Genomic DNA, 72,089 nt, shown 5'->3' with positions numbered 1-72,089 from the left:
CAAGAGGAGGCAAACTAAATACTTCAATTCAAGTCCTTTCAGCCTCATTCCTTTTTAATTCTTTCTGGCTCGGTGACAGGTTCCCGTTCCTACCCCAGCGCTCTTTCAGATCTAGTCTCTTCCCCCCGTGAGCTGTCAGAGCTCTGCATTCTCTCTCTGGCTGCTATTTAACATCTCTGTGCAAGCCCCAGACCACAAGTTCTACCCCACAAGTCCTTCTTTAAGTTTTTTTGGTTTTTTTGTTTTTTTTCCCCTGGACCATGCTTCCAGACTCTCATCTTACTGAAAGAAAATGGAAAAAGGCCACTCCTTAGTTTGGCTTCCATATTTCTGCTACTGCTACGGAAAGTGCACTGAGAGGCAGCAGAGGTGTGCAGCTGTTTGGTTCTTACCCCACACAGTGCCATGCAGCAGTGTTTCACCACAGAGACACATTTTAAACCACATTTCCAGGCTGTGTGCAGGTGGTTGGAAGGTACCTATGAGCAAAACTCTGCTTTGTGTCACCTATAATTTCAACAGCCCTCTGTGTTCCTCCCAGCACTGCACTGCATGAAAAAGATCTGCTTTGCCCCATTCCCATTTCATTGGCACACCTCCAGCCCTTGTCCATGTCCAAGGATGCCGAAAGCAGGATAAGCTTTGTTAGTGCTGGCAGAGATAAAATTATTACAGAATTTTAAGAAGTAAGTTGACTCCAAAGGCTACAGCACTGGTACAGCTTGGTACCATTTCATGTCCTATCACTGTCCTATCACCTGAGAAAACAGACTAACACTCTGCACTACAACCTCCTGTCAAGCAGCTGTAGAAAGTAATGAGGTCTACACTCAGCCTCTTCTTCTCCAGACTAAACAACTTCAGTTTCCTCAGCTGCTCCTCAGAAGTTTCTTTTTCTAGTCCCTTCACCAGCTCCATTTTCTCTGCACAGGCTCAAGGCTCAATGACCTTCTCGTAGTGAGAGGCGCAAAACTGAACACAGTACCCAAGGTGCAGTCTCATTTGTGGTGAATACAGAAGGAAATTCACTTCCCTGGTTATGCTGGTCAGGCTATTTCAAATGCAGGTCCTGCCTGTGGCAGAGGGGTTGGAGCTTGATGATCCTTGAGGTCTCTTCCAACTCAAGCCATACTATGATTCTATGATTCCATGCCATCAGCCTCCTTGGTCAGCTGGGCACACTGCTGGCTTGTGTCCAGATGGCTGTTGATCAGCACCTTCAAGTCCTTTTCTGCTGCTTCAGGTCAGTTTTCCAGCCAATCTTCCCCAAATCTTCTAACACTGCTGCATAGGATTGTTTTGACCTAAGTGCAGCACCTAGCATTTGGCCTTGCTGAATGACATATGAATGGATAGATCTAGCCTATCCAAATCGCTCTGCAGCTCTGGATCTGGATCTATCCTAACTTCAAGAAATCAACATTCCTGCCCAACTTGCTGTCATCTGCAAACATACCAAGGATGCACTTAATCCTCCCATCCAGGTCGCTGATAAAAATGTTAAATAAAACTGGCCCCAGTATTGAACACTTTGGAACACCACCAGTGACCAGCCACCAACCAGACTGAACTCCATTCACCTTGAAAGCAGTGATCCAGACAGTTACACAGCAAACTTCATGTCTGTCCGAACCATGAGCAGCCAGTTTCTCCACAAGAATGCTGTTGGTGTTACTTTACTGAAATCCAGGCAAACAGTCCATAGCAATTCCCTCCTCTTTTAAGTAGGTCATCTCATCATTGAAGAATAGGTTTTTGAATTATTACAGAAATAATGCTTCCTATCTCAAAATCATGTTAAATTATAAGCTAAGTTCACAGGTATCATTAATTTGATGATAAGTCTAATTTTCAATGTGGAAGGGCAACCTAAAGCAATAAGAAACCATATCAAAATCACAGCCCTCCTGAATCAAATGTCGTAGCTACTTATACGACCTTGACATACCCAAGAAGTGAGTATTTAATGATTACTCAGTTAAGCTGCTTCAGTTTTCAATGAAAAAAAAAACCAAAACACATGACTTTAGGTTAGAACTTTTTAGAAAATACTTTTTTTTTTTTTAATGCTCCCGTTGGATGTGACGTGGACTACGTTTTGTAAGTGATACCTATCACACTCACATATCCTGATGATGCTGTCACATAACTTCAGAATTGCTAGTATTTTGCAGATACACATTTCATTTTTAAAATATCAACTTCAACAGACTCACATGGATACAGTAAGAACTCCTGTGACTAAAGTCTCAACAGTCTTGGACCTTATTATATTCTAAACCCATATTTAGTGTCAGAGGAATGGTTGGTAACCCATGCAGCCAGAGACAGTCCCTCCAGATGTCAGTGTAAATGTCTAAGAAAATTTTGAAGCTCCTTTGCCATTTATTTAAATTCTCAGTGTAGTCTCCATTTCCCAATTCAATTATATCACTCCTATTTGAATCAGGACCATCAGGAGGAATCAGAGCTCTTGGTGCATGATAGTCGATGTCCTCACTGTCTCACTGTACCTTACTGTGTGTGCTATGTATCTAAGACTATGAACAATAGATAGCACTTGATTCTAATACATACTGTATTCAAAATACAGAAAGCTGAAAGTGGAGATCATTTCTGTATACAGTAGTGTATAGCCATTGAAGTGTTTTTAATAGCACTTTGGTTCATTTTTAAAGGAATTTTTTATTTATTTATTTATTTTTTTACTGCACACAATGGATTATAAATTCATGGTTTTCATATGAGAAGAGGATATTCTGTGATCCCTGACTAAAAAGATAGCCCATGGGGGACTAATGTTTGCCAAGTTATCCAAAGAGGAGCACAAATTCTCATCAATTAAAATAGGAAATGAGTAAGGAAGACTGTTTCATTTTCCTGTCCTTCCTTTCAAGATTCATTCTTAAACTCTAAATTTAGAAGGGTTTGGAACTAAGCCTGGCTGAAACAATTGAACTATTTTCTATTGTTTGAAAATAAATACAACCATTCTGGAATATACTGTATAGTACTTCTGTGGTTATTTCACTTCATTTATTTATTTATTTATTTTAGGATGAGAACAATTCTTCCTTTATTCTCCAGTCACCAAAAGGCCAAGAACAATTCAGGTTCTGTTAATTAACGGTGGTCACACATTCCTTGAATCTGTCTGGAATGTTTTTCTTTTTCTTTACATGGCATTTCAGAAGAGGGGAATTAAAAAAAAAATAGATGGTGTTGTTACTGTATGTGCATAAACGGATTGCTAAAGAAACAGAGAGCATATCACAAGAAAGGCATTACTTGGAAAGGCATTAGTCTTCCTCTGTTTCCAATTAAATATATTCCAGGCCAATTCCCATGGTGCAGTTTTCAGTTGCAAAGGAAAGATGCACTCTCTGTATTAGTAAAAGCTGAAGTATCAAAGTGAATTATGTTGTTTACACGAGGAGCCTTGCATGAGCCATAGGCTGCTGGATCAAAGCTGGGTGGGTCTGGAGAAATGCATGTCCTCAGACCTATTGCACAGCTCTGTGACACAACACAAGGTACAACTGCATGGCTACTGCAGCCTTTTTCTTGATTGCTTTTTATGCCAGAGGTAATTTTTCTTTTCCAAGATTTTCCAAGAGGTCCCACTGCTCCATTCCCATGTGTCTGTGATGAAAGAGTTGGCCGGCCAGTTGAGCGCAGTCCTGCTCGCGCTCATGGTTCCTGGAAGGGCTTTTTGGTGGTGACGTGCTCTCTGTCTTCACTCCAGTTAACTGTACAGAAGCTCCTTTGGACTTATGAATCATCCAGACAATCACGGCTGGCAGAAATGCAAGCACCACGTTACACAACTTCACTATCTGCCAGGTTGTTGTGTTACCATTGAAAAAGCAGGGTGGAAATAAGTTTCTGGTGAAACTCCTTTAACTAGCAGATACATACTTTAAGCAGCAGTCGGTATTCTTTGGACTCAGTGCACACCCATTTTCTGCCCCCTGGCTCACAGAGAGCTGAGTCCCTGATGTCAGCCCCCTCCTGGAGCCCAGGGCTGTGCCAACCTTCCAGACCTGAGAGAAAGGAGGTTGAATAACGTGGCTGTTTAAAAAAGGGTTGTGAACTGCTGGAAACTTGATTGCTGGAAACTTGGTTTGATACATGGAACGGGATGAAGTAACACTCTTCCTACTCTAAGTTGTGCGACACACAAAATCTTCTTAGCAGAAGAACTTGCTTGTTGTGAGCTACCAGTGTGCAGCAGTTAGCATTATGGCATAGTCCATTGCATGGCTTCAGATCTCCGTGAGGTCTACAGAGGCTGAACTTCTGAAATTCTAGAGAGGATGAGGAGCTGAGCAAGTTCCTGAGCTCTGTTGTTTAACTCTGCTGAAATTCTGAAGTTAAAGTTGTGAGAATAAGGAATGCATTGGTTTCTTGGCTGTTTGGAAAACTTTATTCAATAAATAATGTATTTTTAGATTTTAATTAGTTTGATTTTAAACTAAAACAAAAGTTTTGCATATTTTATTTGCTTAACTTCCAGAGACGGTTCCAAAAATGTCATTAGAGATGAATGCAAATCATTGTTCTGAAATGTTTAAGCAGAAGTCAAAACTTTTCCCAAGTTCTTCCTTTTTTCCCCAAATTAATTTACTTAATTGGATCTTTGAAACCCTGAGTCCCTCTGGTGTCATATAAGATACCAAATATGAGAATTGTGTAGAAAACTTTCAAAACCAAGGAAATATCCCCTCTCCATTCCTGAGATGCTGCTATTCTTCAGTTTCAAGGACTCTCTCCAGCCATAGAAGACTGCATCTGCCTTACATCAACTACTTCATGGGTGGTGGGGTTTTCAGTTGGGTTTGGTTTTATACTTATTCTGTACAGGGGAGGCAGTGTCAAAAGAAAGGAGCATTGAAGATTTTACATTTTTTAAGTCCCCTTTTCAGTTTGGAAAAAGAAAGCTATGGTGATAGCATGTAACACTTAGTTAGAGAAGTTTGGAGCATATTTTTTTCACTTATTCTTTTATCCAGAGATCCTTTTTTCTTTCTTTTCTCTTTTCTTTCTTTCTTTCTTTTTTTTTTTTCTCCCCAGACAATTACCTACAAATCCTCTTGCTGACTTTCTGCTGTTTCAAACATGAAGAATAAGAAAAATTCGGTAAACAAAACAAAGGACATTAATAGAAGAAATTGTCTTTAAAACTTTACCATTGTATCCTAAGACCTTATTTTAAAGAGTTAAAGTTAAAACATCTTAGTGAAAAGTACTGTAAAGACACGAGCAAGATAGGATTTTCTCTCTCTCTTTTTTTTTTTTAGAATACTTTGCTCTATTTCTGATTCAGTCTTTTGTATGAGTCACAATAATGCATTGTTTCAGACTGTAATTTATTGTTGCTATCCTCCACAACACCTTGATAAGAAACAAGATCAGAGATGTCTCTCATAGAATGAGAACTCCACTGAATGTCACCCTCAGCAAGGAAACAGACTTGAATATGAAGAAAATGCTTCCAAAACAATACAGGAAACTACAGCTACAGATGTCTTTTAAGTGAACTAGCCAGTAAATGTAACAACTTTTGGCAATATATGAAAATATGTTGTAATTCAAACCTGATTTTCAAGGTGTTTTTATATTTTTCCTTCCAATACATCATAAGCAATGGTCCTACGCAGAGAAAAAAAAAACGTGACACTTTTGGATAACACACTTTAAAAGTCAGTGGCTGTTTCTATAATCTTCCTGCAGCTTTCCCCTTTTTTAGCCCTTGAACCTATGCCAATCTAAGATCAACCAAAGAGATTTAGAGAGAAAGAATTTATGGACTGAATTATTTCAAGTGCCATGGAGTGTCCTCCACTCACTGCACAGAAGCTTGAGGATACTGCAAGATAAATTTCTCCTCCTCTGCATTTTTATTGCGCTATTATTATTATTTTTTTCCATCAGGTGAACCCTGTTTTTAAGGGGAATAAAAGAGGTTTTTATGCTTCTTTCAAAGACTTGGATTTTGACATGATATAAAATGTATTTAGAGTACTGATGAATGACAACAACCTACATTTTGATTTCAGGAGATAAGTAACCCTCAACCTGAGGAAAGGGAAAAATGGAACCCCCAGCATGCCACAATGGTGTAGAATCATAGAATCGGTCAGATTGGAAAAGACCTTAAAGATCATCTAATCCAACCACAACCTAACCATACTATACTATCTTAACTCTAAGAACCCTCTGCTAAATCATGTCTCTGAACACCACATCCAGACGGTTTTTAAACACATCCACCTCCCTGGTGTGGAAAGTGAAAGTGCTGTTTCTGCACTGAACATTGAAAAGGGCAATTGATCTAAAGAATTAAGCTGTAACATATCCTTAGAAATTGTTAAATAGCTGATGTGGAAAGTAAGAATACCATATACATATTAGTAACGTATTTTAGAAACATAGTTACTGAATTACCTAACAAATACTTTCTCACAAAGCTGCAATAAATTCTGAATGTTCTAAACAATATGGGTATAGTATTCTGAACTAGGAAACAAATTGTAAGGCTGTTCATTAGACCAGCAGGAGCAAAATACATTTAACAAACTTTCAAGGAGTCAGGGCCTTTACACAAAGCAGAACTGTCCCACTTTGTGGGAATGTTAGGATGCCATAGACAGGCTCCAAGATACTCCCCTCTATCCTTCTGAGCTTATCTCTATGCAAGGACAGATGAATGAACAGAACAATGACCAAGTGTGAAGGGCCACAAGTGTTAGGGGAGTAATTAAACAATTGAGGCTATGTCTATGTTTATGTTGTAAAACTGACATCCGAGAAGTTATGACCAAATGTTTGTTAAGAAAGCAATTGTTAGAAGTCAATTAACCAATTAAGACATTCGTGTTTGGGTGGCAAAGATTTGTGTCTACTTGGTGTTTGCATGATTAGTGAAGCGTTGCAAAAGAGTGTGAACCTGCAGTACACAGCCAATGAAGAACCAGGGAAAAAAGAGATCAGCAGTGGGCTGATAATAAAAGATATAACACTGTTAAAAGATGTATGATAAAAGATGTAACACTGTTTTCTCAGGGCTCTCCTGCTTGCAAGAGGCCCACCACTGACATTGCGAATAAAATCTGCTTTATCAGAGAAACCGCCCTAGAAAATTATTTGGATATTTCCAATACTGGGGAGCCTATTCCTGTGCTTAACCACACTTTCTGTAAAGAAGTGTTTCCTGATAGTTCTCTGATATCCAACCTAAACTTACCCTGGTGCAACTTGAAGCCATTTCCTCTCCTCCTGTCACCTGTCACCAGTGAGAAGAGAGCAGTCCCACTCTCTCTGTAAGCACCTTTCAGATACTGGAAGAGAGCAATAAGGTCTCCCCTCAGCCTCCTTTTCCCCAGACTAAACTGTCCCAGTGCCTTCAGTCTCTCCTTGTAGGGCATATTCTCCAAGCCCTTCACCAGCCTTGTTGCCCTTCTTTGGACCTGCTCCAGCATCTCAATGTCCTCTCTGTTCTGAGGTGCCCAAAATTGAGCACAGTACTCGAGGTGAGGCCTCACCAATGCTGAGTACAGGGGCAGGATTACTTCCTGAGTCCTGCTCACCACACCATTCCTGATACAAGCCAGTATTTTACTGAAAGCACCCCAGTAGGACCTAATACTGAGCAGAGGACAACCTACAACCATTCACCATGATGTGGATTGAGAAATGTCCCGTAGATATAGCAGCTGCGCTGTTAGATTTTAGCTGGTGATGTAGCTGAAGCTTTTATGTTACATAAGTTTTGACGTGGGTGGGAGAGAGGAATAGTTTCCAACTTCCTCTCTTTTTATTCCTCTTATTCATTAGTTGCCAGATTTAATCCCCAAAGTGAAGAATTTTAAACAGCCCACCTTCCTGATACCTGTTTATTCAGACAACATATCTTATATGAAAAGGTTTCGTATTTTTTAATATCTTCTTGAATTCACAGATTTTCTTTATTCACTTGCCAAGTCAATGTATTAAAATATTACAATGTGTTGAACAAATTAATGCATTAATTTCAAGCATGTCATATTTTGCATGTTAATCATCACCAGCTGTATAAATAAAATCTTAAGTAGTTAATTACTGGAACAATCTGCAGAGTCTTGAAACACATTTTGCGCACACACATTCAGAACCCCAAAATTAGTTATTTCAAAATTAGGGATTAACAGGAAAACTGGACTGAAGAGTAACAGTCACTCCATTACTGGTGTCTTGTCTAAAAGGAAAAAAATCCCCGTTCTGCAGCAGTCAGACAGTGAAACAACAGACCCACATTCTAACAACACTCACATAAGAGATCGATGATCAAAATTTCCTTCTTGAATCAAGCAAGGTTTTGCTGGGAATTACACCAGGCACAGTCCACTCATGTCAAGATTTTAAAATGGGTTCAAAGTGCTCACTGATTTTCGTGCCATTTTGCATTGTTTTGTAATAGTCATGCTCTCCAGGAGGAAATACTCACAAGAGGGAATAGAAGGACTTCAGCTACACTCAAGTTGTTGGAACTTCAGCTCAACTAAGTAAAAGTAAAGCTTTTCCTCCATTTAGCTTACAAGAGGGAAACAAAACATTTCCTAGTTCTATTTATTTACTTAATAATAAATACTTATCAGCATTTTTTTTAGCTTCTTCTCCAAAATACACAACTAAAATGGGTAAAACATTGAGCAAAAAATAAGAATAGAATGTTGAGAAGTGCAGATTAATTTCCAAAAAAGCCCTCTTTATATCACAAGAAATTATGCCATTTGTGAAGGTCTTACTCTATTAACGCAGTCAAATAATCCTACATTGGTTACAAACCTACACTAGAAGAGATTCCTAAATTAAGCATGAATTTCTTCTTTATTGAGAAATAAATACCAAATCAGAGAAAGTACTGTATATTACACACAACTTGAAACACTTAAGCACTGAATAGCTGAGAATCTTTTCTCAGTACCCTACATCAAAAACTGAGCTAATGATCAACTTCCTGAGAAAAATAAATAAAATGGACTTAAAGAGGGCTGCCACAGAAAAGTTGAGTTTTTCTACGGTTCAATCTTACTCTTTGCTAAGTTGTTGATCACACACTCAAAGCTGCTGAAAGACAACAGCAGGTCCTGCTCTGCATGGGAAGAAGGCTTACAGTTAGAGTCCAAGCAGAACAGGGATGTCAGACCTGAATACATGGTGTGCTTGAGAAGGCTGCTTTCTTCTTTAAGTGACTTATACCACAAGCAGCATTTCAAGCACAATCCTCTCCTATGCACAGCTTGTAACACGTGCATAAGTGAAGAGGACAATTGGTGCAATTTTTCTCCTTCTCCAACCCAAGGCTTTTAGTCTCAAGTATTTTCTGAACTAGGCTAATTGACACAGCATAGGGCAAGAGAGCAGCTTAGAGCTTAGCAGCCAGCATAATGAAGCAAGAACAGTCACTACTTTCCCTACAACCTTTTAATGACAGAGCGAAGAATATGTACAAATACAGTATGTACAAATACATACTGATCAGACACAGATATTTCTCAGATGAAAGTCTAATTCAAGCTCTCTTGGCTTTCCCAAATAGTTTTCTCTCTTCCATTTGTCTTCCTATTACTGAAAACTATGGTATGGACAATGTGCTGGAAGCAAGAAAGGGGATGGTTAGCCATTTAAGTTGACACGACTATGCTTTCCTAAAGTACCTGCAACATATGCCTGTGATATACTCTGATAAATGAAGTAGTGCAGCAGACACAGTGCCTGTACAGTGCCTTACAGAGCTTCACACACAAGAAATTAAAGAGCTGTGTATTTTTCATGCTCCAAGTTAAACAGTAATTCGGGGAGAATTCCCTCTGCGACTGCAGTGGCCCATGGTCCTAAATCACAGATTCAACAACAGATTCTTGCTCTCAGCTGCCCCACCAACTCACTGGCACTAAATTAAACACAGCAAATCATACAGAAGCAGCCCAAATTATTACAGTAGCTCCCTGATTTTTTTTTTTTTTTTTTTTGATTACCCATTTCCCAAAAACAATGATGATATTCAGATTTTTAAAATTTAAAAGTAATTTTAGCAGTGTATTTTTAAGAAAGCACCTGATAAGAATTGTACTATACTAAAGAGGAGTAAAGAGGGGGAGAGGTATGTTTTTTTTTTTTCCCCTTTTTGACCGTAATAGTAGGAGTGTCATTATGGTAACAACCACAGGCAATGTTAGCACAGCTACATATAAGCAGTGGTGAGGGGACCCAAGATGCTTCTAATCTATTTCTTCCATTCTGTGCTGGGTACCCACAGACAGAGGGTGTTGGGACTGAACCACAACACAGGTGTTGGTAGAGGAGTGGGAGAAGGGGGAAGGATGAGGAAGCTGGGACCCTGAAGGATGTCATGGTGTGCTACAGGGCTAGCAGGGAGCCTGTGGTACAAATATAGGACTGGGAGATTCCCAAAATGCCTGAGGGGTGAGGATGAGGCCCATTTGTGGCTGGTGCAGGCGTGCCTGGGATAGGCTGAAAATCACCACTCAGCTTGATAAAATCTTATAATATTCCTTGTTTCACAGATAATTATGAAACTTGACTTACAGCCGCATCTGGCATATTTATGGAGGGTACATGGAAGGAATCAGAAGAAAGGAAGCCTAGACTTCCCACTGGACATGCATTTACTGCCCCAGTGAAAAGTGGCCGGAAAATTGAAGCCAAGAAAGAGTTCCTAGAGGAAACAGCCTGATATCTGAATATATACAGATTTACAAAGCATGGGGCAATATCCGGAGTTGCAAAAGTGGCAACTGCTTACAACCATTTCTTACTAGTATTATATTGCTATCAGTATGTAGTAGTGAAACCATTATTGGGAAGTCACAGAAGGGCATATTTTTAATGAAGCCACTTCAATTTCTCATTTCTTTTGAATTAACCATGCAAATGAGACAGATCTAGGGACTGTGACCAGTACTTATGTGACTATGATCCACAGAGACGGTTATAGATCAGTAAAGCATACCTGGTCTGCATTAGTCAAGAACCATATTTTACATGACCTTTGTTGGAGAAGATTGAGTTCAATGTGAAGCCAAAAAATATTCAGTACTCAAGCTAGTGAAAATGAACAAAAACTCTACCACAAAACAAAAAGCTTGGATAAGAACAAGATGCCAAACTGAATTCTTTGTAAATACTAAATTCTTGCATATTAGCAAGCATATGTTCTAAGTGAGCAGCTATTTTGAGTCATGTCTAAGACATGACTAAAAGTTTGCCAGGGCTTACTGCAGTGTTCCTTCACTTTCCATTAGCAGTTTTTTTTAAAGCACAACACAGTGCTTTATGAGTGAAAAATGTCAATGCGCACAATTTAGATTTAAGCGAGGTATAAAAAACCCCCACAAAACTGTGTTAAAAAACAAACTCTTAAGTATTTCATATTGTATCCAATCAGTCAGTCCTATGCATATGTAAGTACCTCTCTATATAGGTAAGAAATAAAATGCAATTGACACTTGAGAAGTAATTTACAACCAACATCTAAATGATTTCTGGTAAAAGCAAGATTGAAGTTTTTGATAGAAGATGGAAAAAAGGTTCAGCTATGTGTGCTTGACATTTTAAGAATATTCTTTGGTGCTTAGCAAAATGACAGCAAAGATTGAAATAAATGCTCCGGACAGTGTTCTGATCATTAAATTGTGAAAATGTCAAATAAATTAGGGTCATATAATCAAAGTTTAATGAGAAGTTCGAGTCAATGGTTTTCAGTATCAGTATACCTGAAAAGAATTGGAAAATGTACTTCTTGGTACTTCTTCCATGCCAGATGAAGTATTTTCCACCACATCTGCCACACTCTGGAAAGACTTAACTCCTGAGAAGAAGGAAAAGTTGTTTTCCTATTCCTCTCTCCCTCATCATTTTTTGGATGAAGAACGTGTACCTCCTCCCACCATAAATGGAAGCAAACTAGGTTTAAACATTCAAAAAGTTATAAAGGTTTATTAAATGAATCCAGATTTGACAGATATTACATAAATTAAGCAGCAATAAAATTTTACTGGGGTTTATGTACAGATCACAGTGATTTTCATTGTGCAATGAGGGCTGACTTTGTAACTTTGAACAGTACTTACACGTGAGCTACAACAAGCAACCAGCAACATACAACATTAGTCCAAGCTCACCTCGCAAATCTAGCAGTTCAAACTGGTCATGTACTACACAAATGCCTGCTATTGCTAACACTACCTACGACACAACAGAGTATTTATAAAGCAGTTAGGTTTGCCATAGAAAAGTGCAAAACATGGCAAGTCTGTACACAGTACAGTACGAAAAGGAATCATGCTACAGTCATTGAAAGCTGAAAAATAACTCTATAGCATAGGAAGCACTGCATCACAACTCTTCTGAATGGCAAGCAGATGGGCTGAGGAACAGCCATATCTTCATTGCTTTCAAACCTGCAAAATCCCTGTTGATCTATTTAAACATAGTTCAGTACCTATATTTTGATCAATTAACAATGATTTTTTACAGTGGAAGATCACATTAGTTAAAGCTCAGTAGCACACATATTCATTGATCAAGCTAATTTACAGGAAAATCTACAGCATGTTCTCCATTTAAATCATGAAGCATTTTTATTATTTGGTTACAAGGCAATTAAGTTTACAATGCACGTTTATCACTTAAAACCTCAAATCGGGCAATTAAAAATATATATATATAAAACTCAAAAATAAAGATTGCTTTTTAATGTTTAACATTCTTGTTTGCCAAAGCAGAATATGAAAGGCCTATGGGCTCTTGCAAGAAAACAGTCCTTATGCAACAGTCTATATGCAAAAATATATGTTAACAGAAGCAACCACAACAAAATGAACTTCAGAATAGAGGAGGAAGGAAAAACCAAAGTGTTCTAGCTTGCTTAAGAAACAATAAAATAAATCCAGAGTCCTTAGAGCAGTGTGTATCTGGAAACATCTGCTTCAGCACTCAGAACTGTGTTCGTTAGTGGTCCATGAAGTCCCAGCAAAGACTTAAAATAAAACCAACTCACTTGTGCAAATAAATAAAATGGGCATGTATAGTAACAGTTCAGTAAGTTGAAGACTGTAGAGAAAACAACTGGTCTTTTATAATAATGTTTCAAAAAGGTTTCTTATTAAGGATTTTAATTCAAAAAATTCTGAAGGTAGCTTTGTACTAGAAAGCATGTTGACGAGGTCAGTAGTTAGGTATAAGTACACATGGCTCTGGAAACAATGTGAAGTCGGTGGATTAGTACTATAAAGCAGACTGTATTCACTGCTTTAGTCTCTATCATAGTGAGTGCCAGTGCATCCACTGCCAGCAATGGGTACGTGAATGAGTACGAATGGGTAAGAAAGAAAATCCATTTTTTCTGTTCAGCCTTTCAAAACTTCTGACCACCAATGTAGCAAATTAGTCCAATGCAATTTCAAACTCCATTTACTCAGTTCTGAAGACTTAAACGCAGTGCAGTTTTTAAATTTGAAAGAAAAAAAACCAAAATCATGCTGTTTTTGTAGTACTTAGGATTCAAAAAAATACTGGAACTTGCACGTTAAAAAATAAACTGTGCTTCCTCCTCCCTTAGACAAAGTAAGCTCTTTTATGTACTTCAGTTTCTCCAGCTGATTTGGAATAACTCACTCCACGGATACAAATACAGAAGTCTAGACTCATTTTTCAAGAGAATGAGGTATTTTTACCATGTTAAAAGGATAATTTTCCATGGATTTTCTCCTTATTATGTATTCCTATATAGTTTTCACTGATTTTCAGCTGGGGCAATCAACTTGCAGCACTTTTTAATATTTGTAATAATCCAGAATTACCTCTTTGAAGAAGCGTAACTTTATTACATATTGTATTTCTGCAAAAAGTCATACAGTCTCTAAAAATTAATTTGTTTTATAGAGATCTAATAAACTAGAAATTGCAAGCTTTCAAAGTTCATTTACTATTTTACCACACCTCTGCATTGTTTAGAGTTCAACAAAAGAGAACTGAAGAAATTTTTCCACCAGGACAGACCAGCTGTAGATCTGTCATAAATTTATAAAGACAGTAATTTAATTTGCAATTACTAGAATGCCTGTATAGTAAGCACACAGAATTTAGTTCAGAAAAATGAATCTTTGGCCTCCATTTTTATGGCATTTTAGATTAATAAAAATGTGGAGAACTCTTTGTAGGGAAAGCAGTCTGTAAGATCTACAGAGACAGTTTTATGTAGAGCCATCAGTCATAGTGGTACAACTTCAGTAAGCTGATGTGCTTCCGAAACAAAAACTTTTGATCTAAATATGATTTCCCTAAAAGTTATCTAAAACCAAAGAAGTATTTACTTTTTGAAATCAAAGCACTCAGTTTCCCCTATATTAAAACAAACATCACAATATGAAACATGAGAAAGACCAAAACAAAGACCAAAACAATCCTGAATTTGTGTTTATGCGTACTCCTATAGGAGAGAAATACAAATGCACATACAGATACTTGGTACTACTTAAAATGAAACAGTATTGTGAATACTTCCTAAATTCAATGTATTTAAGATTTCAGAAAGCTGTCACACAGTTTTAAAGATATTCCTCAGATCTAAGGCTTGAACACTGTACATACAGAATTCCTGGCAGTGGAGACTTCAGGTTATTTCCAAAAGCAGGAGCAGAAAAAGCAGGCTCTAACATATATTTAGTGTTCCCTCTGATAGTTAGAAGCTCCAAATATTCAACAACAACTATGCCAATAATGAAGAAAGTCTGTTACAGTCATGCTCTAGATTTAGAGAAAATAGCAAGCTAAGAGAGAGAACAACTCCTGTAAGAGCCAGTTATAGCCCTTATACCAGTATGCACTGAACTGAATGTCTATAGAGAGTTGTCACAAGAGGAATCACATTTCAGACAGCACGTCATCACTCAATATCTTGGTTTGTAGAGACATCAGTGTAACAGAATTTCATAAATTAACCATTAAGATGTATCTTAATCAACAATAAAACATGCCCTTGTCTTTCTGCTTTCAAGTACTATGGTTGCAAGTATGAGGCATTGGAAATTTTAGGTACAAATCTTATTTAAAACTTAATTATTTTTTATTTTTACAAAGAATTATAAAATGTATATAAGATGATGAAAAACTCATTTATCCTTTTAAGACTTTTTTTTCCCTAGAGAACTTCTTGAAAAACATTATTTGAAAAATAAAAATCATAGACTCTGCAAAGTACAAAAATTTACATCTTTGCACAGTTCCTGTGCTTTAGTTGTATTGTATTCATTATATACATATATACTAATTTGTGCTTTTAATTACACAAGTTTAGTATAAACTTATAAAATTAAATCTATGAGTTAATTATGCAAAAAGGATCTGGGAATAGCAGGAAACTTAACTAAACCATAAGTTAAAAAAAAAAATCCTAAAATATTTCACTTTACTCAAGTCTACTTCAGAGTAGACTGCCAACATTACAATTTACTAAACCAATGCCAAATGTTTTCAGCCAAAACTGATTCTTGCCTGCCTCCAACTCCTTAGATATTCATTATATTCTCATTTGCATATCTGAATGCAGTATAATTCTCATCCACAAGGAAAGTTTTCATTTATGTATTCATTTAATTTTTTCTTCAGACTTGCTCTTCACTTCACTTTCTTTCCAGTTTCTAGGGCAAAAAAACAATGAAAAAAAGAATTAAAAAACCAAGGCAGAACACGTGAATTCAATGTCAGTTTTCAGTCTTTCATAGTACTAAAACATAATTCAAGGTATAGAATTAAACTGACAATCCTGTTCCTTGAACTAAAGCATTTACTCTTAATACAAAAATCTTGGAGTTAAGAAGTGAATGTAGTTATTTGTCAAATCAATCTACATATTTGCTTCTCACACTCAATTTAAAAAATTAAGATTGAAAGCTTAAATATCCATATGCTTGGATAAGAATCACTACAGAACAAAGCCTGTAGCATACCTCTATCATTCAGTAAGCCTGCTTTAAAATATATCAATTATCAATTTTATTTTATACCATACATTGCTGTGGCCAATTCATGTTGGTTTCAAGACCTGTATGGAATAATTAATCACTGTTATGAATCAGAAGACATAGTTTCTGCACAAGGCTCTCCCCAACCTGCAACCTTTGAAGAGGATTCCTGGCCCTGTAAATGTACCTTGTCCATTGTAGATGTTGCATTCAGAAGTTCTTGAAAATTTCTAGATCTTTAGGGGGTACTGGAGGCATTTTATTCCAGTCATCTTCAGGATAAGCTTCAAAATTGGAAGTATCTCCATCATTGGATACTTTCGGCACGATAGGAGGCTAGTGAGCATAAGTACAAAAAAAAAGTTAGTATGCATTTACAGAAGTTCACCTTTTTCACCAATATTGACTGATGTTGAGAGAGAAAAAACTATGGCAACACGTATATGTTCCAAAGCTTTGTATGAAGTTAAAAAAAACACTTATAACACAGATATCCATTTGTTTAGCATTCAAGCTCCAGATGCTTTACAAATGGAAGTTAATTACTGCACAAGATTATTTCAGTTAGGCTTCCAGGCATGTTCTGTTACAGAGGACTTTGCCACTCTCCTCATCTTTCACTCTTTGGCCAACTGGCAAGCAGCAGCATAATCATCATCAGATCCCTTTCAACTAAGATAAAGTCATGATAGCAGGGCAGGTAATTGCTTTGTAATTGAAGAAAAAAAAGCCTTCTGCTTTCAAAACAGATTGGCTGCATTTGAAGAGGCTGAAATGACTAACATTATGTGCCTCACATGATCTACTTCGCCTTTTTCTAGGCAGCAAATAATGAAGCTGCTGCACTGTAAAAAACTGATTTTCACAAGAATGTCTGTAAAAGTATCTTCACACAAATGGATCTTTGGATTTCATGAAAGTTGGAAGTCCAATGAGAAATATTTGTTTTCTACCTCTTTCCTCATAAGATCCTTTGGATTTCCAGTTCATAGGTTTTTTTTCCTATTTTCTTTTAGTTTAGTGCTGAGATTACTATGCCCTTCTGGACTCAGGAATGTGAGAAACCTTCTTTCTGAAACATTTAATCAGTTACAGGTAGCAAAAACATTTCTTTACTCATGTGACCTTCATTTCTATCCCCTTCTTAGTGGTATAGTGACCTTAAGTATCAGCATACCAAATATACTGCTCTAGTTTAAGAAAATCTAAAGAACACCAAATAGGCCAAAGAAAGTTACAGCATAAAAAAGAACTACAAAGCACAATGTTGTTCTCCATTTCCTGATAAAGGCTGCCATTGGCTCTGAGATCTAATTTGAAATTTCAGGCTTACAAAAATGGCATTACCAAGTTTCCAGCTGGAAGGAAAAGTCCCTACAGACAGTACCTCCACATTTCAATCAAAAACAAAGCCTTGTTTTGGCAATACGGCAGCCCCAGAATACTGCACAGATTCTTTTGAATATGGGAACAATCTTCTTTGCTCCAGAAGCTCAGCTTCTGTGATTTAGTGTTTAATGCAGAGTTCCAGAGAGCTGTGCGTGGTGGACACAGGTATGTAGCACACCTCCAGGTTATAGTCTTTCATAATCTCTATCCTCCAATATTCCCAAACTGCAAAAAGAACTTGAAAATGTACTTTCAAAACTTCCTATGCAGAGACAAGCTACCCAAACTGGCTGAAGACTGCCAAAATGCTACAGCTAAAGACAAGGGAAGATGTAGCCTGGACCAAAACCTGCTTTATTCTGATCTTGCTTTCAAAATGTCAAAGAGCCTCAAGGCTCATGGAAAATGGGTCTTCAAGAAAAATCAGAGCTATTTGATCCATGAGAGGGAATGTCTGATAGCCCTGCTTCCCTGGAAACAAACTATCAGGGAAACAAGTTTTGTTATCTAATACAGAAGCAGAGAGAGGAATTTGCATCAACAAAACTATGTTCTCTCTCCCACCATCTAATGTTATTTGCAAAATATTGACATTTAAGATCATTTCAGAACTGTGATTCAATGCCCACTTGTACAACAGAACGTTTTAGAGGAAAAATGCATGTATTATGTCATGTTTTCCATCTCTTCATCAGTAGATACAAGACTAAGGTTATCAAAATAGTTACTTTTAGAAGCAGAACCACAAAGCAAATTTCTGACCCAACTTATGTCTTTGCTTTGAAGAATAATTAAGTAGGATCTCATCCTCATCTTCTAAAGTTCAATGCAATCATCACTAAGAAATTCAAATCACTAAGAATTTCAAATTCATCACCTGAATGCCAGTGAGTTTTTTCTTAATTATAATGCTGCATAAAGGGTGCTTGGAGCTGAGACTAACATTCACCTTTTTAATACTATTTGCTATTTATTTAGTAATACAAATCCTCGTAAACCAGAGTCAAAATTTGTTACGATTTTAAATTCCCATTTGTGATTTCTGCGTGATCAGAATTTATAGTAGGTAATATGAAAAATGTGCCTTTGTTGTAACACCTGTAGATAAATTAGGTGTCAATTAGGTGTTGTAATCCCAACATCAAATAGAGAAAAAAACTGCCTACAGCATTACATTAGGATGTTGTTTACAAAAATACCTCATGAGTGTTTTCACCTCTTATCTGTTTTCCCCAAATTATCTAGTTAGAAATTCACTGTAAAAAGCCGTGCAAATAAATGTAAATCCAAACATCTAATTAGTACTTGACTGACTGCAGATGGCTATCTATGCTATTGAAAATCACTTCTGTGAGAAACTGTTCCAGTTAGAACTTTGAGGAAAGAAAGAAGGGTTTACTTCCAAAGTGCTTTAAAAAGCATTTTACAGTGTTGATAGCTTTTGCAAACATCTGCCCTCACTCACATAATACTAGAATTCAGTGCTGTTAAAACTTATGTTAGAATTACATTCATAAATCCTTCTTTCTCACCTCTCCTCTTTTTCCTACTCCCATATGCTTTACATTTTATTAAAGCATTTACCTGAGTTGAACTTGGCAGAAAAAAATTAAAGCCTAGAGAAAATATTCCCACAAATACAAGACACAAAGGTAACCCCACACCAACACTCTTTCAATCCTACAACAGTAGTTATTTACAAAGACCCATAAATGAAAACTGAAGCTTATTGTATGTAATGTTAATCACCAGACTCCAGCAAAACAAAGCAGGTTTTTTAAAATTGACTATTCGTATGTGTATCGCACATAATATGTCAATAGACATTCAAGTAAATTAAATTTGCAGAGGAAAAGGGAAAGTATAATTATTCATGGATACAAATACTCAGATACTCATACACACATGAAGTCATACACACACAACAAAAAAGTTTCAACAGAACAGTTCAAATGAACAGTAACTTCTCATTGACATATCCTATACAGTATTTTTCAGAAGGCACCTTTAGTCTCCTTTGAGGTACAGCATCCCAGTCTATAGACCTGAACCATCGATGTCTCTTCACATCATCTGCTCCATTCTTTAAAAAACAAAGAAAAACAAAACATTTAATAAAGGGATATGAATGCCAAGACATGTATTTCACCATAAGAACTATGCCATAAAAAAACGCTAGTGGTTTATTTAACCTTATATCATTTTTTCAGGAGACAATCAATAAAAGATTCTACAGGATAAATTTATAGGTGTTATTTCCCTAGCAGATCCTGAGTTCCAGCAGTAAGTCCAATTTATTAATTTATTTTTAGCATTCCTCTTACACAAGATAGATGAAAATTAAAATTAAAATATCCTCAATGCCATTCATTCACTGCAGTTTTGTTTAATTCAGTTTACTCCAGAGCTTTAAAGAATGACTCTTATTCAGATCTGCTTTCTGATTCTCACACTAATAAAAAAAATTAACTGTGGGGTGGTGGAGTGTAAATTAGAAGACAGTACTAGGAAATACCTTTATCAAATGTTACAGACATTTCATACTGACAGCAAGAAGTCCTGAGTACAGTCATAAAAATATTTATATATGTAAAACCATTTATATTTTCATTTCAGTGTTTTGTAGTGATTACTTTCTCTTGGTTGGCTTGATTTCAGTTAAGTACATAAGGAAAAAAATTTTTTTTTTTTTCTTTTTTACTTTTAAGAAGAGGCAGATAACAATATGAGTACGACTTTCACAAACACAGAGTTAAACTTTTCGTTTAGAACTGTACAACAGAAGTCACATTTGGAAACGTAATTCAAACTCATGCTTATAAAACTAAAAACTATTCTTAAGTCTTTTCTGTAGAATTCTTTCACCTTGTGCATTACATCTAACGTTTCATACTGACCTTCATATTTCCTAATCGCCTTGTCCTGTCAACCACAAGTAGCTTCTTAATAAGGTCTCTGCAATAAAGAATATGTGTTCTCTGTTCAACAGAAGCAATACACGTTTGACTTCCATAAAAATGCTGTAGAATAAGAACTTACATCACTTTGGCTAGTTAACACTGTGTACAATTTATCCATTCATTTATTTTGCATTTCAGAAGAGTAAGAGTCATCTTTTTCTCTTCTTTCCTTCTCCCCAAGTAGAACTATCTTTTTATGCATTACTGTACTTTCCTGGGCTTTCTGAGTATCAAAATTGATCTCAAATCTATTTGGCAGAACACAACCCTAGTTTATACATAAAATACAGATGAAGTCACACCCTCAGTTTCATACATTCAAATTTAAATCCTGTGACAGCTAAGTATTCAGGGAAACCATGGAAGAACTACTCATCTTTATAAAACTAGTAAGATCTGAAAGCTCTTTCATTTCAGTGAAAATGAAAACTTTCCTCTGTGACTCTACATCACTGAGCAACTCTACATAAAGCTACATTGACCTTTTAAAAGATGAAAATACATTCAGAGACACAAAGAATTTGTGTTTTAAGAGCAAAGTGCTTTCTAAGTGCCAAACAACATAAAACTAAGTGAGCATAATTTAATGAGTTCAATTGATTACTTACAAGTTGGGAGAAAATCTATCTTCATATATTTGAAGCAGTTAATTTGTATCTCAATTATTACTGTACTACATATCATTCTTCTTTCACAAACGTCCAATGAAAGGTAAGAACAATTGAACGACCTCTCTTGTTTCTACAGTCTCAACAGACTTGAAGGTTCCAATATTGCATGAAATGCTAAAGATCTACAGAATATGGCCAATTTAGACTTATTAACCTTGCAGAAGGTTAAGCAAGCTGATTTACAGGAAAAAAAAAAAAAAGGCAAACATAGCATACCTGTCTCTTTCTACCCTTGGTTCAAACATCTACTATTCCAAAACAAAAACAATATTGTGTCATGTATCCTAGGAATCACAAAAGTGTACGCACAAAGAATACATGAACTCACAAGTGAATGTGCTGGACTGTTTCAAAAGCTGTTGTATTTGGCAGGATACAGTTCAAAAACTAAACTGGAAAAATATTCAATTGCCAGATAAAAGGAAAATAAAGAAGGCAGAAATCATTTTTTTAAACTCTCATGTTAGTTTCAGACAGTCATTGTTTGGATTATATTAAATAAAGCTATTTATTCCTTTTACAGTGACCTTCAGTGAAATGCTTCCTTCCAGTTCTTCACAGAGAAGGCCACATAAGTGGCTATAAACAATCTTTTCAGCTGAGTAGAACTGAAAAGAAATCCAGAAAACCAAAATAAGAGACATAGGATATACAGCCAAAGTGAAATCATGGAGTTTGCTCTTCCAGTATAACTAGAAAACATTCAAAAGATCATTATTTGTTAGCTTCAAAAACTGGTATTAGAAAAGCATAGCGAAACTCAGTGATATGTATTGTCACAAAAAAATGAACGAATGCTGCATTCAGTAGAACAAATGCCTATTAATTTGAATCAACTGACAGTTGAGTGCTTCTTTACTTTGCAGTTTCTCAAGAAAAGTTTAGAAATCATCACGTCAGAATCTGTTGATGCACTGCTGTATGTACATGAAGAATGAGATTCTTCATGTTTCCAGAACTTTCTAGATTCCTGGAGCACTGATGTTTCATTTGGCATTTTCCAAAATCACAGAATCACAGAATCACAGAATCACAGAATCGAAGGGGTTGGAAGGGACCTCCAGAGATCATCGAGTCCAACCCCCTGCCAAAGCAGGTTCCCTACAGCAGGTCGCACAGGTCGGCATCCAGGCAGGTCTTGAACATCTCCAGAGAAGGAGACTCCACCACCTCCCTGGGCAGCCTGTTCCAGTGCTCCGTCACCTCACTGTAAAGAAGTTCTTGTGCACATTTGTGCAGAACTTCCTGTGCTGCAGTTTCCGGCCGTTTCCCCTTGTCCTGTCTCCACTCACCACTGAAAACAGTCTGGCCTCGCCATTCTGCCCCCCACACCTTAGATATTTATAGACCTGGATCAGGTCCCCTCTCAGTCTCCTTTTCTCAAGGCTGAACAGACCCAGTTCCCTCAGCCTTTCTTCATAGGAGAGATGCTCCAGGCCCTTCACCATCTTCGTGGCCCTCCGCTGGACTCTTTCCAAGAGATCCTTGTCTTTTTTGTACTGGGGTGCCCAGAACTGGACACAGTACTCCAGATGAGGGTCTTACCAGGGCAGAGTAGAGGGGGAGGATCACCTCCTTCGACCTGCTGGCCACGCTCTTTTTAATGCACCCCAGGATGCCATTGGCCCTTTTGGCCACAAGGGCACACTGCTGGCTCATGGCCAACCTGTCATCCACCAGGACACCCAGGTCCCTTTCCGCAGGGCTCCCCTCCAGCAGGTCATCCCCCAATCTGTACTGGTGCATGGAATTATTCCTCCCCAGATGCAAGACTCTACACTTGCTTTTGTTAAACCTCATCTGGTTTTTTTCTGCTCAGCTCTCCAGCCTGTCCAGGTCTCGCTGAATGGCAGCACAGCCTTCAAGCGTGTCAGCCAATCCTCCCAACTTCGTATCATCAGCAAACTTGCTGAGGGTGGCCATTATCCCCTCATCAAGGTCATTGATGAAGATGTTGAACAAGACTGGACCCAGCACAGACCCCTGAGGAACACCGCTGCTTACAGGCCTCCAACCGGACTCTGCACCACCAACAACAACCCTCTGTGCTCTGCCAGTCAGCCAGTTCTTAACCTACCTCACTGTCCACTCGTCTATCCCACACTTCCTCAGCTTTGTTATAAGGATGTCTTTGCAAGAAAAGTTTACAAAAACAGAAGAACAGTTTTGCTGCCTAAGAACAAAGACTTATAATTCAATTGTTACAAACACACTATAACACCAATACTTTGATGGACGTGTCAGATAGGACATGATACTCCTCTTTCTTTCTGAGATACCAACTGCTAGGAAGAAGATAATGAAAGCAAAAGGGATATAAGTAAGAAAGCAGACTGTCTTACTAGAACAAAACAATCTTAGCAAGTGCTTTAAGAAAATGGTGCAAGGATGTGAGACTACCTATTCTTCATATTATGATTTAAAATAAGGGAAGTTGCTGCAACAAGACATAAATTACGCTAACAACTTGGTGCAGGAAAGCAGGTGAAATCAATGGGTGAGATCACTCAAAACTAAAGTGTGAAAGGAAGAAAGTCCAAACCAGAATCCCACAAGGCCCCTTAACGGCAGGAATGTAATGGGAATGAACTGCCAAGCACAAGCTGAAAGAACATCTGGATAACAAAAACTGGCAAAGAGGTGTATCAGCAAGTATGCTGATTAATGTATCCTGCAATTCATGTCTAGACTGAAGAGCAAAACCTGCATATACATGCTTAATAACATAACTAGGAAACTTACAGCATCAGGTGTCTTCTGGATAGTAGAGGTAAGTGCTTACCAGTGACCATTAAATACAAGCACAAACTAACAACACCTCTACTTTCAAATGCTTTCAAGAGCTGCTAGATACTCTGTGCTAACTCAGCCTACCCAAATACCCTAAATTTGAGCTATTCAGCTCTGGTCATGCTTTAATACTTTAATACACATAGTACGCACACTGGAAACGTACACTCTCTTTCCTAAAATAGACTGGATTAGGAAGACTGGAGGAGACTACCTAGTTAGAAACCACTTCAAGATAGTGAGGAAACACTCTTAAGAATAGACATGAATGAGAGACACTAATGAGCATAACCGGACATAGACAGATTTGATTCAGTGAACCTGATGATTCAGAGAAGGCTTAAAAATTTCTCCCCAGACTAGTAGCTTTGCAGGATAATTCATGAATGTTCAGATAAAGTTGGACAGATTTTGTTATATATGTCATACAGCGTTTTATCTATCAAACTAGTGTCGACATTAAGCAAATGCCATTTCTATAGGTGACTTCAAAATATCTCGAAAGATTAACCTGGGTATGTAAGAATAACTTCCTGCCCTCACTCATGCAATCATCTCTACATCTCTGTAAACCTATGTTTACAACTGCACTTTAGAGATTCTAAAAGTTACTAGCAATTATTTCAGTGACAGAACTTTCAAAGAAGGAATTTTGGAATAGGAGAAAGAAGCATTTATCTGCTACCCACCTGTAATGATTGAAAAATATTATGAATGGAAAACAGACATGCATATTTAAGATTGCACATTGAACTGGGACTCCCCTGTTTGAAGAGCCATTTCACACTGGAAGTTTAGAATAAGCGGTACTTACACAAAAAAACAGTACAGTGTTCTCCTAACTTTTATGCATGCTAAAGTATCTCCTCATAGTTTTCTTTTCTTCTTCTCCCACACCATGCTAGCACCAATAAGCTTTGCACAATGCAGGAAGGCATTTAATATTCCAATATATGCAGAAAAGTATGAGAGGCAGATAGTATATAACAACTGTATCACCTACCTGAAGTCTATCACACATACAATTTTCCTTTGAGTGCAAATGTAAAGGCAATCTAAAATATTTTCCAACTTAGTGTTTTAGAAAATTACAATAATCTATGAAGATACTTTCAGAAAGAATGCTCAGAAGGAAATTAGAATATAAAAGACAAGGTTGGGAGTCACAGACTTACTTTACATATAAATCCAAATGCCGTGGGAAATCTATTTTGCCAGCAAGAATCTTCTGATATATGCCAAATGGATTGTCATCAAAAAATGGAGGAAACCTATTTTAACACAACAAATTTATAGAGGTTAGGGGAAAAAAAAAAAAAAAAAAAAGAAAGAAAAGAAGAATCTTGCAAATATTATGATGTTATAGTAATCTCCCCAAAGTGATTAGATGGTTCTTTTTGGTAGGACATCATCAATCAACTACTAACTTGGTAAATAAATTATCAAGTCATATTGAGGCTGCCATTGCAAAAAAATTTGTCCTGTAACTACTGACTAGTTTCTATCCAAACTGTCAAAGGCCCTACATACAAACAAGATAGTCCAGTTCAGTTATTACTGTACTTCTTTAGTTTAAGTACAGGCTTTGTGAGACAAGGTCTGAAGGGGAAAAATTGTTCAGACTGTTCAGAACCCAAGTCTCTTAAAGAGTAGCTCTCTTTTCTGCATTAGGACAGATAAAGCATTGATTTAATCTCTCCAGGATGATGAGGAAATCAAGATACAATTAAAATTCTACACTTATTTTCTATAGAATTCTCCATAAAGTTGTGAGCTATCAGACAGACTGCTTCCAGTCTGATATCCATGGTAAGATTTGAGAAAATTTTCTGATGTGCTTCCCTTACCAGTATATGACAGACTCAAATTACTGCAAGAGGCTCAGAGTGTAGGTACTTCCATACAACAGGCAAATTCAGCTTTGACCAAGTGCCAAGAGGTTTTCATAGTCATCATTTTAAAAATTACGACAGGAAATATTTTAGGGGAATGGAATAACTATTCATTCACTAATCTGTCCCACCTTGACTTCTGTAACACAACACTGCTCTTATGCTTCTACCTCAAATCATTTACAAAATAGAAACTGGATATAATTAATACAGATGCTATTCAAAATCTCAAATACTGCTACAACAGTCTTAACACTTAAAATGTTTTCACATTTTCTTAACACTTTGTAATTACTTTCTAAAAGACTTAAACTACAGTAAGCAGATTGGTATGTAATACAGGATATTTTTCTCCTCCATCTCCAAATGTTTTATACACTGCTGAGGTGTTAAGAAGAATCAGGAACTTGTATGTGTTTCTATGTATCTGTGCATGTTAAGTTTGCTTTGTGCTTTCCTAATTTGAAAATTCTACATTACTATGTTATCTTTCAATTATTCTTTTAAATTATGTTTAGCTATATAAAAATTTAATGGCAGCATTGCTTAAAGTGTATGTGAACTGTATGCAATATGAGATTTGAGGTGAAAGCTTTTCTTGATCAAAAAACAAATGACTTGATACTACACGCAAATGGTCAATCTGCAACACATAGCATGGAATTTTAACACAACAGCACAAATACTGTGCTGGAAGCTCTAAATCAACAAAAAACCCCTTGAGCTTCAAACCGTCTTCACACCACAAAGCAAATATAAACAGCTGCCTTTTTTCCAACAACTGAAAAAAAGCTAAAAATTCTCTGTATATAGGACAACAGCTGCAAACCATTCCTTTTGCTAACTGATGCGTAACAATGGCATTGACAATGGTCTCAAAAATAACAGATCATTTTAACACTGAAGAAGAGGTGTTGTGAAATGTCAAAGGAAAAGCAAGTCTGACATAAGAAATTGTAGGCAGAAATCACTATCTACCTATAAATGATAGACCAAGTATGAAAGGTCTTTTGTGATAGGACAAAAGAAAATGGCTTCAAACTAAAAGAGGGGAGATATAGACTGGATATAAGGAATAGGTCTTTTTATGATAAGGATAGTGAAGCAGTGGAACAGGTTGCCCAGAAAAGTGGCAGACACCATGACATTCAAGGTCAGGCTGGACTAGGCTGTGAGCAGCCTCATCTAGCTGTGGTGTCCCTGTTCATTGCAGGAGAGTTGGAATAGGTGATTTTTAAAGATCAGTTCCAACTCAAATGATTGTATGATTCTGTCATGTAGTCACAAAACAACAGAAAAACAACAGAAAAGCCAAAACAACAGAAAAAAACCTCATAGTTCTCATTAAATGAGAAAATTCAGTTAATTATATTTCTGATGACGATCATCTAACACGAGTAATATGTTAAATAACAAGTAAGTTTTCCTCTGTGGTAGACTGTAACAGAACACAATTACTCAACATACATAAATCTTTTAACTTCTATTTTCTTCTATTGCCACTTTATTTAGATTGCTCAGATTAACTTAAAAAAAACTGACATCAATAATCTTGGTTTTCTGTGTTCTTTTTCCTTCCCATATTTTATTACCTCAAACCTAAACAGGACTTCGCCTTAAACCTAGAATGTGCAGAACCTGAATTCCATGGGCCACCAGGGACTGAGTTAGTGAAATAAGACACTGAAGAACAGGAAAGTGTGGTTTATTTTGTTTGTTTTTAGAGAGATCATTTCCTAACACACACATCTCCCTATTCTTTTCAATTGCTTTTGGGGTCCAGAGAGTAACTTCAGGAAATAACTACCAAATGTCACAAGTCATTTACTTGCACATAGTAACTTAGCCTTGAAGTCAATTTTTGTTCACTTTCAAATAACTGTCCTGCTTCTTAACTCTTTGTTGAATTTTAAGGGGTTAAAAGACAAAACAAAACCTCTTATGACTATTTTTTGCATTAAAATCCTTGATAGTAAGTATCAAGCCATATCTTGAGCTGATGAGGGAAAGTGCTTTAAAATACTGCTACTGCCAACAATAGTGAAAAGCTGATAAAATGCTAAAAGCATTTACTCTGTGTGGTAACATTTTGTTTTAAGTAAAAGACGGACAACACAGTCTCTGCTCCCCTGAACCCCCTGACCACAAACCTCAGAATTTCAGAACAACCAGACGTGGATTGAGACCCCAAACAAACACTAAAGAAATGAAGCATGTGTACATTGTTATGGAGAGCATTTAAACACAAATATTTTTACTAAATCAGAAATACTGTAGTAAAAGACAGACTGTTACAAAACCACTTGCCGACAGCAGCTGCTTTGTCAATCAGCCAATGCAAGATCTCAGTTGTCTTTTTAGGAAACACATCATTTATCTCTATTAGTTAAGAGTCTCAATAGCTGAAATATTCCTATTAAGCTTGAGGGAACCGAAACCTCATCACACAATGTCAGGTCACAGAAAATCCTGCAGCTAGAAATGACTGCAGCTGCACCCATTATGTTAAATATATACCCATTATATTTCAGCAGAACATGCAACAGTCATAGTTCAATGTTCTCGAGTCTTGAGATCTCACTGACTCCACAGAAGAGATCGTGCTTGAATATCACCTGCATTCACTACATTAACTTAGGAAACCATTTCCGCTACTATGCTACCTGAGTTTTGAAAAAAAGGGATATCTGCCAGATTTGCACTTCAGGGGTCCCCCACCAAATCCTGTGGAAGGAAGTTAAATCATTCAGATGACCACCGGGAGATGGTAACATCTGAGCTAATGTTATTGCCCCAGACACTTTTATCCTCATGCTAAGACAGAATAACAGCAAAAGGACTGTTGGGAAAGGACTGTCTTGTTCCTTTCATTCATCCCTCTGAGAAGTAAGAAGAGAATCCCACCCATACAGGTAGCTATGGAAGGAAGGTGAAGCCTGATACAGATTAGCCTATATCAAATACTTTTTGTTAGATGAGTCAGCCAACCTTGCCTGTGTCAGTAGGAAACTCCTAGTACATTTCTATGCTTTTTCTGCCTTGAGCTCCACAGCAAATGCATATTCAGATCTTCAGGACTTTAAGAAACCAAGCAGTGGGCTGCAGCATTGTCCTCAGACACAATGCGGATAGCACTGGGTGGGCTCATTCACATCAAACATTCACTGTATACTGAAGCTCTGAAGCAACGAGCCACTGACAGTCTGCTCATGCAATCAATTTTTTTGTTCAAGCACCACAGCCCTGAGCTAATAGCACGTCACAGAAAAGGAAGATCAAATCCAGGGAAGGAAGTGTTTGTTTTCACTTTTCTCTATGGGGCTGAAGATTCAGAATGAAAGGCCATAATGACAACCTGATGCATGCTCAGCCTGTGAGAAGGCATTGAGCGCACTGGGACGGATATTCTAAGAAGTTGTTCTAACAAACACTTATTGAAATACACAGTTTCTTTGTAAGCTACGAAAACATAGCTTTTATCTGTACTTACTCTATGGCAGCAACAATGACAAACCTGATTTTTAACATTTTTTAAAAGCGAGGAGAAGCAAATGGATGCCTTGTTTGTACACATGCACAAATTCACTTTCTCTCTAGCTCTGTTATTTATTTTACTGAAAACACAAATATCTGTTTTTTAAATCAGAGCAAAGTCAGACAATTACTTTTATCCGCCTAATGCTTAGAGTGAGAAGCAGTTATTTATATTAATGCTGAGAAAAATCTCATTTCAATTTTTATCTTCTGTGAAAAAAGAAATTTCAAGAAATTTCAAGACACCAGAAATAACATTTGAGAAAATGGATTATCAAATAGACTGTTCAACCTTTTCCCTATTTGCTTTGGTTTAAAGAAAACCAAACTGCACTGACATATGTCTTCCTGTTTTCCACCTATCTATTAACATACTTAAGTTCTCACTGCAACTGTTATTTTGCTATGCTAGAAACTGGTTACAGAAGTTTCAGAGAAAAACAGTATTCACTGTCTCCATCTTTTTATGGTTTTGCATATAAAAATGCCAACTTTAACAGAACTCTTGTCCAGAAGAGATTAGGAAAAAAGCAGCTACTAAACAAAAGTACTTAAGATACTAAAAGGAATTACCTAAAAAGGGTAATTTCCTCTCCCACAAATACCCTGCCAGTAATGGTAGTTTTCTGTTTGTTTGTTTTTAATACAGCACCATAATTTTTGTCTTCAAAGACAAAAAATTGAAAATTGGTATATTAATAACAAACAACCCAAATCTGATCTTCAGAGTATCACAAACAGAACTAGTAAAGAATCATAACCTTATCTTTGACACAGTATTACTGTGATATATTAATCACTATCACTTACCCTGACAACATCTCAAATATAAGAATTCCCAAGGCCCACCAATCCACAGCTCTCCCATGACCTTTGCTTTGTATGACTTCTGGTGCAAGGTATTCAGGAGTGCCACAAAGCGTCCATGTTCTGGGAGGAAAACAGAAAACATAAAATACAATAATAAAATTAGGCTGAATTGGAACTAAAATTACAATTAAAAAAAACCAACCAAACAAATAGAAAACATTCAAGATGTGTCTGCATTACTTATTACATATAAGAATAAAAGAAAAGGAAGACCTCTACAGATCTCAGAAGACTGCTGTATCATGATCCCGTTCACCTGGCATATAAATAAAAATATGGAAATTAAGAAACTGCTTGGCTGCAAGAGACACCAGTAAACTCAGCCTTCTGGCTGCTAGCATGGTACAATACCCATTAGGCTACATGTTGTTTTGAGATCATTAACAGCAGTTTTCACCCTGTAAGCTGCAGACATTTGACAGGCCCAGCAGCGGCAACAGCAATGTGAAAGATAACTCATATTCCAGATGGCCATGCAGATTTTAACGAGCGTGGCACACAGACTGTTGTTCATCGCTGGCAAAAATGCATAGCTAATGGTGGTGACTATGGTGAAATCTATTGTTTTGTAGCTGAGAACTTGTTCTATCAAATAGTGCTACTGTGCTCTTTGCAGTTATTGTAATTTCCATGAAAATAAATAGGAAGCACTACTTTCAGAGCAAGCTATGCAGGAACTTTTATTTGTACAAATATTTGTGCAGAATTTGCCTGGCTTCACATAACAACTTATTTTTAAACACAGTCTATAGAAAGAAGCTCTGATAATGCAATATGATTTTTCTCCAAGGAAAAGTGGTAATGAACACATTAATATGAATAGCAATCACCTTTAAAAAGCCATATATACATCTTTCAACTTCCCTATTTTCTTTTCCTTCCATTTTTCTACTTAATTTAAACTACCTTCTTCACAATCAGAAGGAAATGTTCAAAATTTTTATTACGGCATCTCAATCTATCAGCATTTTAGGTTTATCTTTTGTTTAGAAAGTTAAATAAAATGCTTTTCTAAGATTGCAGAACTACTTTAATCGGAGCTTTAAAAAAATATTGTTATTCCTAAAATATTAGGAATTAGGATTAGACAAGCTGTGTAACCAGTCATAATTTTCGAAAATCCAAGATGCAAGGAGTTGAATTTCTTAAGGCCTAATTTTAAAACAGCAAATGCAAATAACTCCACAGCTAAGCTGAGCTTGTTACTGGTATACTGTACATACTATTGAAGCCACGGTCATTGGTGTAAGAATAAATCTTCAATTTTTAACGACAAATGGATGGCATAATTTAAATTGATGGAAAATATAAACTGACTTTCTAAATCAACAGCATTCAAGAAAATTCCTGCATACAGCACTATTTACGCACTGCTGCCACCTAGCCGTTGCCAAGATAATGCCTATCTATCATTAAAAGAAAAGATTATGACCCACTCTCCTCCTAAAATTTAAGACATTGTAATACAATCCAGTATATAAACTTTTATTTATGTTTATTTAGCCCATCCTGCAAGTAAACAGCTACCAGTAATTGGTGTTTTCACAAGTTGTGTATTTGTACCACATGATCATGACTTACATACTCTCATTGGTCAAGTAACAAACCACTTTGTATTTTGGAAAATGTATAAAGTATTATTTTGATTATTATGCAGGCTGCTTTGAAAGTAAAGCCTCCTATTTACTTTTATGAGAACTACAACCAAAACAAAAAGTACAATAACACTATTTGACAGAGCAAATTATCAGCTACAGAACACTACTTTTCAACAAAGTCACAACCATTTTCTCTGCATTTTTGCCAGTGATGAACAAGAGCTTGCATGTTGTGCTCATATAAGTCTGCACCAGTGGAGGTGACCCACTACAGATGGTGCCACTGTTGGAATGCACCACCCGCTGTCTCTCTGTCTTTTCATTCACTGTTTGGTCCCCATTGACATTCAGCAAAAGCTGAAGAACAGGAATGGGTGCTATTTTTTATTCTGCATGGAAGAATTCTGTTCCACATCTTTACTTCATCTACACCTCCATGTCAGCTGCCATTTCGACAGACTATCCTCTACTGCCATCTGTCACGTGGCAATGAAATGTAACACAATGTTGGTGGGAAAGATCAACTTCTGGTACCATACCAACATCCACTTCTGACGTTGTGGGTCAACATAATAAAACAGGAGGCATTACTTTCGGAGCAGCACTTGTATTTCATCTGAGCCTCTAGATGCCATTTTCTTGGACAAAAATTATAGAGTATAAAAAAAGAATGGTCCAGATCCTTCCAATAGCTTCAAAATTTTCACTGCTAAGGGTTTTCAGGGTAAGAGCTAATAAGCAGGTAATCAATAATTGATAATACTGAACATGTAATTTTAAAATCAGGAAATCAAACTAAATATACTCTCATAACAAAGATAAGCTATCAAATAGCATCTGTGAGACTTGTTAACAGTCTCATTTGAAGAAGCTGGTTACTATATTGTATTATTCTACATTATTTAGCCTCCATCTCTGTTGTCCCTGCAAATCTTCTCACATAGGATCCAGAGATAAGTAACATCCTTTTTCGTGTTGCCTTCTGGAAGTTTCTCCATAATTAAATTCAATGGAGATGGCTTTGTTTCCAGCCCTCAAACGTTTGTTTTGCAGGATATTCTTGCTTCTACAGTGACCACAAGACAATTACGTAAGAACAAGACTTGCTGCATCTTGCCTTTGTTTTCTCTGTTCAAGTCCACTATGAAGAACTGCTGTGAGGCAGAACCACTTTAAGGAAGAGTGAAGAAGTGTAGCAAAATGCTTTAAACTTAACCACTTACGTTATTACTTTTTTTTTCTTTCTTTTTTTTTTTTTAATGGGATTTACGCTGAGGAATATAAAATTAACAGTAAACAACATTCCACTAAAAACAAGCCTAGAAATCATTATTTTTTTCTTGAAAATTTCAGAAAACTAAGTGAAACGTGCATAAAAATGCAAACCCGTGAACTTTACTTTTGTATATTCCTCTAAAATAGCACATAAAAAATTGTGAGAACAATCAGAAATATGATTACTTGATGTATTTATTCCTGAGTAGTGGTATGCCCTTTCCATAAAAAGAAATGTCTATAATTACAACAACTATAAAGCTCAAAGCAAATCTTTCCTATACCCTAACAATAACAGTGATTTATTCTGCCCTACAGTTGTTTTTCTTTTTTTAAACTGTAGATAGAAAACTTTATTTCTTTGTGCACCATAATGGGAAGAGAGAAGTGTGTGTCTAGAAAACCTCAAATTGAGTACTATAGAATCATTTATGTGAAGTAATGTACATCAAGAACATGTAACACTATTCAGGCTTCGTGCAGACAACAATTTATGTTATAATTTATTTCACAAATCATGTCTTCCATCCTTTAGGAACATCTTCACTTGTTAAAAAAAAAACAAAAATTCTCTTCATTTTCATGATAATATACACATATATAGACTCACAAGGTTCACATGCAGAGATGTTGTATTGATCTAGACATTTACTATACACAATAGTCTATAAAACAAAAATAGTCTATAAAACAAAATAACCATAATCAACTGGAGTGTGTAAGTGGATAGCTGGGGTGTGTTTTTTGTTGTTCTTTCTTTTGTTTTTAACAATATGTATTCAATATGTATTTTTACAGTGACAAATCCAAGACTGTGCAAATGATTTTGTGGGAGGAATAGCATGTAGTTACAAAAAAAAAAAAAAAAAAAGACTGCATGAAAAAGTCCTCACTCCATCCAACTGTGCTCTGTATTTTCTAGTAGCTGTCATACATTTACATGCACAGTAATACTTCTTAAAATGTATTGGAACAAACTGACTCATAGATTCATCTTTCAATTTGAAAGATAAACTTTCATTTGAACTATCATGTGATACGACCGGTTACTCCTGACCTATCTTCAATCCACAGAAATCCAAATTAGGAATAACCACTAAGTGGCAGCATCTACATCTAAAAAGGAGGGAATAAAAATTAGTACAAAGATGTCTTACTAAGAGAGGCTCCAACTTACATCAGAATTTGTTTTCTTTAATGTCAATCTGTATAAATCTGTTAGCTCACTAGGAACTGAATTCAAGCAAATGTGCAGGTATTAAAATATTATGGATTTAAAAAAGAACTTTTAATTCCAAGGGTGAACAGGTGTATTTATTTCTGCCTAGCATTCTACTGTGCTGAGAAAACACAGCACCGGAAGCCTGTAGCACACAGGAAGCAACCTTTATGACCACTGTAACATGATTTAATCTGTCCCATCTGATTTTTATGCCCTAAGAGATAAGTTAAAAGTAGCTCTCACAGTTCCTTTATTTCAAAACATTCCTTTAGACTTCCCCCACACGCTGTGGAAAAGCTCCCCCACACGAACTGTAGGCAAAGTAGCAGCTAATAGGTGAGTGAGAAGATGATTAACTATTTAACTCAACTAGAATCATCCATTTATCTCATCTAGAACAACTGAATAGGGTCTCTAAAGAGACAGCACTAGGTATGACATCAAACCTTACAAAGGCAAATTTTCTAACTTGACAGCTATTTATTTTTCCCTTATGTTCAATCTAATAACACTTTTCACTTTTTTTTTTAAAAAACACGCGTAATTCTGGAAGAGTAGCTTGAACAGAGAGAACAGAGAAATAATAGAGAAAACTATGCATTGCCAAAATGTTTACATAATGCTAGTAAAAGGGATTACAGTACTGTAGAAATCAGTTAAATAAATTATTTTTGCTGAACCTGGCCCCTACATATTAGTTTCATTTTAACAACAAGGTTATGAAAACAGTGTCCAGCTTAAAAATATTACTACATCTCCAAAACTGTCTTTAAAAAGAAATCCGAAGGAAACAGCAGTTACAAAGCATTTAGTAATTTAACTTGTCTAGAAGATTGTGTTCTATTCAACGTATTAACACAGAGATCATAGCAGACTCTAAAATGAGAGTCTGCTCATCATTTTACATTACTGAAGTTTCTTTTTACAAAAGGACTAACGAAAACCCAAATACACAAATGTAAGCATATAAAAATATTTTCCTACAGTTGCTCACCTGTGATACTGTTCCTAATTAAGCCTAAGATGTTGCAGTGATTTCAAGAAAGCCCACTTTCTTTTTATTATGTGACTTGACATTTGTGAAATGCTTAGCTCTGAAATCAAACTTTTCCAACTCTAATTTTTGTATGTTAAACAGTAAAAGTGTACTTACCTATCCACCAATTTTTTAGCAAATCCAAAATCAGTAAGCTTGATATGTCCTTCTTTGTCTAGTAATATATTTTCAGGCTTTAAGTCTCTGTAAACTATTTCTTTGGAGTGCAGGTATTCTATTGCACAAATAATTTCTGTTGAATAAAACAGTCCTGTGCTGTTGTTGAAACGCCCCATGTTGCGCAAGTAACTAAAAAGTTCTCCTCCTGGTACATATTCCATTAACATGTATAAAAAACGTTCATCGTGGTAGGTCCAGAATCTGTAATAAAAATATTATTTTACTGAATAAACAAATTATCTCAGTAATTTGCTTCAGAATTAAGATTCTGTAAACTGAATTCTTTTGCCCCAAGTATGCAGATAATATACAAGGGTTGCTCTGAAAGTAATGCCTTCTGTTTTAACATGTTGGCCCATGACATCAGAAGCGGCTGTTGGCAGTATGGCAGTAGAGGCTGAACCTTCCCACCAGTATCCCATTAGAATTTGTTGTTGTGTGAACAACGGCAGCAGGGAGGCAGTCTGACAAAACGGTGTCTCACATGCAAGTGTAGATGAGCAAAGGTGTGGAACTGAATTCCTCTATGTGGAAAAAATGGCACCCATTGATACTCTTTACGAATGCTTACGAAGACCAAACAGTGGATGTGAGTACAGTGAGGTGGTGCATTCTAGCAGTAGCAACAGTGGGTCACTTCTGCTTGTACAGACTTTCATGAGCATGGCACGCAGGCTTTTGCTCACCACTGGTAAAAATGCACAGCTAATGGTAGCGACAATGTTGAAAAGTACTGTTCTGTAGCCGAGAATTTGCTCTATTAAGTAGTGTTACTGTGCTCTTTGTATCTGCTGTAGTTTCCATGGAAATATACAGGAGGCATTACTTGTAGATCAACATACCTATTTATGGTTACTACTGGGCAACCAGTAAAACCCAAAGAATCTAGGACTATCTAACAGCTGTTTAAGTAGTAGACTTAGCATGCAAAGTAATAACAGATAGTTCAGAATGTGCACAGCAAACACTTTAAACAGGAAACTGATAGATTCCTTTGCCTTTTACAAAACAAGTATCTGCTAAGCACCTAATAACTGATTTCACATACTGCTAGTCTGCTAAGACCCAACAATTCTCACAGCTGTATTTTATTTAATTGAATACTGCTGAAGTAATGTGGGGGGAAGAGCATAAGCTGCTTTCATAAATATATTTTTGTCAATATATTCACACAGAGGACACGAGAGTGCTCTCCTTCCCTTTGCTTATTCCTTCCTATATAAAAACACAGAACCTCAACAGAAACGAAGTTAGTAAATAAGCATAAGATCACAATGCTTTCTCTTCTATCTCTAACAAAAACAATAGAAAAGTAAAAAATAACAGCATTCTTTCATTTCTGTGTCTCAGTATTAACCTACTGAGAACCTTCTTTTGTTCAGATTGTTGTCTTTTAAGAAATTTTATGAATTCTTTAAGAAATACTGTGATACATTCTCTCATTAAGTGCAATAAAGAACAGTCAAGGATGAAGAAAATAACTCCACATGGTTTGCAAATACTTTTACATAGAATACAGAATCTTCTGTCTCACATTCCCCTGAGCTAAGCTGTTTTTCTTCTACCCACATTAATGAAGTCATACACCACATATCTAAATGCAACATAATAATTAAAAAAAAAAAAAAAAACAGTATTTGATAATGCCTAGAAGAATATTTTACTATTTTTAAACAAACAAATATCTCTATTACAGTAACAGTAAAAAAAGAACACTGTATCTCCATGCACTCTGTTGGCAGAAGAATGAAAGTTATTTCAGCTTCTATTAACTCTCCTACAGTATCAAAAAATCCAAAAGATCAAGTACTTTTTGTTTTATTTGTTGGTTCCTAATCAAGCTAGTAAGTCTAGAAAGATAGATAAGCAAGAAAGATAAGAAAGATAAACAGCAAACCAAGCTTCCAAACCAAAGAGTGACTTTTCCTCAATAAGATATTCTTTCTTGATACTGACAGGACAACCAAGAAAATAAGACTGCTGAGAGATCAGATTTATTAATTCTAGTTTTCTTGAAATGTCAAGATTCATGTTAAAATCACAGTACCATATGAACTGCTGAACCCACTGAATTATGATAATTCACTCACATGTATCAATAAAGATTGACTATGAGTCTCCAACGAACAGCTCTCCAAGAACATAAGCATTTCCCCCCCCAAAAAATGCTTAAGAGTATAGTAGATAACTAACTTCTCTGTTTGCAAACTGATAAAGATCCTCTATGTTCTTTCTTAAATGCAACAGGAAAAGGAAAAAAAAAAAAAAAAAAAATCTTGAAGGTTTTATATATGAGAAGATACAGGAAGGATGATTGCCAGAAATAGATGATGTGCAGCAATACCTTTAAAAGTCTTCATCAGAAAGTACTACAAAAAATAGAATTAAGCTGCACTGGCACATAATCCTTGATTTGTAGCCAGAGGGTAATACTACCTGTGCTTAAGTTAGTGACACTAAATGGGAACACAATAAATAGATGAAAATAATACGGTTGAAAGGATCTGAAACAGAACTATACAAAATATTATTCTTTTTTCTGATCAGTGCTACTAAAAAAAATAATAATAATGGAAGAAACATGTATCAAGAAAGAAAGTAGGAGGCTTGGAACAGCCCTTTGTCAAAAAGTTAGTGTTCGTTGTCCATAAATGCTTGTTTAACCTAAAGCACACAAATATAATATTTAAACACAACTTAAAATTTAACTAATTCATTTCAGATGGGTTGCTTTAAATCTCTTTTGCCAAGGGACACAGACAAAAAAAAAAAAAAGGCAGCACAGTTCATGCAGCATCACACACAGCACGTCCACAGGAGAAAAAAAAAAAAAAGGAAGAGAGCTGAAAGACATGACAAACTGTTGCCTTACACACAAGGAAACTTCTATTTGACTTGCATTCCTTTCTTGAAGCTTACAACCTTACATTTTGGAAACAGGACAGGAATGAAATCCAAGAAAACTTGTCCATTTGCATTTCTGACCACTGCTTCTCTGGGGACATCAATCCTCATGATCCTGTCTGACTTTTCAGTCAAGTTTTCCTGTTCCCACACTTGTAAATCTGTGCTTCTAGACCTGTGCAGCATTTTTCCCTTTCTCTTTCTTAAACAGAATTTATACATGTACATAAGTCTACATGTAAAATCCCGTTCCTCCTGTTCTGCCCATACTTTAACCAGTTTAACCAGATGCATTGTCAGCCTCTCCAACTCGCTTTCCTACACGCATATCAAATGCTACATACCCAAGAACTCACTTCACTGATATTAGCACATACGCAGCGTTTGTGAACACTGGCTAGAACTAATAGCATCACCGTGCTGGAAACAGCAATAGTTCACAAGGGAAAAAGACTCCTCCTGCAGGGATTTTTTCCACACAACAAGAGCGTAATTAGCATGCTTTTGTGCCTTCTCTCTTCGATGCCTTCTCAGCCTTGAAGGAAGCTGCACTCCCTCTGCTTAGAGAATAACTAAACCTAATGTTGTCTCACGTTAGTAGAAGAGGTTAAGGCAGATCAATGCAAAACAAATCTTGGTCAATGGCCCTGTACCCATTTTTGAGAAAATGTAAATGTAAATTAAGTGTACAATTACCCAGAAGTTTAGTTATCCAATGAAAAAAGACTGAATAGAAAAGCGTGCTCCTTTCTCTCATTAATAAAAGAGATCAATAAAATTATTAGACCTGAACTAAAAAAAAAAATATTCTCTATTAACTACTTAATTTGTAGTAGTACTATAATTACACCTCAAATATGGGAATAACAAAACATATGAAGTGCTGCTGTGACCTCAACAATGAAAAAAGTTCAGAAATGTTTTCAAAAGATATAATGAAATCTAACTGTATTTTCATCAATATACTGACAGTAAATATATACATAGAAATTGTTTTTTTTCACCATTCTAACATTACAGTTCTCAATTTGATAAGCTAAGGTTAACTTTTCTTCAATTATAATTTTTTCCTCCTTTAAGAAAATCTCTACTGTAATTTGAAAAAAAGAAACTACTACAGAGACAGCATAAAAATAAAACTTCTAATAAATTATTGCTTAAATGTTTAAATTGTGATACTTACGTTTATATTCTTGATTCTTCCATACTACTTTAGTTTGAATCTACTTTAGATTACTGAACAGAAATTAAACATTTGGTGTTTTGTTTTTGTTGCAGAGCTTGCAATAAGACACTAGAACACTTAGCTTTAAATGCATTAGTTTAAGTGCAAAGTGAGAAAATCAATACAACTTACAATCTGATCAAAAATGGGTGATTGACCTCTTTCAAAACTGACTTTTCATTGTGCACGTGCTGCTCTTGCTTCAGTCGAATGACATCTGGAATGCTCATTACTTTCAGTGCAAAGTAATGTTTTCCCATTTTTTCCTTCACCAGGTGAACACGTCCAAATGTACCTGTGCCTGAAAAATTGAAGAAAGAAAACCATCAAACTTATGAAGGGAAAAAGAAAAAAGAAGCCAAGACAATTCGCTGGGTTTAAAAACATAGGCTCTCAATTTCTTTTTTTTATTTTTTCCTCCCCATCAATATTACATTATATTAAGTGTTCCCGCACATCATCTTTGGGGGGAGGGTAAGGGAAAAATTTGTCATATTTCAGTGATAATGTTTTAATGAAAATAACAATATTAGGATATTGTCACTCTTTGGATAAATACTACAAGCATTCCTTGCCAAGAAGAGAACTGGTCCTGAGAAAGACTAAAGAAGATCTACAAAAAAAATTGATGTGTAATACAGAAAATTCAAATGTAACCAAAAGAAATGAAACACGCAAAACTGTTCTCAAGTACAGAAGAAAGGCAGGAAAACATTCTCTTAAATTTCAGACATCAATTTTAATTCAGATTGGAAGCAGAAGGTGATGTCAATTACATATATACATGATGTATTACATAAAGGGAAAAAATCACCACTAAGGAAGAACTGTAACAGGCTTAACATTTACTCAATAAAAATAACAATTTAACTTCCATAGCTTATTTATTAAAGCCAGATAGCTAAATTAGTGCTTAAAATGTAGGAACTCAAAACACAGAAGAATATACAAGATAGATAACAAAACAAACCATACAAAATATTAATCTACCAAGGCTTCAGTGACAGAAAACAGCTGTCAGCAAATATTCAGGCAAGATTATTCCCTTATATATCTACAGAGCAGTGAAATGATTCAGTACACGATGGGAAGAAAAGCTTAAAAGTTGCTCACTTACAAATACCACTAAGATCTCCCTGCAGTGCCACACTGCTGTATTGACTGTTTGTAGCAGAAGATTTCACACACTTTTTTTTTTTTTTTTTTTTTTTTGTGTATTCCCTTCTCAATTCCTTCTTAAAAATATAAAAGGCAAATAAAATCCAGTCAAAAACATACTATGTTTTTAATAGTGCACTATGTTTTTCCCATCAGGCAAAATAGCAATTATTAAAGTTCCCTTCAAATGCTTTGCACTCCAGTTAATTACACAGAACTGAACTGAGTATTATTTCAGAGAAAGCAGAGTTAAAAGTATTATGTTTAGCCACACTCCTATTTGTGAGCAGTACAGCGTTACACATCTCAAGATGAACTCCCATTTCAGCTCTCTGGGTGGCTGGTTGTTCATTGTTTTATTTTCATTAAACAATGTCATGTAGGTTCCTCTAGAATGGTGCAGCACACTTTTAATCCTTTTCTCTGACAGAAGTACTTCCCACAAAATGAGACACACTTGGCATTCAAGTCAACTGTCCCCATTTATAAAGGGCCACTCCTTTCTTCAGAAGTCCCTTCCAAGGTTGTCCGAATTTTGTACTTCTGCTCACAATTGCTGCCTCGCACACACAGCAGGAAGGCAGCCCGGTGACCTGTTGCAGATTTATGAGCTGGTACATCAGCTGACTGCAGAGCGGGTTGATGATCACCCTCTCCTACAACAAAACTCCTTATGACATGTAGTGGGGTTAAGAGGATGAATATGTATGTGGAAAGGGGAAGGATGGAAGAAAAAAAAAAAAAGTCTGCATTACAGAAACAAGAAAAAAAAGATGAAAAAAGGAGAGAAAAAAAAAAAAAAAGAGCTTTTGCACATAGCAAATTCAGGAAACTTATTGTTTGTTTCGTTGTCCCCTTCCCCACCCTCCAATGTTTGTTTTCATCATGTGTACTTCCTTAAAACATTTACATTTTATTTAACGCTTTTTTTTCCTTTTCGGTCACTTGTATTTTTGTTTAAGAGCACAGCGTTTACTAAAACCAGAACAAAATACACAAACGAGGAACTAACAACTTCAGCAATTCAGTTTTACAAAAGCACGCAATTCCACTACCAATATAGCTTTCAAAACCAGCTTTCAAGATAAAATTTCTCACTACACAAATTCACCAAGGGTTACAGTCATCCAAAAGATAATAATCAAAGCTCCTTTAAAAAAACAAAAACAGAAAACAAACACCCAAAACAGAAAGAACTAACAAACACATATTCCCACCTGTCCTCAATTACAACTCCTTAACCACAAAAACTGTAAACAGGTCTCAGACAGTGCTTGCTGTTATATCAAAGTAAGATACCAGGTTACTCTGGAAAATTTATCATGCAATTAAATCCCTTAGCAATGCAGTCACATTGCATGACTGTAACTGTAAACAATCTCATTTTCATGTGGATGAGCCTATGCAGGAAACTAAACAAAAAAATAACACCGTAACAAAAAAAAAACAAACAGAACATCCAAGCACAGCCATCTGTCCAGACCTAAATACTTATTATTTACATCTTTATTGGACACATACATGAAAATAAATACCTTTGCTCATTTCAGAATTAGGAGCTGAAATGCAAGTTGAAGTATCTTGAAAAAGACTGTCAAGAATAACTACAGTTATATTACACATCAAAACTAAAAATCGTCTTAAAAATTAAAGACTTCCAAATGCTGTCTTGGGGGAAGTAACAGTAGCTACTGCATGAGAAAATGCAGTTTTCATATATGTTTTGGTACCTGTTTCAATAGACATCTTGCACAAACATATTCAGGAGGAAAGCCAGAGGTTTTCAATGCCCTCCTGTTTCATGATTTCATGTATGCCCAAGAAACTTTTATTTTAGAATGTTTTATTCTCACTCTGCTATTGGTCTAACATTAAAAACAATTGTGCTTGCAAGTAATGATATCAACGTTACGTTCCTCTATTTTTACAGCAGGATCTGCAAGAGACTTATTTAACTTTGGAAATACGGTCTCTTTAAAAGCCCTCCTGCCAGGAGCTGTAGAGTCCGGCACGCAATAACAGATGAGTGGCAAAACCTCATCCAGAGAGCCTGGGGGTAAAGCAGGAGGCCACACAGGTGAGCAAGAGCCTACAACCTCCCAAATCAGACTCAGACTGGCTGCACACAGCATCTTTAGCCTGACTCCAAGCCATTATGGAAATCAAGACAGCAATCCAGAACCCCTCTAACTCACAGACCAATTAGTCCACCAACATCTGTTTTTATATATCTCTTCTTGTGATATGAATTTTCTCCCATTCAGATCTTCTGAGAAGATGTGTTACACCTACATCAGTTGTTAGTGATAGTATCCAGACACAACCAGCACTCTTCCAGCGCTTTTGACCAACAATATACACACTTAAAACCCAAAAGAAGAACAATAGTGATGTCCTGCAATTTAAACTGAGGACTGCTTACACACTAAGTTCTTTACTCAAATTACTCTTCTTGGAGAATAAAAGGGTAAATGACACTATGTTTTTTTGTTTTTTTTCCAAGCAAAAAAACTGCAATTAATAAGAATCAAAGGACACAAGAATTTGCAGAAATTCAAAGAAAAGAGCAGTATAAATGTACAGAAATGTACTTTCATTTCTGCTTTTACACACTACCACAAGCACACTCATGGCAAAAAACCTTACAGACTGAAGCAGTGAAGTGGCTGTGGGTAAAATGGAGGCTCAGTGGCATGGTTACTTGTCTTCTGTCAAAGAACCACTGCCTCTGGCCCTCCAGGAAGGAGACACTAAGGTCATGGAACAACTTCTATTAATGCTTGTGCAATTTTTTTTGTCCTGATTTCCTTAAAGCTCAGATATTTGAACAGACTAAATTTCACCTTCTGTGATAGATAAGAAAACACCCCTTAGAACTACACTTTAATATTTAGACATTGAACACCTTACATATAGCTATGAAAGGAAATATTTGGACAATATTCTAACTTTTACTTAGCGTTCAGTTCAAAACAAGAGAATTTCACAAACTGCACCATTCTAGATGAGACCTCATCTCCCCTTGAAGGCATATAGCAAACAGGTTTCTGTCCACCAGTAACCAAAGCAGCGTAGAATGCTTGTGCTATCTGCAGTATGCAACACAATTCCAAAATTTTCAGGTTGAAAGGACTAAACAGAATAACCATGCAAAATGCTAACCACTAATCCAGTATAATCTGTTTACAACAGAAATAATAAATTTTTTGGATCCTCTTTGCAAATTTAATGTGATTGCAGAACTTGAAGGAATGTCAACAATCTTCAAAACAAGTAAGTAACCTTCTCTTGTTAAACACACAAAAAGGGAGGAGGGCAAATACAGCTAGAGACCAGCTTGGCCTGGGTATCAAACACAAAATGAGCGTTCTCAGTCACATAAAACAAGCTGGACTCCCTAACATTTCCCACAACAACAAACACGGCAAAATCCAAGATTTTGTTCTTTAAACTCTGGTAGAAAACAACAGCAAAGGTGGGAATTTTTCTGATTCAATCTCAGGTACTTCTGATGATTGGAAAACCAATCCTGCTACTTTAGATCAACTGATATAACAGAGTGACTAATCATGCACAGACTATTTTGTTATTGATGTGTATGACTGATTTAAAGCTCAGTTTGCCTCTTTGTTTGCCCCCATTAATTAGGCCCAACTGTTCCAACTTCCCACTCTTTCAATCCCCAGTTCTTTCTTAAAAATAAGTTTGCCCTGCTCAGATAGATACCATCTGTTTTAACAAAGAATAAATTAGGTCAAGTGAGCTACTCAACCCTGAGGGCTGTTTTCTGAGTCCCAAAGGGGCTAGTCCTGATTTCCACAGATGCCTACGGAAACCATCAGATGCATTTGTTATTTACAGTTATTACAGTTACGATAAACATTTCATACCATGCCATGTATTAGTCTTTGTTGGTAGCTACAAACAAGGCAGACAATTCTGCTGAATTTCAGACATAAAGTAGACAAACTGTATTAGATCACAATCTTACTACATGGTGTCAAATCTGTCTGCTCCTTAATCTGTCTTCTCTTCAACAGTCTAGCAATATGTGTCTTAAAAGGCAGAGAGGGCTTTCATTATTCTTGACAAAGAAGGGGAAGAAGGGACACAGCAACGAGAGGAGCCTGCCCAAGCTTACCAGAAGATTAAATATTATAGAGAAAGAAGAGGAAATCATACAGCAAAAGCAACTCTGGACTTCTACAACAGGTAAGTAACACAAAGTAACACAAGACAAGCTTGGACATCAAAGCAGTTTTCTTCAAGTTTTTCCAACACCCAGAGTAGTATCAAGTCAAAATGGCTTGCAACATGCCTAGAGTCTTCATATCGTTCCATGAAACAAGTGTGGGCTGCTGTTCATAACCACTACCTCTATACCTCCAGCTTCCCACAGAGTTCTAGCCTACATTTAAAAACACAACAGAGATATAAAGAAATTTAGAGGTTTAACATGCTGCCTATTGCTTTATGTCACATTATTAAGTGACTGTTACGTAATACCTTTTGCAAAGCTTTTGTATATCCTTCAGTTATCAAGTGTCTAAGAGCTTAACAGCATAGAAAATGGGACTAAACTGCCTCATCATTTTCCCACATGCAGCTTTGCCAGAGTTCTATGACTTTGTTCATTCATCCACTGTGTTACTCCTCAGTTTCCACTAGGAACTAGTAGATCAACAACATGTTTTCTATTTAGCAACAATCTGAAACACCAGACAAAAAAAAAAACCTGCTCTATAGATTCTGGGTGAGATCATCAGTTTTTGCAGGATAGAATACTACTTGCCCCAGGAATACCACTACAATTGGTGTTCCAGTGTGATCTTTTCTTACTTCTATTTTGGATTTTGGATTCATCCCTTTGCCAAGCCACTTTTCAACTCAAAGCTCAATATTTTCAATTCTTTATCTCAAGTTGAAAAGAAACCAAAAGAAATCTTGACTCAAAAGATTCAGTCCTGCTTGTCCTGAGGGGAAAAAAAAAAAAAAAAAAGAAAAAAAAAAAGCAATGCCCACTTATTTCCTGCTTCCAAATTTCAAAGGTCCTGAATATGTGTCACTTCTTTCTATGTACAAAGAGAGTCTACAACAACACAATACTAATATGGTGCATAACACTACAGAACTTGGCTGAGCCTATTTTCAATTTTCCACAAAATTTGATATGCCAGAGAAGAATACTAAGCAATTATGTCTGTAATTCCTGGTGCTGAATCACGCATTTAATTCTTTTTGAATTAAGAATGGTCAGGAATCACCATGCGAATTAAAACATACCAGTCAAGCTTCCTGTTTTTCCACACAGTTCCGAGCCAGGTTCTTGATTTCAAGAACAAATCAACAGAACAACCATGGCAGGAGTTATTTTCTAATTCCAGATAAATTGTTTTGATCACAATCTGATGGGTATCTATGAAAACACTGTAAATATCTGAATGTTTTTAAACTAAATTATCAGAAGCTTTGGAGATTTCTTCTTTCCCTTTATTGTGTATGAGCCCCTGCTAATTCAGAACAGAATTATAGAATATTCTTAGTTGGAAGGAACCCACAAAGATCATGAAGTCCAATTCCTGGCTCCACACAGAACCACACAAAATTCAAACCCTATGTCTGAGAGCATTGCACAGACACTTTCGTGACCTTGAGGAATGTGGGCCTGGCAAAGAGTGGGGTCAGGACCCTGAACTTTGGAAGAGCGAACTTTAAGCTCTTCAAGATCCCCTGGGTTGCTGTCCTTAAAAACAACGATGTTGAGGAGAGCTGGCTACTCTTCAAGGATGCCTTTCCGAGCGCACAAGAACTCTCCATCTGTCTGAACAAGAAAGCGGGCAGAGGAGGTAGAAAACTGGCATGGCTCAGCAAGGACCTCCTAGGCACAGTGAGGGCGAAGAAAGGTGCGTGCAAGCTCTGAAAACAAGGGCGTGTCACCTGGGAAGAATATAGGGATGCCATCCGGACTTGCAGACGTGGGATCAGGAAAGCCAAGGCGCAGGCAGAACTGAACTTGGCGAGGGCTGTGAAAAACAAAAGGAAGACATTCTACAGGTACATGGGCCAGAAGAGACAGGCCACAAAATGATTCTACTATTTCTCACGTCCCTGAGGCCTGCATCCCTAAACCTCTAGGTGGGGACCGGGACAGTAAATCCCCCCCCACTGTAAGGGCAGAGACTGCCTCATCAGACTGAATGTGTACAAGTGTATGGGGATGGATGGCATGCATCCCAGGGTTCTGAAGGAGCTGGCTGAGGTGGTTGCCGAGCTGCTCTCCATAACATTTGAAAAGTCGTGGCTGTCAGGTGTGGTCCCAGATGACTGGAGGAAGGGTCACATCATTCCCATTTACAAGAAAGGAGACAAGGAGGACCCGGGGAACTACAGGCTGGTGAGTCTCACCTCTGTGCCTGGGAAGATCATGGAACAGATCCTCCTGGACGATATGCTTGATCACATGAGGAATGAGTGTGTGATCCAAGACAGCCAGCACGGCTTCACCAGGGGAAGGTCATGCTTAACCAATCTGGTGGCCTTCTGTGATGGAGCATTGGTGGACAAGGGAAAGGCAACTGATGTCATTTACCTGGACTTGAGCAAGGCCTTTGACATGGTCCCCCACCACATCCTCATCTCCAAATTAGAGGGATGTGGATTTGATGGGTGGACCACTCGATGGATAAGAAACTGATTGAAAGGTTTCAGACAGAGGGTGGTCATCAATGGTTCTATGTCCCCAGGGGTCTGTGTTGGGACTGGTGCTCTTTAAAATCTTTATCATTGACATCGATGATGGAGTCGAGTGCACCCTCAGCAAATTTGCCGATGACACCAAGCTGAGTGGTGAGGTTGACACAGTGGAAGGAAGGGATGCCATTCAGAGGGATCTCAACAGACTTGAAAGGTGGGGCTAGGTGAACCTGATGAGGTTCAACACAGCAAAATGCAAGGTTTTGCACTTGGGCCAGAGGAATCCTAGGTATCCATACAGACTAGAAGGATCAGTCCTTGAGAGCAGACCTGTGGAGAAGGACCTGGGGGTCCTGGTGGATGAAAAGCTTAACATGAGCCAGCAGAGTGCTCTTGCAGCTTGGAAAGCAAAAGTAACCTGGGCTACATCAGAAGAGGGGTGACCAGCAGAGACAGGGAGGTGATTGCCCCCCTGTACTCTGCCCTTGTGAGGCCTCATCTGGAGTACTGTGTCCAGGTCTGGAGCCCCCAGTACAAAACAGACAGGGAGCTGTTGGAGAGGGTCCAGAGGAGGGCCACAAAGATGATCAGGGGACTGGAGCACCTCCCCTATGAGGACAGGCTGAGGGAGCTGGGCTTGTTCAGCCTGGAGAAAAGAAGGCTGCAGGGTGACCTCAATGCAGCCTTTCAGTACCTAAAGGGAGCCTACAGACAGGAGGGGAATCAACTCTTTGAAAGGGTTGATAACAGAAGGACAAGGAGAAATGGTTTTGAGGGAGGGAAGATTTAAGTTGGATGCCAGGGGGAAGTTCTTTACCATGAGAGTGGTAACGTGCTGGAACAGGCTGCCCAGAGAGGTTGTAGATGCCCTGACCCTGGAGGTGTTCAAGGCCAGGTTGGATGGGGCCCTGGGCAGCCTGGCCTAATATTAAATGTGGAGGTCGGTGGCCCTGCCTGTGGCAGGGGGGCTGGAGATTCGCGATCCTTGAGGTCCCTTCCAACCTGGGTCATTCTGTGACTCTGTGACTCCATGAACTCCAGCACTCAGAGCCATGCCCACTGCCTTGGGCAGCCTATTCCATGCCTACTGCTTTCTGGTGCAAACCCTTTCTAACTAATGGAAGCTGTCATCATCTTGAACATTGAAAACAACACCCATGTAGAAGATACAGCACAGTTCAGGTATTTAAAAAATTGTTTCAGTAGCTTTTGTTCTGTCAATTGCTGTAGTTGAATCTATTAGCTTTCATATGTTGACGGTAAACTACTTTATGTACAGAAGAATAATTGATCCCACAAAGAAACAGAAAACCATTAAATAAAGCTGACTAATCTAAAGAAAATGGCTGTGCCCCAGAATGTGTTTTCACCTCATAAAATCCTGGTAACAGAAGAAAAAAATAAAGGCTTATAGAATCATAGAATTGCTCAGGTTGGAAAAGACCTCAAAGATCATCAATTCCAACCGCAGCCTAACCAAACTACCCTAACTCAACAACCCTCTGCTAAATCATGTCCCTGAGCACCACATCCAAATGGTTTTTAAACACATCCAGGGATGGTGACTCAACCACCTCCCTGGGGAGCCTATTCCAGTGCTTAACAACCCTTTCTGTAAAGACATTTTTCCTGATATCCAACCTAAACTTACTCTGGTGCAACTTGAGGCCATTTCCCCTTGTCCTGTCACCAGTGAGACTAGCCCTGCTCTCGCTGTAAGCGCCTTTCAGATACTGGAAGAGAGCAATAAGGTTTCCCCTCAGCCTCCTTTTCCCCACACTAAGCAGCCCCAGTTCCTTCAGTAGCTCCTTATAGGGCATATCCTCCATGCCCTTCACAAGCCTTGTTGCCCGAATATGAATACAATGATGAATATAAATATAAACACAATAACCCAAGAAGGATTTGAAGTCACTTTGTTCTACAGAAATTTCAGTTGCGTGGCATCTGATAAATATCAGAAATACATGAAACACCTCATGTCCAAATTTTTGAAGCATCATCATCTAAATTATGAAAAACTAAATAGTAGTACTTAATATCTAACACCTGCTTAGCCACTTTCCTTTTCAGCCCCAAATACATGCCCCTACAACCTTCTTTGGATGCCTAGGATTTTTTTTTTCTTTAAATATATATATTTAAATGTAATCAGCGTATTTTGGTCTACCCCACAATTGATTTTTTCTCCCCAGAAGAACTACTTGGTGCAAGTCATTCCCACATTAATTCAAAGTAGGTATCAGGCTTAATATCCTTCACTGTGTCCTTCTAAAAATCAAATGGAAAAAATCTTTCAGAAGTACAGAGGTTTAGTATTGCTAAGTGAATGTAATAAAAGCCACATTCTTTGTACTTGACCAGCACTGGACAGAAGCCTCTGAGGGACTGTTACCTCTTGTAATAGTCACTTCAATTACATTTCACTTCAATCTTCATGCAAAATAGTGCTAAAGGAGAAGAAAATCAAGGGGGACATTTCACATAGTATACAAAATCTGTATTTTAAAAGATTTAAAAAATATATCTATCTACTGTTTACTATGGTATTTCTAGAATGTTTTTAAAGTATAACATTAAAGAATAAATTCTGCCGAGCTCTGTAGACAAATCAGTAACTTTTGTCCAATTTAAATTATTTAAATTACTAGTATTTCTATTGAAATTTTCAAGAAATCACTAAATAGCAAAATACAAGGTTGAAGATACGATATCCTATGTTGTCTGTTACTACGGAATTAAGCATAGAAGATCCTACTTCAGAAACACACTTGCAGGTGTATATTTTTAAATACAAGCAAAACTGAGAAACTCAACCAAAAAGGCCAGGTTGAAGTCAAGACACATTAATATTCAGAAAGAAAATCCTACCTAAGTAGCACCAAAAATAATAAAGTTCACAGTCAGTACCCACATTTGGCACTCAAAAAAAAAAAAAAAAAAAAAAAAAAGATAAACCTTTTTTTCCTGTCCTTTTTGGAACTAATCCATGATGTCAAAAAAATACTGAAGACAAAGCCTGGACAGTGTCAAAAATGATAAACTGGAGTTCTTCCTTTCAAAAATATGAGTTTACCGCAATGGAACATATAGACCTGTATTATCTCTGTGAGGCTGGACACCACAGGGTATGATGGATGTGTCCTCAAAGGCTGTCACACTTCTTGCCCTGCTGCCATGCATGGTGAGAACTTATTAAAAGACTTTCCACAATGAAAAGAAACAGTTGCAGTAACACTGCAGGCTAATCTTGTAGAAGAAGCATCTTTGTACCACAAACACAAACTGACAAGACTTTCTCCATCTTATAAGCACATGATCAACATTTTCCTCACACACTTTGAACTGAAATTACTTCACCTCATTAAAGAACAAGCTTGCCTTTAAAGAAACAAGGTAAACCACCTTCCCAAGAGGCAAAAAAGGCACTTCTGTACTGAATCGAGCAGTTACACCCATTCAATTCATGAACCCAAAGTATCTATTTTTCTCTGCTGATTCTGAAATGGTTCTACATACATAGGTTTGACAATCACACTGCAGAGGTTACATTCAGATACATTAAACCTCCTGATTTCGTTACCAGACTCAAAGTTACCTGGCCCAGTGTGCGCACACAGAATTTCAACACAGAGGAACAATATTGACACAGTATATGCTAATTTGTATAAGGAAAAAAAAAAACATCTGAAAATTTAAAAGAAAATCATTAGCAGCCCACTAAATTCTTCATATTTGCCATCAAAACTATGCCAAATTATACCTATACAATTTTTCTTTTTAAGAAAGAGTTCAATGAAAAACTCAGTATAAGCTAGCATTGTACACTTGCATCCCTAAAGGCCAACCTTACCTTGGGCTGCCTCAAAAGAAACAAGCATGATTAACACACTGAAGGAGGTGACTCTCTCCCTCTGCTTTGTTCTAATGAGATCCCACCTCTTTTCAACTCTAGAACCCACAGCACACAAGAAACACAAGGAGCTCTGAAAATGGATCCATAGCAGGACCACAAAGATGACCAAAAGGGCTGATCTAGTAGGTGTCCCTGCCCACCGCAGTGGGGTTTGAACTAAATGATTTTAAGGTCTCTTCGAATCCAAACCATTCTCTGATTCTACAACCTTCAACAGTGTCAAAAGGAAAACAAAACAAACACCACAATCTCATGAATGTGCTATCAAAAAGAAAAAAAGTCAATTCGTTCATCTACCATTTTTAAAAATAATGATGCTGTTAATAAGCAGGTATTAGAAAGAAATACAGTTTTTCCAATTAATAAAAGCAAAATCATGCCTCAAAATCATGCCTAATTTGCAAGACTTTATTTACAGATAAAGTCTACAATTTTATACAAGCTATTGAAGCTTATGTAGCATAGAAGTCTTCAAAGGTAATTGAAATTATTTTAATGTTTACCTTACTCTTCTGCTGTTTTGCAGGCAAAAACAGAAAAGGATTTCTGATGCAATTAAGCATTCTTCAAAAAAACTTTAGCTCTATCTTTATTCTGAACAGAATGTACTGAAGATTTTCATACTATCATATTATCGTACTATCATATTTTCATGTTATCATACGCACAAAGGACTGAGTGTTGTAACTGGAGCAAACAAATGCCCTTCTGGAAATGACCAAAATGACTTATTATCTATAAGCTATAATCAGTACATTGGGCCACTGGGACTCTATATTTCATTTTCTATAAATTAAGTTTTACGCAATAAATCAAGCAGTGGGTCAAAAAGAATCTTCTCCTAAATGACTATTTCAGTATTCAGTCTGGAACACTCACTGGTTTATTCTGAGGTAAGGGTTAATAAGATAACCGACAATTCACAAGTGGAACAATATTGCTCAAAGGGAAGGCTTTGTTTATATTCCTAAAACAGTATCAACTGATACTCCTGAGAGACTACAGAAAGATGCATTAGGCGTCTAGAGTTTACTTCACATGATCATTACCTTTCCACATTCACTCATACTATACCATACAGAAAATAATGTAACATTGTCCAAAGCAAGGAGATGAAATCACTATTGTTTGGCACTAGAATGAACATAATATTCTCCATATAAAGAGCTATTATGCAAAGAAAGAGGAAATAAATCTAGAATATCCAAATAAAGTTCTATCTGATACAGAACTGGAACAAGTGCACTAACACAAATATTACGTTTCAAAATCCCAATCTCAGAAATCCATTCTCAAATAGCATTTAAAAATCTCAGGAGAAAATCTCTGTAAAGGCTCTAGAAACCATTATTATTGATTAAAGTGAAGTGTAAATATTCTTAGTACTAATACAGAACACTACTAAAGACACGCTAATGTTAATTTAACAGTTTTCTTTAGCAGAAATACTTCAGCACAATGGCTGAAAAGGACTGTTGGCTTAAATTTATTCTCTTACTTGGGACTGTATAAACCACTGTATAATTTCCTACATAGAAAACATAAATCTAACCTCCTTTAAAGTTCTGTTGCTTTCTTACATCAGTTCAGCCTGCCACACAGAATTGAAGCACAAAGTGGATAGATGTTTTTTCTTGTTTTTACCTTCCAGTTTTTAAATAGGAAAAAAAGCCACTGCGGCAGTTTTCCACAGTTAGAAGCTAATTACCTGTTTCAGTCTTATGCCTTCATTTATTTCCCTCTGCTTTTTGTCTCTTTTGTTTTTAAACTGCAATCTAGTCTCTCTCCAGTGCAACTTTGCTTTAATGACAGATACCTGAGTATCTATCAAGTAACCCCACAAATCAACAAGCTACTACAGGCTCTTGTTCGTCGTCGGCAAAAATGCATAGGTATCAGTGGTGACACTATTTTGGAGACAATATTTTTCCTGTGCTGAAAAAGTGTTTTGCAGCTGAGAATTTGCTCCAACAAGCAGCTCTATTGTATTCTACCTGTTGTAGTTTCCACAGAAATAAATGGGGGCATTACTTTTAGAGTGACCTATGTATTTAGTGACCAACCTGTCCCATATATAACAGCATTGTAGTGTGATAATCTTCACACTTACCTCTATTGCAGTGGTTACAGAACGCTACTAAATCCTACAATAGCACAGTACTTGCTTCTTTAAATTGCTTATAATCCTTCATAATACGGATCTCAAGTTTTCTAAAAACTGCAATTTCTAACTGTAGTGTTGTTCAAATTTGTCTATGATTTCTACGCTGTTAACAAATAGGTTTTTCTTAAATATTTCCTATCTGTTCAAGGACTGGTTCTATTTAAAAATAAAAATTAAAAAAAATAAAAAAAAAGATTAAGTCACCTTCATATTCTTATTTTAGACTTTGAACGATACCATAAACAAAAATTTACAGAAAACCAGAAGAAGGGAAATAGAAAATCCCACTCTAGTGGAATCCTACAGAAGCACATAGCTTGACATAAATCCTTCCTTAAAATTGACATATGGACATAAAACCTGAATTACTTCAGAGTTCTACCAAACAAATGCAGTTTTTCAGCACACTGAGAAGAACATTTAATTCCTTTCACATGCAGTGAGTTTAGGCTGATGTAATTTCATCCTTACATCTTTCAGCAACATGCAATGACCCACCTCAAGTTGCACAATCTCAGCTTGATGGTGGACTGGATTTAGCCACTAACCTTTTGGTGTCTAAGTACAAAGCAATATAGTGGCAATTCCCAATATAAACAAGAGAAAAAAGATATAATAAATTGAGGTGTTAAAAACTGCAATTTATGTCAACTGTTTGGAAAATACATTGACTCAGTACACATGGACAACTCTCTAACCTAAACAGACTGGCTAATCTAAACCATGTCTCAAATGGAAAACAAAACAAGTCCCCTCTCTGTTATCTGCAACGACAAAAGCATCAGAAAAACAGACAAGAATGAAGTTGCTGTGCTGAGACCTAAACATGAGCAGTTCTTGATTAGCATCATTTTTCTCAAAAATCTCCACTCTAGACAAAATCTAACATTGTAAGTACTACATGGAAACCAATTATCAACATTTGAGATGTTCCAGACAGTCTCTGCCCCAGGCCATGAAGAGTTATTTCCAGGAACCTAACTTGAGATATTCTGCCTGATCATAAATAATATCAACTGTATTATCTGATAGTAGTAATAGAAGCACTATTATTAGATAAATCACACTAGTAGAAACACAGTTTCTTGTTCTATCAGTTACAGTTATCAGCTAGACATCACAGAGAGCCCTTCTTCCTTGCTCTAACTTACCAGTCAACGAAACCGCCACATTCATTAACAGTCCAATATTTGAAATAAAGCTTTTGTATTTACATAAGAATATTTTCCTCTAGACTTTCAGTTATTTCTCACTGCTTTCCTATGAATACCTTCTTCATGCAAACTTCTTTTTTTTTTTTTTTTTTTTTTTTTTTTTAATTCTTAACTTTTTTTTACATATACATTAATACAAGCACAGGTTAATTTATGTTCTTTACTGCCAGGTCTGCGTCTCAATTCTCACTCTCATCCTCTTGTTCCATAAAAACTCATAATAAGTTATTTGAACCTCGCTTGACAAATTTAAAAAGAGGATCACAGTCTACGGCAGAGAGAGAAAACAGTAAATTCAACACTATTTTGATGGGACAGACTAAATTGCAGCTAATCACATTCACAAATTGTAGTTCTCAACACAAGAGTACTTGACATACCCTTGTAGACTATTTCTCAAGAACTGTAGCATCAGTGTTTACTAAGACACTCATCTGCAATTACAGTTGACAACAGCACCCTTCTCAACAGAAATGTATTTTCAGTTCTTCATCTCAAAGAATAAGCATTTTAATATAATTTGTAATTCAGGAATTGCACTTAAAGAAATAGTGCACAAGCACTAGTTCTGCACAGGTCACTTCACTCTGGAAGCAATGCCTCTTATTTCTTTCCACAGAAACTACAACAGATACAAAGAGCATGATAGCACTATTTGGCAGAGCAGATTCTCAGCTACAAAACACTCTTTTTCAGGACTGTCACCACCATTTCACAATACTGGGGAACAACTAGGAGTCTCAAAGATAGGACAGAGACTGAAGAAATTATTATTTCATAGTAAGAGGTCCTCCTGCACCACTGATGGAAAACTGGCATTGCACTATCCAAAATGAAGTACTCATGAAGCTGAGAAGAAAGCTGCACAAATTACTAATACCTTCATTCTTGATATAAAAATTAAATGTTATCAGTTCTTTGTGTACCTGTGGTAATCCTACTAAGTAGCATCAATGTTTAAAGAGTCCCTATTTTCTCTATACTGTTATTTTTAGTCAAGTTTTAAACATTCCTTGCTATTTAAAATTGGATATGTACTGTATGATAAATTATTCAGAAGTCTGCACAGAAAAGGATCTGACTTGCTTATACAACTAAACAACTACGCTACAGAAGGATCTCCAAATGAAAAAAAAAAAAAACACAACAATTTTTTGTTGTTTCTTAAAAACCTCTGCTCTTCTGACATCCCCCTCAAATGTTCTAGCACCTGTATGCTTTTTTTCCCCTTCTTCATTACTGAAATAATTGTTTGATTTATTTCAGTGTATTATTAAGAAACAAGGGAGGCCAGGTAACAGTTCGGTTTGTTCTCAACAGTTTGGAGTGTCTCTATCAAAAATGAAAAACAATTAAGCTAGAAACTGCAACTAGCCTAGGATTATCTACTGCAAGCAAAAACATTTATCCTTCCTACAAATACTCTGAATGCCAAAATTGTGAAGATAAACGAGAAGTTTTTCAGCATATTTTATAAACTGGCAACACCTACAGGTAGGAGCGCCCAACTTCAAGATCTCAATGAATTCACCACAACATTCTCAAACAGAAGTACAGCTCCATCTAAGCATTCAGTACTCTTTCTGCCTCCCAGCCTTCTCTAACTATCCATCCACTTCAGTAGTTGTAGCTCTCTTTTCACTAAGTGGCCTCTATTAAAAATATAAATAACAACCAGACAAAAAAAAGTCAACAACTTTTAAAATAGTTATTTAAAATTATATAGAGGAATGAATAATTTTCTCCACACATATAATTTCAAAGCACTTCACTTGCAAGTAAACATTTAAGATCAAGACTCAAAATTATTTATATAGCAGGCTTTATCACTGAGGAATGTGTCCTAGGAAATTCTTAAAAGCAAGGTGAAACAAGCATGCTCTAAGATCAAGGACTGTGCAACCAGTTCCTGCTTTAAAGCTGGATGTGTTTACCTGAAGACATCAGAAAAAAAACAAGGCTGATGAGGAACTGGCTAATTAGAAACACAGCCAGTCAGCTTCCTAGATTCCCACTTCACAATATTGTTTCTCTACTTAATACTATCGCACAAATCAGTCTCCTCTCAACAAATAAAGCATTCACTAATAAGTCACATCACCTGCAGTATAATTCATATATATTTCTTACTCAGTGAGTATTAAAAAAAACCAAAAACTTGATAAACAGAAATTTGAAAGCCTCTTCCTCAATTTAACATTGATGTCAGTCAAGTCAAGCATTTATGGAATTATGATCCAACCACTTGTGTATCTCATGCTCAACTCCTGCTTGCAAAATTACATCACACTACACTATTTTTGGGTGCAGGGAAGACAATTTCAAAATAGCTTTCAGATTTCAGACACTGCAATACTGCAACTCCACAAAATGCACAAGATCCACTCAAACTGTCTCATCACATGTTTTGAGAGAACTGTTTTCCCAGGATTACCTCAAACCAAGCAGCAATGCTGCACACTGCCTAAATCACAACTGACACAACTGTGCCTAAATCACAACTAGGAGCGCTGAAAACTGTAGGCCTACCTACCAAATAAGTAAGCAGCACTGAAAGCAGTCATCGCCATCTCCAACAAAACAGTCTTTTACCTTAAGTATTACTGGCAACAAGAGTTGAAACAGTTCTAGGAACTCTTTCCACTTAGACATTTAGAACAAAGATACAGTTTAACAATATCACAGAATAGCTTACAGTGGAAGGGACCTTCAAGATCACGGAGATCCAACCCCCTGTCCTGGACAGGGCTGCCAAGTTTATTTTATGAGCGCTTAAAATATAAAAGGGAAAGCCTTCATTGGTTTTAATGCATCAAAAATGCATACACCCCAATTTGTTTCTACTCTTCCACTGATGAAAGACAGAATGTAATACAACAGAATTCAAAAAATATTTTTTCCCCCTGGAAGAAATATATTTTCATTTCATTTAAAATATTTTGCATTAACCTTGGTGTTGTTCCTTTTTTCAGCTTCTTTACAATTCCAATTACTTTGCTTTGCCTCTAATGGTTCTGTCTTGTGGGTCTTGTGAGCCTCACACAGCTTCTTCCCAGCTGTATTTCTGAACGAGGAAGTAACAAAATCTAGCAGTAAGCAAAGAAAAATTTCAAGAAAGAGATTGAAGGAATCACTACTACTCATGGTGAGATTGCTAGAAGAGATATTCAAGAATGAGAAAATTTTGCAGTTATGGTTGCTAACACTAATTGATTTTAAGTGGCTTAAAGTACGCTGATAACTAAAAGAAAAAGAAAAAAGCAAGGAAGAGCAATGTTGTTGATTCAGTGTAACTTCTACATCCACCACTTCTGAGTACGACATCAGAACTCTTCAGAAGCCTTTGAAATTCACAAAAAAAAAAAAAAACGAAGAAGAGTTTAGTGGCATCAGAACACAAATTCAGGATACTGAAATGCAACCTGACACGTTTTCATGAAGAGATGACAAGAATCCCAGTTTAGAATCCCAGCTGACCAGCAGCTGTCCTCATTGTTTGTTAAGTTCCCCAGGGACACAGAAGGAGTTACCCATTAATCTTCCTGAAAACAATCTTAAATTTTAAAATGCATACTCTGAAGTTATTTCTGGCAGGCTCTGCAGAATTAGAACTGTACAGGCTATCATCTGCTGCACACAAGGAGCTACAACGAGCCAATACCAAGCTGGAGGGAAGGGGTTGAGGCTAGAAGTCTGTCATCAATTTTGGGGGAGGTGAGTAGAGTCTGCTATTACAGTACTGACAGGTTTTACATAAATACAGACAGCATCTAGAACTCTTAATTTGTAAAGCTGCCATCCATGTAGCTATTACAGTTCATCCTAATTAGTAGATTAGCAAGGTAAAAATCTTACACCCAGTTCAGCCTGTTTTTGAAGAGTCTATCTCCCTAAACTGTCCTGAAGCACTCAATTTACTGGCTGGAGTACTACATGAAAGATGTGAAAAGGAACACAAACCAGATATTTTGCTTTAATCCAGGGAGCTCCCTGAACCTTTTCTAGTAATGGCTGTGTCATTACCATAAATATTTCAGATTGCTCAGTCCCCAGTACAAGCAGAACAAGGTTTAAGCAAATGTCAAGAACTCCGCATAAGAAGGCATGTCATAACCAGCAACTACTCCAAAACTCAATTACCGCAACAGTAGGGACTCAAAATGGGCACTTCTGATGATTTTGTAACAAAGTGTTACCTCCTTTGAAAGTATCATGTAAAAAAAAAAAAAAAAAAAAAAAAAACAGAACACAAGAAAAAACTTAGCGGTACCACATTTTCCTCTTTTATTTTCCAAGTAAAAATAGATTGCTTTAATAGCTTTGGTGTTTTTTTAAATGCACAAATAGGACAATGCGAGGTGTACACACGAAGAACAAATACAAGTATAAATCACAAGCTGCAACTTAAGCAACACAGCTCTTCTGCCTAAGGTTGCCTTTCCAAAGTAGTCCAATGAATACATAGGTTATACCTCCTGAACTCTTGCAAGCTGCACAGTAGAGTCGAATAAAGTTAATGTGACCTTTAAGAAAAATCAGATCAGAATCCAGCCTTGAAGAAAGTTAAAAATACATTAAGTAAGCACAGTGGCATGCTGCAGATACTGTGTTAATGCTTTGTATAAATAAAGAATTACAAAACATTAAGAGAAAACCAACTAGAAAGTCCTACGTAACTACACTCATAAAAAACAAGCAGAAGACTTTTCCATATTCTCATCCTTTCTACATGTATCTACTACAGGATTACAGAGTTTGTTTCATAATTTCATATAAATCTAACTATATATGCATATATATTTACAAGTTTCATAAGCTGATAGAGAAAGCTACAGGTGACCTTCACAGTGAATATCCAGAAAAGACACCAAGTGCAAAGAAGGTTCTACACGCAGTTTTTACATTTAGACCCTGCAACCTGTTGGTGTAATGGCTACAACACACATTGTGAACCAAATAAAACCATATAACCTATCTTCTTTTATTTTCATGTTAAATGAACAGTTGACAGTAAGTAGAATCTAAAGATTAGAAAACTGGATACTTCACAAAGTATTTAAATTAGCTCAGAGATGTAGTTGGACTTTCCTGCTCCGCAACAGAACAATAAAGTGGGGCTCTGTAGTGGAAACACAAAGTCATGGATTGAACCATTAACTGAACACCTGGTGTGAAAGCAGGACCAGCCCTGGGGAGCTCAGCTGCATGCAGTGTTTGAGTGACCAGCAGGGGTGGAGCCAAGATCCAATTTAAGACCTCATTTAAGGGTTAGCAGTGGAGGCAAAGGTTTCTTGCTAGAGATCCCTGCTTACTTGAGGCCTTCTGAAGGTAAGCAGTTTCTTTCCTTTGTTTCTGTGCCCACAGCTGTTGCATTTCAGCAAATCCTCGCTTGCTGCAGCCTAGGATCCTGCTACTCTGCTGTCATTGTTGTGCTTTCCAATGCATTACAGGGTCACAATAAAGAATGTAAAGATCAGTTCTAATGATCACAGCAAGTCAACCCCAGAGCCAAGTGTAACGTTTTGTTGCCACTGATAACAGACATAAATATGTTCCATTTCATAGTTGAGTCACCTACAAACAATGCTTCCTTCATTATTTTTAACATTTTTCTAGCAATTTGCCTCAGGTGAAGCCTACTGAAGCAAACCAACTGATTCCCCAGAGAAAAATCACTACAAATTTACACAAAACTTAGTGTTCATCAACTAAAAGTCAGGCTATCAAATTCTCTCAGCTGGGATGGGAGTGAAGAAAGCAACTGAGCAGGAAGCCTTCAGGAACAGGTGCCATAGATCACCACAACTGAGGACTAGATGGGGGAGCTGTCAGAATCCACCAAAAACAAATTTTAGACTTTATTTACATATACATTTGAAGAGCAACTCTGTGAACATCTTCAAACTACCTCTAAAATGCAGTATATGCATTTTAATATGATCCTTTAGAATGAGTTCAAACTTGGCCAAGCTTACTTTAATATCAGAAAAGGACAAGCAGTTTAGAATACTTGTGAGGCAAACACTTAAAATCTAGTTTAGGTGTGTCTATTAAAAAAAACCAAATAGTATACTGTATGTACAGTATAGGTATGTTCAGAAGAGCATATTCAGAATAAAATGAGCATGTAAGGATTTCAAGCTCCAGCAATGGCTTCAACCATCCCTCTGCCTTCTAGTGAAAGAGCTTAGGCATTTACGTGGATACAGTTAAACTGCTTAAATTGAATTGTAAACACAAATTACTCAGAGTTCACTAAGACTGGGGCCCTTAAACTGCATAAAAACAAGAAGGGAGCTTAAGTTAATCCCCATGAGACTGCCATTCTAGCATATTCAGAGTGTTCTTCAGAGGAGAACAAGACGTTTCATTCCTGTTTAAATCAGCTTTCCAAAATGATAAAAAAGTATCAGGCTCAGAAATTGTATTTTTTGAGATTACCAGAGGGTGTTGGGCAAAACTGCTCACAGAAATCCTGTCTCTATTTTACACTCTGCTCCTTTCGGGCTTTAGAAGGAGGCTGGGAACATTCACTGCTTCAGAAACAATATCACCTCAAGCATCGTCCCCTGAAAACACTTTAGAAGGAAATCTTGAATTTTCCAGCTTAGTCTTTACCACCACAACTAAAATTAATTCAAAACCCTTCAAGTATATTGAATCTATCCAAAGTAAAACAATAAACATAATGCAACGGGCAAAGATTTGAACGTTTCTCTTACACATATTAACAAAGCAAGACTACAGAAATCCAAAGAAAGGGAACAATGGTATGACCCAAATGTTTTGAAAATATTTTTCTGCCCTGTACCATTGCACTCACATTCCAATATACTGTTTTATTAACTACTTTCACAATTTACCTGTCTTCCAGGTAAGCTTCCTCAGCAGTCATACACTTACAGTCTGTATGTGGAAGAAGAGCTCTAAAAGAAACACGCCATCCCCTATCACCAGAATATCCCAGATGCACACAAAACGTAGCACCCAGCAAAATTTTACTTACCAACTTGCCAAAGTTGCTGAAACAGCCCCAAAATTTTGCAGAATGAAAGGATATCTATTATGCTTTACCAAGGCAATGTATTAAACTACTCCTTAAGCTAACACTAAACATGTTTTACATTAGGAAGTATCAACAGTAAGGGAGTTGTACTGTTTAAACTAAACTAATTTAGTTAAGTACAGCTTATGCCCAGACAAGTCGTTGCAAGGTAAACAAGAAGTTCCTATCTCCCACTTCAGGAAAACTCATTCTGTGAATTTGTCTGCGTGTCTACACTCCTCACAACAAACAGAAGCAGCACATAAACTCCAACACCCTTTTCTTACTTTTGATACTTACCTCTTGAATATCCAAGGGTTACTATTGCCATCCATCACAAAAAACCCAGACAGGCAAACTCAGGAATCTAAGCATGGAAAAGCTGAATCAAGCAGAATTTTGCCCACAAAGTTCATATTTCAAATCTAAGTAAGTAAATAAATAAACAAAATCTCTATTTCTGTTCACATTTTCTAACTTGTCAAGCTTGAGTTGACACACAACACTTTCGATGGTAGAATTTTTCAACAGTATCTTCACTTGGAACATTAGTTTTGTTTAAGCAGAGACTTTCTGCGGAGAAGGTGTGGTGTTAGTTGCTCATGATTTTGTGGGAGAGGAGTTTTGCATGCTTCTTATTTCTGAAATATCAGAACTAGTTTGATTCCAGATGATTTGCATCACAGCAGGCACTTCTGTGGCTCTCTGAACTACTTACAGGACTTAGTAGGTTATTTATCTGCAAGAAGTATATCTGAGAGTCAAAGCCTATTCTAAAATGTGCTAAGTTCTCAACATCAGAGAAAGAATCTCAAATTTCTTTCTGCAGCTAAATACATACCAAAACGTAGGTGTAGATCTAATAGGTGACAGGCAAATACTAAGTAAGCCATTACCTCCTCACTGACTTTATAACTGAAAGACAGAAAAGTAGAAATGTGAACTTTCAGATTTCACATGCTCAGACTTCTTTCACACACTTTTCCTTTTCTGACCTTTCTTTTTGAAAGACATAAGACACTACTTGTTTCAAACCACTTTTTCCAGACTAAAATAAGAACAATAACCTTATGCAAAAGGACCTGTTGCTGCTGATTCCACAATAACTATCACAGTGCTCGAACAAGCAACAGAAGAAAGCTGAGTCACACCTGGTCATTCCCACTCCAGATCAGCTAAAACAGTACTAAAGGTTTATTTTTTGACAAGTATGATGTTGTGGAAGGGAAAAATGAAGCAAGACATTCCACAGAAGAGTGAAAATAAAATCCAAGTAATTTAGCTAGATGACTAAAGTCTCAAAGATGTATAAATGCGACGGTGAATTCAGGTCACCATTACAGTCACAACATTCAGACCATGTTTTCTTTCAAAACTTGTGGTATTTAAGGACATTGCCAAGTAAAATTGGTGATTATTTTTTATCATTGCAATATCAAGTAAAGGTGACAAAACAGAAAAAAAAAAAAAAGTTCTCACACCTCCCTGAATAGTATTCAAAATAGCTGCTCTCAGCAGCAAAACCAAAACTAAGACTTAGCAAGGCTTAGTCAGAAACCAGAGATGTAACAAAAACTTCATCCTCGTGTGGAAGTTTTCATTTAGACTACAGAGGAGGAGAATAGTCCTGTAACATCATATACACAAGCAGGTTCTTCTCACAGCATTAGGCAGCAGATCTGTACCTACTGTCGCTATGGTATAATGTCATTTAAAACAGATTTGGCTAACATATTTTGTCTGTGAACTCACTGAAATTAAGTATTTAAAAATATGTTACTTCCCACTTTTCCCATGCACTTTTTAAAATCTTCCCATGCTCAGAAAAATTGCAATACTGGTTTGCCCAATTTTTTATTCTGCATTTGCTTCATTTAAAGCACATAATGGGAACAGCTGTTCAAAAGAATCTTTTCAAATGAAGATGTTGTTATTAAAATATTTCAATCAATTTAATAGATTTACAAAACCTGATTTACATTCAAAATGTATGCTATGGAATTCACTGCACTTAAAAAAAATGGGCAGGAGAGAGAGAGAGAGAGCAAGAGTAAGGAGAGAGAGCAAGAGTAAGTTTGTCACCCTCCTCTATCCAAAGCTGCCTGCTACTCCTGCATTAACCTATGTTTAATTTGGGAACATAAGATTTCTTCTCTCGCTTTCACTTGCCTGAAAGTAAAGAAATAGCTTCTAAATCTCTTTCACTTGTACCTATTACTCTAGTTTATCTACATTATTTCTTCACTATGACATAACTAAAAAAGTAGTATCTGCAGAGTATGCGTAAGGCGTCCAGCTGCAGACACCAGCACCTGGAACAGGAAGGGTGCCCTTGTGAGAAGCCCAGCAAAGCCATGGATGATTCACTTACTGTTCAGTCTCTCTCTTTCACCAGACCTACCAGTATTTTGAAACTGATAACTCAAGCATGGCTGGGCCGTGAACTTTTAGCAGTTAAGTTTCAGTGAATGTAGCTATGATATCTACATTTTTGCTTCTATGCAGCATAGTACTACCACAGCCTTGGTACAGATGAGTATCCATCATTTAAGCTCAACTGATTCACAAATATTTCATTACAGTCTGAGCAGCAGTTTCTGAACATAATAAGCAAACACACGTGGCTTAACCTCCACCGAAAAGGAAAACAATTCAAAAACAGAAGTGGAAAAAAGGCACCTTCATTAGTTCCAAAGGCAGAACATGTACCTTCTTAGATAAGATAACAAAAAAGTAAAACAAGTAAAACAAAAAAAAACCACCAACCAACAAAATAATGATGTACCTGAAAAACTCAAAGCCACAACTTCAACCTCTCAGAAGGTAACCTTAAAGAAATATTCTTCCTGTTCTTCGTGCCAGAAACCAGTTCTGCACCCCACTCCTGGTACCTGCCCCAAACTCACAACTACCTTACAGACCAAGTCTCAGGGTAGTGCCCAAAAAGCATACACTAGTCTCTGCTCTCAATACATTTTATCAGAGAGCCTACAAATATCAAAGCCCAGAAATGTTTAGGGGGAGATAAATGCCCCCCACCTATCGCTGTGCAAAACTATGCTTACTCTCTTTTTGCTCTCTTTCTTCCTTCATAAGGTGTTCTTTACTAAACCAGGCCTAATTTCCAACCGATGTCAGAGCAGCAGTTCTAAGGTAGCTTGCACTGCAGTGGTCACATTAGCAAAGACTGTAATCCTCTCAGCCTACAGAGGATATTAAAGCCAGCAGCTGTTGCCTTCCAAGCAAGTACCACTTCCAACCACTTTTTGTTTTTATTAACAACTTCACTGCATCCTCCAAGAGGAGGTGCTCAATCCCAAGGATGACCATGCTATCACTGACAGTAATGTAATTTATTTAGCTTATGTCCTACTCACGCACAGCAGCAGGAGCACAGAGCTTACCTCCAGACTGTCACTTTCCCAGATAATTTCCAAGGCTGCCCTTCTAGCCCTGAGTATATCTACAAGCAACAGTGATCCTAGGAGGAAAGATACCGGAACTTCCCGTCTTGTAATTTCTGGGTGTCCCCTTTCATGCCACAGCTATCTCCAAATATCTCAGAGCACACACAGCTTTCGAGCACACATTCGAAAGACAGTGGCTGCTCTTCTCACAGCAGTCATGCTGCACACAAGTCTCTGGGCTGCTGTAATGAAACTGATGACAGTACAATCATCTCCTGTACTTCCACAAGGAGATCAAATAAAAGGATAGGGTAATACTAAGTTAACCATGAACAGAAAAAGTAGATACACTCTTTCAGTACGTGATATAAACCTAAACTATATTTAACTTATTAAACAACAAAACTTTAAGCCAAGCAAAAACGTGTTTCTTAAGCTGCAATATACCTTTGATAGCTTTGATCGAGCTACAAGATGCAGGGCAGCATTTCAATAGGCACATACAGAGCTGCTGACCCATATCTCAGCAGCATCACAGCCTTTTCAGGAGGACACCAGATCTTCAAGTTCACAAACTCTGCCACTTGGAGGCTGGTACAGATGTGTTCACTTTCAGTATCACTTTGAAGCTGCCAACTGCTTCCTGGTCAGAAGCGAGGTCTCTTCCCTTGTCACAGCCCTGTAACAAGGAACCCAGACATCTCTAAAATCTACTTCAAAACCAACTGAAAATAGACAGGCTCAGCTTCTTGTTTGAGGTAAGACCTCATGCATACATCTGTGACATGCGACATCACATCTTACGTTTTGTCTTTTTCCCCACCAACAAATGCCAAAGTCCAGAAGAGACACAAATATTCATCTACTCGGACAGTTACAAAAATACGAAGAGGGGAGAAAAATAAAAGAAAAAGAAAAGAGAGCAGGTAGGGAGAGTGTTCTTTCAGTATTGCTAGTGTTATCAGAAGTAGCTGCCTGCACCTTTTTACATTTTTTTTTTTCTTTCTGTATCTTTACATCGAGCAGTTTCTCTTCATTGAAATAAACTTTCCTCTTTCTTAAACTCTAAGGAGCACTTTAAAGAACACCCTAACAAGTTATGCTGTTTCAAACCATCAAGAGGATTATTTCTATGCTCTGACAGTAATGCCTCTTATGTTATTATGCTGGCCACAACATCGCAGCTGGATGTTGATGCTAGGGGAGCAGAGGTTGAACCTTCCTACCAAGATCCTGTTGCATCTTGCTGTCGCACAACAGATGGCAGCAGAGGGGCAGTCTGTCCAAATGGCATCTGACATGGAAGTGCGCACAAAGCAAAGGTGTGGAACTGGATTTCTCCATGTGGAAAAAATGGCACCCACTGACATTCCTCAATGCTTGCTGAATGTTTATGGAGACCAAACAGTGGATGCAAGCACAGTGAGGCAATGGGTGGTGCATTTCAGCAGGAACGACAGTAGGTTACCGTTGCTGGTGCAGATTTTTATGAGATCAGTCCACAGGCTCTTGCTCATTGCTGGCAGAAATGCATAGCTAAAGGTGGCGACCATGTTAAAAAATAGTGTTTTGTAGCTGAGAATTTCCTCTATTAAAGTGTTTTTGTGCTCTTCCTGTCTGTTGTAGCTTTCTTGGAAACAAACAGGAGGTATTACTTTTGGAGCAACCAAGGTAAATTTCTTCATTGGCCTCAGCAACATTTCTGTGACTACTGCATTCTTTAAGAATCAGTGTTTTCCCACAGACTGTGCTCCACATGAAGTCATAATCTTTGGTGATGACAACTGCATCCACAGCAACCAGCCGTGATGTAACAAACGAGACGAACCACTCCTGGCAGAGGAACAGCATCACAGACCTTTCTGGCAGACTCTTAGGAATCTCAATTAATGTCTCAATAAAACGCCTGTTGACATTTCAACGTGGAAATATTATCTCATAAAACAACACACTTCAAGAGAAGGTAGTGTTGTCTTCACCAATCACCACGCTCCCAGGCCTTTTCAACTCCATTTTTAAAGACCTTTTCAAACCACGAATTGCACTAAGAAAGGATTTCAATCCACTTCACTGACTGAAGAGAGCTGAAGTGAAAGTCATATCTGCAGCAGTTGCTACAATAAATCTATCCAAAATCCCTCCAGAGATCTCTAACGAAAAACGTCCAACTTCTGTACCATTGAACCTTCGGATGTTCAAAGCACGCACAAAACCAGCTGTATGTGCACAGCAGGCAGATGTTACACTGATATGAAAGCATCACTACTGACGGTGGATGTGTCAGGTTACTAAGTGTGCGCATTTACACCTCAGCGCTGCTGATCACAGGAGTGTGGCAGATGTGGGATGTAACACTGCCTTTCACCAACATTCAGCTCTAGGGCAAAACACCTCCGCATCAGCATTCAGGCCAGCAGAACGCTGGGGCTTTGAAATACACTTAAACGCATTCAGCTAACTTGTTTGATCTCTCACCGGTCCTACGGCTGCATTTAAATGATGAATTTCTATCACGATGCACCCAAACGCAGCTAAGCCAGCCGAAGCAGCTCTGTACCGGAGGGCAGCCGCGCCGCCCGCACGCAGCCGAGCCGGGCGTTAGCGCTCCTCGGCTGCAGAGCCGAATCGCACCTCGCGCCCGCGCTGCCCGTACCACAATGCCGGGCGGCACAACGCCCGCCACGGACGCGTGCGTGTGTAAGGAGGGGGCTGCCCCAGCACCACCTGTCGTCCGTTAACGGCCCAAACTCCTGCCGCGCCGCCTCAGAGCGAGCGCTGAGCGCCCGGCTGCGGGCAGAAAGGGGGAGCGCGGCGACAACGGGAAGGGGACGGAGCGGAGGCCGCGCCCGCCGGGAGCACCTGGGCGGCTCTTTGTTCCTCCCCGCTCCCGCCGCCTCCGTACTCACCCACGGTGGCTAGCGTCTCCAGGTCCTCCAGCTTGTAGGCGGCGGGCTCGGGCGCCGAGGTCGAGCCGGGGCCGGCGGGGCTAGGGGCCGTGGCGGCGGGCTGAGGAGCGGCCAACCCCGCCGCCGCCGCCGCCTCGCCGCCGCTCTTCGCTCCCATTTTGGCCTTGGCGGCGCTGAAGGCGTCCATGGGGCCGCTCAGCGCATGGAGGGCGGCGGGGCGGAGGCGGACGAGAGGGAGCGGCGGGGACGCAAAGTTTCAGTTTTCAGCAGGCGGCGGGGTGGCTGCGCCCCGGAGCTCGAGCCCGCGCCCGCTGCCACTGCCTCGGAGGGGACGCGGAGCCCTTCAGCATCACGAGCCGCCGCGCACGCCCGCCACCCGCAGCAGGAATAGCCGCGCAGGCAGACAATGGCAAGGGAGAGCCCGGGCGGGCCGAGCCTGGCTACGCCGTGCTGTGCCGCGCCGAGCCGCGCCGAGCCGCGCTGCGCGACACGCCGGGCGGAGGGGCGGGGTCTGCCCGCCGCTGCTGCGGCACGGGCCCGCAGAGGGTGGCGGGGCGGGGGCAGGCGCGGTCTCGGCGCTCGGCGGGAGCGCGGAGCTCGGCCCTCGCCGCGGGCGCGGCTCCGGGGAGGCGCCGCCCGGCTGGGTGTCGCGGAACTCCGGCGCTCTGCTCTCGGTCTCTCCCGATTTGAGCGGCGCTGCTTCCGCCCCGAGAGGTCCCACGAGCCCCTTCAGAGCTGCTGTCCTCTCTCATCCCTCCTCATTCTCTCAAAAAGTTTGAGAGGAGTGGCGGCGCCCGCTGCGGGTGGCAGGGCGGTTTCCTGGCCCACCTGCCTTCGAGCTGTCGGCTCCGGGAAGGCTTTGCAAGTCCCGAGCGCGCCGGAGAACTTCAAGCACTCCCCACCCAAGCATGTCAGACGGCTACGCGTGATTGTAGCCTCTGTTTTCAAATGGGTAGATGTCTGGCTGGAAAGAGCCCCAGAGTTCAGCGCTGCAGCCTACGATGAGGTGATGGGGTATATCCACGCTGAGCTGGCTGGAAAGGCCCCTCACACAGCACTGAGTAGCTCTGGCCGAGGAGCTGTTGATGATTATACTGAAAGCCAGGGAAAATTGGTGTGTGAGCCAAGTCACTGGGAAGAGGTCATGTCAAAACGGGGGAGGAATTCCTAATTTTTTCCATGCCTTGTTCTGGCCCAGTTCTACACTGGTTACAGCTCCTAGTCCTCGCTTCAATGAGTGGAGTGTGTGTAAGGCTCAGTGTAAGATTACGGAAGTAGCGTTTCGCATTTCCTTTGTATTGCATGCAAATGCACAGTCTACTGACTTTGGTATGGAGAGCATTCAATGATAATGAGAAATAAGTATGTGTGCATACAAAAATAAGTATCAGAATGGAAATTGTTATAATTCAAGAAGAGAAGGCTCCAGGGAGACTTTATTGCAGCTTTCCATTACTTGAAGGGAGCTTGCAGTCAGGAGGGGATGGATTTTTACACGGTCTGATAGGACACAGGGGAATGGCTTTGAACTAAAAGGGGGGATTTAGGTTAGATGTTAGGAAGAAGTTTTTTTACACGCTGGGTGTTGAGGTGCTGGCACAAGAGGTGGCTGGCAAAACTGCTCATGGCAGTGTAGTTGGAATTAGATGGTCTTTAAGGGCCCTCCAACCTAAGCGATTGTATGATTCTATTCTATGATTCAAATTACAAACTTATGTATCTGTCTCTTGAATTTTAAAAGATCCCTGTGGTCTTGTTCATAGTTGTGACACTCACAGCATGTATTATCTATTTTTATCTTTTGGCTTGTTGACATGGGGGTTATGACTAATTTGGAAAAGTGCTAGATCATCCCTGCTTCCTGCCAGCCTGTGAAATGAATCATTGGTCAAGGAGGATGACATAATTTTTGCTATAAAATTTCAAATTTCCTTGCTGCGGTTTTTGAAATGTGTTACTGTTCTATTTACTATTTTATTTAATTTCATTTTGCATTATCTTAAGTTTTGTGTACAAAAAATTAGCGTGAATCATGCCTTCAATAGAATATTTCAGAGATAGGATAGATGTATTTCAGGAGTTGGACTCGATGACCATTATGGATCCATCCCAACTTGGGATATTCTATGATTCTGTGAAAGATTCCTTAAACTGCAAATTATAAATGTTCTGGTGGATTGTAAATTTATTTTGGTCAAAAGCTGAACAAGCCAACAAGCCTCTCTTAACAAGAACGGAAACATCTTGTTTAAGATAAAAGCTTGAGAAATAAACATTCATACACTGAAGAAATCAGAATATGCATACAAATATAACTTTGTAGAAGAAAAAAAAACCTACCCTAAGTTCAGTCTGCCCAAGATGATCTTCCTGAAACCAATCTTGTCCTGAAAACAGAGAAATCATCCACTGCTCAGACATTAAAGAGGACAGAAAATACCATATAGAAGGTATATTTCAAGTCATATTCCTGTTTATGATATGAACTTTAGTGATTAAATTTCTTGCATTCAAAATTTTTAAACTTCTTTTAAAATCTCCTTCTACACTTTAATGGTTTGTGGCTTGTCACACAGCTTATATGGTGAGACCCATTCAATAAGGCTGCAATTCAGTGAGGTCTATAAACAGTGTTAGCTCCACTGAATTCAGTGTCCATTTTCTTATGATGAAACAGCCTTGTGCTTACTGCTTTGCTAGCCTGGTATCCAAAGCATTTGCTGGCTGTAGTTGTAGCAATCTAATTGCAATGTTTATATTGAATGTCAACATATTATTACTGTGCTTTACCACCTCTGTATAACCTACTTAGAATTTATCTTGCAGCTGCAGAGTAGTATAATATACCAGGGAAATAAAATGCCATTTTTTCCAAATTAAAAGAGACTGAGAATCAGAACTCGTAACTTTGTGAATTACAGGTGGAAGCAGGTGGGTAACAGCAGAAGATATTAAGCTTAGTTTCTTGCCCAATTTGGCTGCACTTTATAGGAAGGTCTGCAGCCATGTTCTTCTTTTGTCTGTCACTTTTGCCACTATTTTTCAACTTAATATGTGAACTTTTGCTCATAGGTATTTCTTGAATTCAATTTTCCCATATAGGTAATGCACATTACTCATTTCAGTTTTCACAGTACTTTTTCAGTTTTCTCTCACGTGCAATGGATGCCTTCAGCCAGTTTCTTCTAGAATAAGGCTGAGTTTCATATCTTGTGTTTCCATTCCTTTATCTTGTAGGTGTTCACACAAAGTTTTATCTCTATTTTATTTTTTTCCTAGAAATACCAGATCTTACAATTTTTTTCCAAATATAGTATACCTATTAGTATAAGGTATTAGTAGAATACCTTACTAAAAGAGATATATAATAAACCACTGTTCTCTTTTTTTTTTTTTTTTAATTTAATTAAATTTTTCTCTCGACACTTGTGGTTTTGAGTGATAGGTGTTTGTTTGTTGTTTTTTTTTTTTTCCTTCCATTTCCACTGCACAAAGTGTTCAGTTGCTTATATTCCTTTATAAGTTCAGAAGCTTGGGGAGACTAAGTTCACAACTGTCAAGGAGTTTGAGGTTCCAGGTGTTAATTGTGTTCCTCCATGTTTCCTTTCTCGTGCATATGTTTGCTACACACAGAGCCATGCTTTCCAGACAGTGATTCTGTGGGTGATAAGCTGCAAACCTACTTTCCATTTCTTTTTATTTTTTCCTTTTGGGAAAACCTTTGGAAAGGATCTCAGGAAACTGATGGAAAGGATTTCAGGCTTTCTGCCTGACTATGTAAAAATTCATAACAGAGCTCACTGCTCTGTCATTTAGAGAAGACATTGTGATATGCATATCAAACAAATGGATGTGATTTAAGCACCGGACTCTCGGTTTTGTGGTTCGCTGTGAAGAGAATCAGTCATTTAAATGTCTCCATGACTGCAGACAAAAGAGTCTCCCCTGTGGTTTGAGCAGGTTTGCCTACCTGAAAGCATGCTTTTTCCTCCCCATAATTCATAATTTTCCT

At 37.8% G+C, this 72,089-nt stretch overlaps 1 protein-coding gene across 1 annotated transcript; it reads right to left on the bottom strand.

Moving 5' to 3' along the window:
• Positions 1-11,972: 11,972 nt before the first annotated feature.
• On the bottom strand, positions 11,973-68,555 carry PRKX (protein kinase cAMP-dependent X-linked catalytic subunit). Its single transcript, XM_052664719.1, has 9 exons — positions 68,078-68,555; positions 39,707-39,875; positions 35,383-35,646; positions 30,075-30,194; positions 25,014-25,109; positions 20,315-20,372; positions 19,423-19,500; positions 16,216-16,364; positions 11,973-15,704 (listed from the first exon to the last, which is right to left on the bottom strand). The coding sequence occupies exons 1-8, from the start codon at positions 68,262-68,264 to the stop codon at positions 16,239-16,241; spliced, it is 1,098 nt and encodes a 365-aa protein (XP_052520679.1). The 5' UTR covers positions 68,265-68,555; the 3' UTR covers positions 11,973-15,704; positions 16,216-16,238.
• Positions 68,556-72,089: the final 3,534 nt, after the last annotated feature.

The sequence above is a fragment of the Tympanuchus pallidicinctus genome, unplaced genomic scaffold (genome assembly GCF_026119805.1).
Source record: "Tympanuchus pallidicinctus isolate F22 unplaced genomic scaffold, pur_lepc_1.0 scaffold6, whole genome shotgun sequence".
Taxonomy (NCBI): Eukaryota; Metazoa; Chordata; class Aves; order Galliformes; family Phasianidae; genus Tympanuchus; species Tympanuchus pallidicinctus.
Note: the sequence above shows the minus strand (reverse complement) of the source record. Positions and strands in the feature narration are given on the sequence as shown.

Bases quoted from the DNA above. Each gene is read 5' to 3' on its own strand.
- PRKX (XM_052664719.1), bottom strand. From the start codon at position 68,264: ATGGACGCCTTCAGCGCCGCCAAGGCCAAAATGGGAGCGAAGAGCGGC. The intron at 25,110-30,074 runs GTAAGTGATAGT...GTGTTAAAATAG, and splicing joins ATATTTGAGATGTTGTCAGG to GTTTCCTCCATTTTTTGATG. The intron at 16,365-19,422 runs GTGCCTTCTGAA...TATGCTCACTAG, and splicing joins TACCTCAAAGGAGACTAAAG to CCTCCTATCGTGCCGAAAGT.